Here is a 72,089-nt window from a genome sequence, read left to right on the forward strand (position 1 = left end):
ACCATGCTAATCATCTACGAGTCGTGCTTCAACGATTACGTGATCATCGCCTTTATGCCAAATTCTCGAAATGTGAATTCTGGCTAGATAGTGTGAAATTTTTGGGGCACACTATCTCTAGTGAAGGCATATCGGTTGATCCAACTAAAGTCCAGGAAGTTATGGATTGGAAGCCCCCAACTTCAGTCCATCAAATTCGAAGTTTCCTTGGCTTGGCAGGATATTATCGCCGATTCATTCCAGACTTCTCCAAGATAGCCAAACCTATGACTGAGCTACTTAAGAAAGAGATTAAGTTCCGCTGGGATGATAAATATGATGAAGCATTCCACACTTTGAGAAGACTTTTGACAACTGCCCCAGTACTAGCTCAGCCGGATAATACTCAGCCTTTTGATGTCTATTGTGATGCCTCTGGAACTGGCCTTGGTTGTGTTCTTATGCAAAACAACCGGGTCATCGCTTATGCATCCCGAGCACTTCGGAGTCATGAGCAAAATTATCCAACTCATGATCTTGAATTGGCAGCAGTTATTCATGCTCTCAAGATCTGGAGACATCATCTTATGGGTGCTAAGTGTAACATCTACACTGACCATAAGAGCCTCAAGTATATCTTCACCCAAGCTGACCTGAATATGAGGCAAAGGCGTTGGTTAGAACTGATCAAAGACTACGATCTTGAGGTACATTACCATCCTGGCAAGGCCAATGTGGTTGCAGATGCCCTTAGCCGCAAGGCACGTTGTCACTTTTTGTCCATAGCAACCATCAGTGACACTCTCTGCAATCAGATGAGGAAACTTAACTTAGAAATCATTCCTCAAGGTAGTCTGAATCATTTATCCATCGAGAATACCCTTCGAGATAAAATTATCAAGTCTCAACTACATAATGAGGGTATCAATAATATCAAGCTAAAGCTATCACAGGGAGAAGCTAAATATAAGTGTTTTCACACTGATCATCAAGGAACTTTATGGTTCAACAATCGAATTGTTGTACCTAAAGATCATCAGCTCCGCAAGCAAATCCTTGATGAAGCCCATTTATCTAAATTCTCTATTCATCCTGGTAGTACCAAAATGTATCAAGATCTTCGACAAAATTTTTGGTGGACCAGAATGAAAAGAGAAATTGCCAAGTATGTATCTGAGTGTGATACGTGCCAGAGGGTCAAAGCCACTCATCTCAAAGCATCTGGTACACTTCAGCCACTACCCATTCCGTCATGGAAATGGGAAGACATCAGTATGGATTTCATTGTTGGTCTTCCCAATACATCTCAAAAACATGACTCCATATGGGTAATCATTGATAGACTTACCAAAACAGCTCATTTTCTTCCCGTGCATACCACTTACTTAGCTAAGAAGTATGCCGAAGTCTATCTGGATCAAATTGTTCAGTTGCATGGTGTTCCTAAAACCATTATTTCTGATCGAGGGCCCCAATTTATTGCACGCTTCTAGGAAACAGTTGCAGTCTGCTCTTGGAACTAAACTGATTCGAAGCTCTGATTCCCAAACTGATGGACAGACTGAGCGAGTCAACCAAATACTGGAGGACATGCTCCGAGCTTGTTTATACATTATGGTACAAGCTGGGACAAATGTCTTGCCTTGGCCGAATTCTCTTACAACAACAGCTATCAATCTAGTCTTCAGATGGCTCCATTTGAAGCGTTATACGGTCGCAGATGTCGAACTCCTTTGAATTGGTCTCAGACCGGTGAACGCAAAATCTTCGGACCCGATCTGGTTGTAGAAGCCAAAGATAAGGTCAAGGTTATTCAAGCCAATCTCAAAACCGCTCAGTCTAGACAGAAAAGCTATGCAGATAAAAGAAGGAAACCTTTGCAGTTTCAAGTAGGAGATTTTGTTTATCTCCGAGTATCTCCTACCAAAGGTGTCCAGCGTTTCGGCATAAAAGGAAAGTTAGCACCACGGTATGTTGGACCCTTTGAGATTCTTAAGGTCTGTGGTCCTGTAGCTTACAAAATTCGCCTTCCATCTCAATTGGCTGCCATTCACGATGTTTTCCATGTCTCTCAACTCAAGAAGTGTATTAAAGTACCTACGGAGATCATTGAAACCACCGCCATTGAGATTGAGCCTGATCTGTCTTACACCGAGCAACCTATTCAAATTTTGGATACCAAGGAAAGAGCCACCAGAAGAAAGACAGTTAAGATGTACAAGATTTTATGGGATCACCACACAGAAGAAGAAGCAACTTGGGAAACAGAATCTTATCTCCAACAAAATTTCCCAAACTTCCTTCAAGCCAATCCCCAAACCTAATCGTCTGATTCTTTCTGCCTTCGAATCTCGGGACGAGATTCTTTTTAGGGGGGAGGGCTGTGACACCCTAGGTGTCAATCTGTACCACATTAGGTATGAAATGTAATGCATGTGTTGATTTGTATAAGGTTGGATGTATTTGTAGAAGTAAGACCCTATGTGTAATTTTATAAAATATGAGTCCTTTTGCGCAAAATGCATGAGTTACAAAAGTAATTTTCAAAAGTTACTAGGGGCCAAATTATAAGAATGCAAGTAATCATGACTTACCTGGAAACTTGCATTAAGGCCCAAAGTTATATGTATAAATATGTAACAAGGACAAATCTTTATAAAACTTAAAGTTAGTCCAAAATTTCAAAATAAAGTTGCATACTTTGAGTTTTTGAATTCAAACCCTAAAACAAAGTTGTAGAGATTGAAAAGTTTTACAACTTTCATTTTGAACACTTTTCCTTTTGAGCCCTAACTTAAAAGTTATCGCTGGTTTACAGACAGGTCCCTAGAATTTTGGAAAATCACATTTGGGTCCAGTCGTCCCCAACCTGTCTTCTTCCTCTGGCCGCCTCCCCTGTTCTTCCGTTTCAGTGCCGCCGCCGCCATTTCTTCTTTAATCCCGGCCGTCAGTGCGTCTCCCCTTGCTTCCCCTCACTCCTAGGCGCCGCCCTAGGCCTGCCCCTCTGCCCTAGCCCGCCCCCATGGCACCTCCTCACGCCCCCAACGCGCCCAGCGCCGCCGCCGGCACTGCCACCTCCGCGCCGCCGTGGCGCCCGGCCGTGCGTCCCTTTCCTCCCTTCCTTTCCCTATAAATAGCACCCCTAGGACCTCTGGAAGCTGTTCCCCCACTCCTTTGCGCCTCTCCCACGCTGCAGCTCAGCTCCCCGTGCCACCGTGCCGCCGCCGCTCCTGCCTTCCGCCGGCGGACCTCCTCCGGCAGTCCCTTCTCCTCCCAAGTACGCCAATCGGTGCGCCCGGATGCCCTCTTCCTCCCCACCCCCTTCCCCTTGCCAATTGATCATCTCCTCATCAGAATTGGAGCTGGAACCGAGCTCCTCCGGCCATCCATGGCAGAAGGACCCATTTGTAAAGTCCCAAATCTTCCCAAGGGTCTAAATGAAAGTTTTCAACCCTTTCTTCCTTTCCAATGTGCTGGACTTTGAAAATTCCTAGAAAATCATAGTAAATTCAAAAAAATGTAAAACCAGTTGGACTTGAATCTTTATTTCAAACTCTATCACTTTTGTTTTATGACCATGTTGTGAAAATAGATGGTTTGTGCTGTATTTAAAATAGGAGTAAGTAAGTGCTTGTTATTTCATGTGAGTGGTATGTAGTAATTTGGAATTTTTAAACCTAATCTTGTTTTATAATTTAATTCTTATAAGATTGATCAATTCCATTTGTTTTATATAAAAATTAGCTAAAGTCTTTTCAGTAAAGTTTATTTAATTAAATCTTTTGATCAAACTCTTTAAATATGCAATTGATCTGTGTTTAAGTTTTCAAAACTTTATAACCCTAATTATCTAGGGTTTACTTTCAATTTTAAATTTAAATTTAAGTATTGTCATGAGTTGAATAGTTATGATTCAAAGTTTAAGTTTCTTTTGCACCATGAGTTCTTGAGTGTTAGCGTTTGAATTGCAACTTTACCGAAAAGTAAATGAAAGTGTGTGCATCCATTAAACTCCATCCTGCATATCATGTAGGCTCGATCTCTCCCTCGCTGACGGAAGTTACCAGCTTATCCCGGAACCAGAAAGAGGTTATTCTGAAGACCCTAAGAACCTCGTCAGGGAATTCTCGGAAGGCCCGAACCCAAGTTCGGACGTTATTAACTTGACTAACTCTAGCCCCACCAGTAAAGGCAAGCCCCGGACATATCCCACTACTTTATTTACACTGCAATCTATGTCTATCTATATTATATCTTGCATTACGTCTAGGAATTGAAGTGAAACCCTAGATGCATGAATCCTAGGAATCCAATGTAATGCTCCTGAGTCCTTAACGGATAGATGCTCCGCTAATAGGACCGGTAGAAGTCGGGTGATTTCCTGTCACTCGCGCGATATAGGAATTGTAATGTTTACATTCCTGTTATCACTATAAGGATGACGGACGGGAGTTTTGAGAGGTATCATGGTTAAGGTGATATCCCGTCTGTGTTCTTTAATTGGATAAGGCCGCAGTGTGTGGTAGTGCGGGTTAAGCGTTTGAAAGTACTAGCCACATGCCGTGAGTTATGGGTAAGCGGTAAGCCTAGTAGCCAATCGGCCCGAGGAGTGGACATACCTCCCACCACATGTATTTGGTTCTTCTGGTTACTTGGTTCGACTGGGGAAATACGTGTTGCAAGGGCAACCAGGAATACGGGTTTTGTAGTCGCGCTACAGACGTATGTCCTGCACACATTGGGTGTGCGTATGGTCCTGCAGTCGCTTGTGGTGGCTCTGATCCACGAGTCGGAATGAAAGGCAAACGGTTGCTTCGGAACGACCCTTTGGTGTTCCAAGCGTGTGAGCTAGGTTTACCTTGCAAGGTTAAATTCGATTCAGAATCGTCCGCTTCTCACGAAGATTGAGACTGCTTGATCCCTTTACCACATAGAGTAACAAGAGCAATGTTATGATTATTAAAAATGATGTTTGGCTAAAGATCTTACCATGCTTGAGTAGTTATAGATGCTCACCTAGATTGGATAATCAACTAGAACCTGAAAGGTAAAAGTTGAAATTAAGGATCTACTCTTTATTGCTTTTCAGCTGAAACTAAACCCGAAACTATTATAAGCTTTCATGAGTCTAGTTATGGGCTAAGTATACCCAATCCCGGGTAAGCCTTGCTGAGTATTAATATACTCAGCCTTGCTAGTTATATGTTTTGCAGATGATGTCTGGAAGACCCTACTCTTCCCTTGCCTTGGCACTATACTCTCCCTGAAGATTGGTCCGTGGAATGGGATCCGTCCTCAGCCAAAATTGATGATATCGAGCGATGTCGTGCTCGGGCTTAGCATGATATCCGTCTTAACGACGTGTTGTAATCATCGCGTATGTTTTCCGCTGCTAAAAACCATAATTTTAATAGTTTATAATCTTTTCTCTGAGTTTAAAATTCCGTACCTCTTTTGGAAACCCTTGTAATGTAATTCTCTGTGATGTAACATATGATGGTGATTGTATCTCTGGACTCACCTTCGTGTGAGGTAACCTTATTTGATCCTGTGTATCGGTGGTTTATCGGGACGTTACCCGACAGGCCAAGGGATTATACCGTTTGAAGCACGTTGGAGCCCTCGGGAGTGGACTCGCGTACTTGAGCCGGTATAATTCAGGTTGGTTCTGCCACAAAAACTATCCAACTCATGATCTGGAATTGGAAGCAGTTGTTCACGCTCTTAAAATCTGGAGACATCATCTTATGGGTGCTAAGTGTAACATTTACACTGACCATAAGAGCCTCAAATATATCTTTACCCAAGCAGATTTAAATATGAGGCAAAGGCGATGGTTAGAATTGATCAAAGACTATGACCTTGAGGTATATTACCATCCTGGTAAAGCCAATGTGGTTGCGGATGCACTTAGCCGCAAGGCACATTGTCACTGCTTATCTATAGCAACTATCAATGATAGTCTCTCTGATCAGATGAGAAAACTCAATCTAGAAATCATTCCTCAAGGCAGTCTAAATCTTTTATCCATTGAGAATGCCCTTCGAGATAAAATCATCATGTCACAGCTACATGATGAGGGTATCAGAATTATCAAACTAAAACTATCTCAGGGAGAAGCTAAATACAAGTGTTTTCGTACTGATTCTCAAGGAGTCTTGTGGTTCAACAAACGCCTTGTTGTGCCAAAAGATCATCAACTTCGAAAACAAATCCTTGATGAAGCCCATCTATCCAAATTCTCTATTCATCCCAATAGCACCAAAATGTATCAAGATCTACGACAACATTTTTGGTGGACCAGAATGAAAAGAGAAATTGCCAAATATGTATCTGAGTGTGATACGTGTCAGAGGGTCAAAGCTAGTCATCTTAAGGCAGCCGGTACACTTCAGCCACTACCCATTCCGTCATGGAAGTGGGAAGACATTAATATGGATTTCATTGTTGGTCTTCCTAATACATCTCAAAAACATGACTCCATATGGGTAATCATTGATAGACTCACGAAAACGGCTCATTTTCTTCCCGTACATACCACTTACTCCGCTAAGAAGTATGCCGAAGTCTATCTTGATCAAATCGTTCGGTTACACGGTGTTCCTAAGACCATTATCTCTGATCGAGGAGCACCATTCATTGCACGCTTCTGGGAACAATTACAGGATGCTCTTGGAACTAAACTCTTAATTTGAAGTTCTGCGTACCATCCCCAAACAGATGGACAAACCGAGCGAGTTAACCAAATCCTTGAAGACATGCTCCGAGCTTGTGTTATTCACTATGGTACGAGTTGGGACAAATATCTTGCCATAGCTGAATTCTCTTACAATAATAGCTATCAATCTAGTCTTCAAATGTCACCTTTTGAAGCATTATACGGTCGCAGATGTCGAACTCCCTTGAGCTGGTCTGAGACCGGTGAGCGCAAAATCTTCAGACCAGACCTAGTCGTCGAAGCTGAGGATAAGGTCAAAGTTATTCAAACTAACCTTAAGATAGCCCAGTCTAGGCAAAAGTGTTATGCAGACCAAAGAAGGAAACCTCTGCAGTTCCAAGTAGGAAATTTTGTATATCTCCGAGTATCTCCTACCAAAGGTGTTCAGCGTTTCGGCATAAAAGGAAAACTAGCACCCCGATATACCGGACCCTTCAAAATTCTTGAAATTTGTGGCCCAGTGGCTTACAAACTTCTCCTTCCACCTCAAATGGCTGCTATTCATGATGTTTTCCATGTCTCCCAACTTAAAAAGTGTATCAAGATACCCACGGAGATTGTGGAGACCCGGGCTATTGAGGTCGGACCCGATCTATCTTATATTGAACAACCCATCCAAATCTTAGATACCAAGGAAAGGGTCACCAGAAGGAAGAAGATCAAAATGTACAAGATCTTATGGGATCATCTTACCGAAGAAGAAGCAACTTGGGAAACAGAATCCTATCTTCAATAGAATTTCCCAACTTTCCTTCCAACGAATTCCCTAAATCTGGTCGTTTAATTCTATTCGGCTTCTGAATCTTGGGATGAGATTCTTTTTAGGGGGGAAGGCTGTGACATCCAGGTAATAAGGGATATAGGCACTAAACTCTAGTGTGAAATAGGCATGTTTGATATGGGTAGTACAAAGGGCTAGGGGTGTATTTGTAATTTCTACACAATATAGGCCTTTAAGTATATGATGGGTGGATTGGAAGGTAGCCTTGAAACCTAGGAGAAATATAATATTTGGTGTTAAATTTGTGCTATCATAAGGAAAATAAGCCCTTAAGTATAGGGACCTACTTGTAAATAAACATAAACCATAAGGTCTTTTATGCAAAGTAGCTGTGAAATAAAAGTAACTTTCATGTTTACCTGAGGGCCTAATTGTAAAAGTACTAGTCATCATGACATTTCATGAATATTTGCAAATATATCAAAAATTTAATCAAAACCTCTTTTGGTAAGGACAGGGGTAATTTAAATTCTACCTTGCTTAAAATTCAACATGTAATGTTGCAAGCTTTGAGTTTTTGAATTTGAGTCCTAAAGCAAGTTTGTAGAGTTTGAAAAACTCTACAACTTTCATTTTGCACTTTTCCTCATTTGATCTTTAGATCAGTGAGAAATTTTAGTTTACTGAGAGACCCCTGCACTTTCCAAGTTTTACAAACCAATCCCTGGACTTTTCTCCTACCTCTGAACACCCCTGCTCCCTCTTCTTCCCGCTCTGCCACCGGCGCAGGACCTCCCCCCTGGCCGCTGCCCTGCCCTCGCCGCCGTTCAACTCCTGTCTACTCTCTCCCCACGCGCCCCCCCTACTCCTGCCGCCACTGTAGCCCTTCCCCGGTGTCCTCTCCTGCGCGCGCCACGGTGCTCCCTAGTGCTTGCCGGCCGCCACCTCGCCGCCCGCCATCCGGAGCGCAGCCGTGGCCGTCCCTTCCTCTACTCTTTTTCTTCTCTTCTGCAACCCAGTGAGGCTACAAACCCGACCGAACTTCCCCTCTTCCTTCAGCTGCATTGCCCTTCTTCCTCCTCGCGACACCGAGCCGCCGCCGTTGTTTCTCTCCAGAATACTCCCCAATCGCGCCACCTCGCCCAAATTCACTTGGCCAGCTGCTTCTCCACCCTCTTCCCTAGCTCCTCGACTTGATCTAGACCAGTCCCCAACCTTCCTCCGCCGGAATTGCCCTCACCCCGAGCCGCCACTCACCGGAGCCATCCGAGCTCGACCCCGTTGTCGACAGCTCCCTCCGCTTGACCTCCGGCTCCTCCAGGTATACAGATCGACTCCCCGTAGCACACCGATGCTCGTGCGCATGTTTGACCTCCATGTTCGCCGGCCCTTCGCCGGGAACGGCAATGCGCCGCGACGGCCGCCGCACCCTCCCATCGTCGGCCATGTCCCACTGCTGCCCATCCAGCACAGCCTTTCCCGTGCACTCCCTGGGTCCCGTAGGTCGTGTTTAGCCCGTCCTCCTCGCCGGAAAGCTCGCTGCCGGTGAGAACACCACCTAAGCCAATCGGCCGGCCGTCGCCAAGGTCGAGCAGGTACCCATTTGCAAATAGATTTCTCGCCCCAGGGACCCCAGTGCAAGAATGCCCGAGACCCCCCCTAAGTTTGCTATTATTTCATCTGATGCTGCTGCTGTCTTGTAAATTTCATAACAAATGGTAAAAAAATCCAAAAATTACAAAACTAATTTTACTAGAAACTAGATTTTAAGTCCTACAATTTTTGTTAAATGAGTTTGGTTTGAATCTGAGTATTTTTGAATCTATTTTAAATCTAATATAAAGGAGTATAATGTCCATAGCTCTTACATGTTAACTTTGTTGATCATGATTTTTGGTATACAATTTCTATAAATTATGTATGAATTGATGTGGAATTTTCAAACCTAATTTTATCTTGTAACCTAAATTCTTTTAAGTTGATCAAATTCAATTAATTTTATAATAGAATTAGCTAAGCATACCTATTAAAGCTTAACTAATTAGATCTCTTAGTCATAATCTTTTAAGTATGTAATTGATCTATGTTTAAATTTTCAAAACTTTATAATTTTATTTACCCAAGGATTAAAATTCAAATTTGATTTTGAGTCTAAACTTAAAATATTTTAATGCTTGTTTTCAATTAATTTAATGCTATAGTCCTAAGTTGAATATAAATAATAATTCAAAACTAGGATTCCTTTTTGTGCCATGAGTACTTGAGTGTTAGCCTTTTTGGATTACAACTTATTGTAAAATAAAATAAAAGGGTATACACTCCTTAATTTTATATCTTTGCATATCATGTAAACCCAACTACTTTCGCCGACGGTGATTACGAGCTGATCGCGAACCAAGCTGTGGAAATTCCTGCAGACCCCGGAGACGCCGTCGAAAGTCTAACTGAAGCTCCGAACCAAAGTTCGGAAACCTTGACCCTACTGCCCCCAACCCTACGCAAGAAGGCAAGCCCCGGACATAACCCACTATTTTATTTACACTGCAATCTATATCTATTTATGTAATTCTATGCATTAAGTTCTTAGGAATTGCTTGGAACCCTAGTTGCATAATTCCAGGAACTGATGTATTGAACATTAGAAATTGAGTCTGACTAGCTGCTATGCTAATAGGACCGGTAGAAGTCGGGTGATTTCCTGTCACTCGCGCGATATAGGAATTGGTTGTTTACAATTATGTTGTCACTATAAGGATGACGGACGGGGTTATGTACAATATCATGGAAGGGAATGATACCCTGTCTGTGTTGTTGAATTTTGGTAAGGTCGCAGTGTGTGGTGATCGGGGTTAAGCGTTTGAAAGTACTATCCACATGCCGTGAGTTTTGGGTAAGCGGCAAGCCTAGTAACCAATCGGCCCGAGGAGTGGACATACCTCCCACCACTCGTATTTGCTTCTTCTGGTTACTTGATTCGACATGTAGGAATACGTGTTGCAAGGGCAACCAGGAGTATGGACATGTAGTCGCGCTACAGGCGTACGTCCTGCACTTTGGAAGTGCGTATGGTCCTGCAGTCGCTTGTGGTGGACCTGTCCACGAGTCGGAATGAAAGGCAAACGGTTGCTTTGGAATCATCGTTGGATGTTCCAAGCGTGTGAGTTAGGTTTATCCTTGCAAGGTTGAAATTCGATTCAGAATCGTCCGTTTCTCGCGAAGATTGAGACTGCTTGATCCCTTTGTCACATAGAGTAACAAGAGAAACTGTAAGGTATCAAAGATGATGATTGGCTAATAATTCTACCATGCTTGATTAGTTATAGGTGCTTATCTAGAATGGATAATTACATAGAACTTGAAAGCTAAAAGTTGAAATTAAGGACCTACTCTTTGTTGCTTTTCAGCTGAAAACCCTACCCAAAACCTGAAACGCCTACATAAGTCTAGTTACATGGCGGTGTATACCATGACCGGGTAAGCCTTGCTGAGTATTAGAATACTCAGTCTTGCCTTGTAACTTTTGTTCAGGTAATCCTCCTGATGACTCAGCACTGCCTGTACCGTGGCCCTATCCTCTGCCTGATGATTGGTCCGTGGAGTGGGACCCGTCCCCGGCCAACGCAAACCCTTCCGAGTGATGTCATGCAAGGGCGAGCATGACATCTGCACTGACGACGTGTATAATGCCGTACTTTAAACTCCGCTGCATGACTTAAAACTTATGGTTGTTTTGTAATAAATTGCCTCAGTTGGGGAAAATTCATGTCACTTTTAAAGACTCATGTAATATATCTGCCTGTGATGTAAAATGTGATGGCATTTGTATCTCTGGACTCGCCTTCATGCGGGGTACCTTGTTTGATCCTGTATCGGTGGTTTATCGGGACGTTACCCGACAGGCCAAGGGATTATACCGTTTGAAGCACGTTGGAGCAGGCAGAAGTGGACTCGCGTACTTGAGCCGGTGTAATTTGAGTTGGTTCTGCCACAAGAATACCATGAAGGCCCCACAGAGCAATGCAAGCCAAGTTACTGCCAGCAACAATGCCAGAGCATGCTTCAACTGCCGTGACACAGGGCACTTCATTGCCAACTGTCCATATGCCAACAACAAGCCGGCAGCATTAGGCTTCTCCAACTCGGTGAACGGACCAAGGCCAGCTCTATCAGGAGCCAATCGTGTACCCATCCGTAGCAACAACATCGGCAACAACAACCAGCAGATGAGGCCGCCCTAGCAGTCCTTCGGATGAGCCTGCATCAACCACATCAACACGCAAGAGGCTCAGGATGCTCAGGGTGTAGTGCTCGGTGAGTTTCTAGTCAGCTCAGTTTTGGCAACAATATTATTTGATTCTGGAGCATCACATTCATTCGTATCCTCAAGTTTTGTGGAAAAGCACAATATACCTACAGTACTACAAAAAACACCCCTATTAACCCAAACGCCTGGAGGTGACATTAAGTGTCAACTGGGTTGTTCTTGGGTAAGGATCATTTTAAGTGGGGTAGAGTTCCTAGCAAACCTAGTAGTACTTAAGTCTAAAGGTATAGACGTGATCCTTGGAATGGATTGGCTAAGCCTGCACTATAGCCTTATAAGTTGTGCTGACAAGGTGGTACACCTAACCAACCCAGAAGGAGTACAAGTAACCTGCCATCTCAGGGAAGTGGATCGGACCCAATGGTTTTTAGTATGGAAGCTAAATCCTTGGAAGAAGTTCCAGTGGTAAATGAATACCTAGATGTTTTCCCTGAAGAACTCCCGAGAATGCCGCCAGATAGGGATATAGAGTTTGTCATTGACCTTGTCCCTGGAACCTCCCCTATAGCTAAGAGACCCTATAGGATGGCAGCCTTTGAATTGGCAGAACTAAAGAAACAACTGGAAGAGTTACAACAAAGTGGTTTCATTAGACCGAGCTCATCACCATGGGGAGGTGCAGTCTTGTTCGTCAAGAAGAAGGACAGAAGCATGAGGATGTGCGTGGGTACACTAAATGAAGTCACCATCAAGAACAAATACCCTCTTCCCAGAAGTGATGACCTCTTTGATCAGCTGAAGGGAGCCAAGTACTTCTCCAAGATAGACTTAAGGTTAGGATATCATCAGCTCAAGATTAAGGAAAGTTACATTCCGAAGACGGCCTTCGTCACCCGCTAGGGCAATATGAGTTTACGGTGATATCCTTTGGACTCATCAATGCACCTGCTTATTTCATGAACCTCATGAATAAGGTGTTTATGGAAGAGTTAGATAAGTTTGTCGTAGTTTTCATTGACGACATACTTATTTACTCTAAGAGTGTGGAAGAACATGAGCACCTACGAGTGGTTTTGGAAAAGTTGAGAGCGCACAAGCTCTACGCCAAGTTCAGCAGTGTGAATATTGGCTTGAGAAAGTAGCATTCCTTGGTCATATCTTGACCGCAGAAGGAGTAGCAGTAGACCTCGAAAAAGTCAAAGCAATCTCCAATTGGCAGCAACCAACCAATGTTAGTGAAATCAGGAGCGTTCTCGGTTTAGCCAGATATTACCGGAGATTTATTGAAGGATTCTCCAAGATAGCCCGACCCATGACAGAACTACTCAAGAAAGAGAAGAAGTTCACCTAGACCGAGTCATGTGAGAGAAGCTTCCAAGAGTTAAAGAGAAGACTGACAACCGCCCCGGTATTAACCTTGCCGGATATTCAACGAGACTTTGTCATTTATTGTGATGCATCCTGTCCCATGATTGGGAAAGTAGTGGCATATGCTTCATGATAACTCAAGCCTCATGAGCAGAATTACCCAACCCATGATTTGGAGTTTGCAGCCGTAGTGCATGCCCTCAAGATTTGGAGACACTATCTGATTGGGAATAAGTGTGAGATCTACACAGACCATAAGAGCTTGAAGTACATCTTCACCCAGCCAGATTTGAACTTAAGGCAAAGAAGGTGGTTAGAACTAGTTAAGGATTATAATGTGGAAATTCATTACCACCCTGGTAAAGCAAATGTGGTAGCAGATGACTTAAGCCGGAAATCTTATGGACCTAAGGATGCCCACCTACAAGAAGAAATGGCACGATTAAATGTGCACATCGCCCCCCATGGTTCCAGTCGCAAGTTGAGTGTTCAACCCACTCTGGAGGATAAGATCAGAAAGGCCCAAGGTTCACACAAGGACTTGATGAAAATCCGCATGCATACTGGAGAAAACAAGGCACCGGATTTTAGAGTGGATGACAAAGGAACCTTATGGTACAAAGATAGAATTTGCGTACCCAAGGAAGAAGACTTCCGGCAGACTATTATGGATGAGGCCCACAACTTGGCATAGTCCATCCACCCAGGATCGACAAAGATGTATGTAGATATAAGACAAAAGTATTGGTGGAGTGGAATAAAAGCGGACATTGCATGGTTCGTCGCCCATTGTGATACTTGTCAAGGAATCAAGGCTGAACATTAGAAGCCAGCAGGATTACTGCAACCTTTACCCATCCCGGTTTGGAAATAGGATGAGGAAGGAATGGATTTTGTAGTGGGTTTACCCAAGACACCGAAAGGACATGACTCCCTATGGGTGATAGTGGACCGGCTCACAAAAGTCGCTCACTTCCTACCCGTACGGACCAATTATGGTGGAGAAAAGCTAGCCCGGCTCTATATGGACAACATAGTGAAGCTGCATGGTGTGCCTAGCAGAATTGTTTCGGATAGAGGAACCCAATTCACCTCTAGGTTTTGGAAAAGTTTGCATCAGGCCATGGGCACCAAGTTGGATTTCAGTTCGGCTTATCACCCGCAGACCGATGGTCAAACAGAAAGGGTGAACCAGATTATAGAAAATATGTTAAGAGCATGTGTCCTTACTTATGGCAAGGATTGGGAACAAAGTTTACCCTATGCTGAGTTTTCGTACAACAACAGTTATCAAGCAAGCTTGGGCATATCACCATTTGAAGCTCTCTATGGGAGAAAGTGCAGAACCCCCTGATGTGGTCAGAAGTTGGAGAGCGTGCCCTAGTTGGACCCGCACTCATAAAGGAAGTGGAAGAAAGAGTGGTTGAAATTAGAGAAAAACTGAAGGCCGCCCAATCTCGATAGAAGAGTTACTCAGACAAGAAGAGACAAGAAATAAGCTTCAATCCAGGAGACTTCGTCTATCTCAAGGTTTCACCTATTCGAGGGACTTGAAGATTTCAGGTACATGGGAAACTAGCCCCTCGATACATTGGACCGTACCGAGTACAGAAGAAAATTGGAGTTGTAGCATACCGTCTAGAGCTACCAGAAGGAATGGCTGATGTACACCCAGTATTCCATGTATCCCAACTGAGAAGATGTCTGAGGGTACCCGAGAAAGAGCGTGTGCCGGAAGAAAAAATAGATTTACAGACAGATCTTCGGTACCAGGAAGTACCTGTCAAGATTTTGGATACTGTCACAAAAAGGACAAGAAACTCCAAAGTACGGATTTGCAGAGTTCAGTGGAGCAGACACGGAGTGGAAGAAGCTACATGGGAACGTGAAGATGCCCTGAAGAAAGAGTTTCCCCATCTATTTAGGAGCCAGCCGAATCTCGAGGATGAGATTCATTTTAAGTGGGGTAGGTTTGTAACGCCTGTATTTTTATCTTATTTAAATTGCATTACCAATCACTCGCTTAAAAATCTTTTAAACCTTTTCCGCCGCTCGAGCTCCCGAAGCCCACCTCCCGATTTTCCACCTTCCCGACATCAAGCAGTCTCTTCCTCTTTTTTCGCGGAGCCACTCGTCCCTTTTCCTTTTCCACCGGCCCCGCTGCCCCGTCGCATCACCATCGTGTCGCGGTCGGCCGTGTGCGCCTGCCCGACTGTGATCGTTGATGCCGCGCGTGTGTCCCCTCTTTTCTTTTCTCATATTTTGTCCAAATCCATTTTATTTCTTTTTCTAACTCTTTTTTTTCTCCTAGCGCTGGCTTCCTCTTTCTTTTTCTTCCCTGTATTGCCTCACCTTGCTGCTTGCGCTAGCGTTGCTGCTCCCTGCTCCAGCGCTTACCACTGCATCTCCTTCACGTAGGCACGCACGTGCTGCCTGCTGCCTGCTGCCTGCTCGAGCTGTAGCCCGCTCCTTGTGCGCACGCACGGGCCAGCGCATGACTCGCCGCTACCCCCGTTGCTGGCTGTGCACGCGCACTCGCATCGCGCTGCCCGCATCACGCCACGGCCACTGCTGCTCGCTGTGCCGCTGCGTGCTTGCTGCCCGTGCACGCCAAGCTGGCGTGCGACCCGCTGCTGCGCTGGCCCGTCTCTGTCCCGTCCCCTCGCCCTCGCAGCTTGCGCCTTGTCCCCGGGCATCCCGACCGCCATTAATGGCGAGGTTCCTGTACTACCCGTGACCCTCCCATGCCGGCCATCTCCCCTCTCCCTCTCGGCCTATAAATCAGCCCCCGAGCCGCCCCTCACTCCGCCCACGCCGCCCCAGCACCTCCCCTCCTCTACCTCGTGCTGTAGCTCGCCGCCGCCACTCACCATTGCCGGCCACCACCCATCTCTGTGGACAGCCCTCCGTAGACCGTCTCCGCACGAGATGAGGGCCGAAATCAGACCCCCTTAGCCTCCTCTTCGTTTTCCCCTCCCCCCCGGGCGTTGCCATGCACCAGGGGGTCAGCACCCATGGCCTGGCCGCCCCCCCCTCCCCACCCATCCTACCATTCCCCTCCCCCTCCTGTTCTGTCTCGAGGAAGAAGAAAGGCAGACTTGTGCATAACCCCCTCCACTTTTCCTTCTTATGCAGTCCGCAGCCCTCCACTTCCCTCTCTCAAATATTTAATTAGAGCTCCTTCTATCTCTTTACTTCATTACAAATAGGTCCTCATCCTTTTAAACTACTCCCTAAATGACCTTTAACTCATCATCTCCAAATATTTTCTCCAAGTCTCAGGATCCACATCCGACAAATATAATAGTCTTCTCTATTTTTTTAATCGAAGCTGCCTATTTCCCTCTCTTTTTTTAAGCTCGTCGGCGTACTTTGTTTTTATTGTGTAGTTTGTTTGTGTGTCGTAGCCGACGGTGTGACCGAGGAGGAGCAGTACCGTGAGCCGGAGCCCGAAGACCCGTACCTCGAGGAGCTTCCGGAAGGCTTTGAGGACGGCAAGTCCAGTCCCATCCTTTGATGCATATTTATCCCAGTTTTATAAACACAAACTATTGGCCTATTTTATAAAATGCATTGTTTTATTGCAAGACATGGTTGGATAGCCACCCCTTGATTGCTATGACTATTCCTTGATGACCTAGGTTAATGTCTATATAGGATTTGCTCTGTTGGACGTTCACTACTGCTAGAGATGCTTAGGACTTTTTATTCCCTTTATTATATTTTAATCATGACCACAACGCGCTTTATCGAAAATAAAGGTGTGAGTGTTTTAAAAGAGAAAACGGGATTTTGGGAAAATAAAAGAAAGATATAACCTGATGAGATGGACAGTGTTTCCTGTGTGAAATGCCACTGGTGAGCTTGTACCTTTGTGGTTGAGCATGGTTGGGAGATGTCCGTCTTGTCAATGTAAGGATGAACTAAGGTGTCACCTTGCCTAATCCACTTATCGTACAACCACTCAACCGTTGTGTGGGCAACGGCTTAGCATAAACCCCACTAGTTGTTCTACTAGCCAAAAGGAGAGCTGGTGAGCGATGGGAGATCATGGAGAAGGAATATGATCTGTGTGAGTTATGTCCCGGTTATTACTTTGTTGATAGGTCATTAACCCCATGGTTGTTTCCGTGTTGGCTAGTTAGATTCAGCTAAGATGGGTAATGGCTTTGTTAGGATCCGCAGCGACACTAAGGTATTCGTAGTGCAGTACCCTACTCGTGGGTAAAGTGTACAACCTCTGCAGAGTGTAAAATCTATTCGAATAGCCGTGCCCACGGTATTGGACGAGTTACGGCATGGTCACTTCAATAGACATTTTGGGATGGTTGGTTTTGTGGCATGAGTTGTTTTGAAAGTGTCCGGCAGTTGTGCCATGCGCTACTGTGGATGTGGAGTCCGGTAGCATTAAAACTTGCATCCTTTGTGTAGGATCAACCCCACTTATTATTCAATTACTACAGAAATATTTTGAGAAAACTCTATTATTAAATGAACCCTTGCATGTGTAAAACCTTGCTTTATCGCAAACAAACCTTAGCCTTATCCTTGATATATCCTGTGCATGATCTTTATTATCCCCCTCCGTGGGTGTGGTTGGACTTGTTGAGTACGTATGTACTCACTCTTTCTTAGTTTTTACGGAGGAGGATCCAAACTTTGTTCCTGAAGACGTCGAGTAGATCACCGTCCTGCACCCAACCTTGCCTGTGATTCAGGGTCTCCACAGGAAGCTTACCATGGTGCAAGACTCTGATGTTATCTTAGATTTCGTTGGCACTTGAGTTTGGCTGTTAGTCCTTATGTTTTCCCTCTTGATAGTGGCGCTTCAGCGCCCGCTACCTTGACGGTTTGTAGGGTAATGAACCATTTGATATAATAAATGTCTTATCAGCCTCCTGGGACTGATATTTGTATCATATTTAGTCACCTCTGATGAGGGGACGCTTCACATAGACTATTTATTTACCTGATTTCCTTGCTATGCCATACACTTGATATATATATATATATAATGCCTTGCCACGCTTTGCATGTGTATGTGTGCGAATGGATGAATAGTCTTGGCATGAGTGGAGTTACACTTATGAGGAGTTGGTGCATATGGCTTTTCAACCGGAAGCGAGCGAACTTAACTCGATCTTGGATTGAGGGTTTGGGGTGTGTATCTTGGCACACCCTACGGAGTACCTGTGGCGGGTACAACTTTCTGTTTACTTGGTTGAGGAGTTGGGGCACTCATAATGGGTGCAGTTGCAGACCATTGCGGTGAAGACGCATGTGACGAAGATGCTTGCTTCGGCAATTGAGAATCGGGTGAGAGTAACTATGATTTGTGGGACTATGTTAAGCGTGCACACCACTTACCCATTATGAGGGTGGGCCCGGTTTGGGGCTAGCAAGTACGGTACCAAGCCGGCAAGAGGATCGAGTATCGATGCAGGGGAGGAGGTGCTGACCTCATGTTTCCCGAGATGCAAGGGAGGCTTCACAGTCTCGGGGCAACCTCTTGCGGGAGGATGCGCCCAAGATCCGGGAAAGCCGGATGGTACCGAGGCTACTTGTGTCTGTTTCAGTAGACGGTGTCTCGTCGTCCAGTTGGCTGATCCTTGACTGGCTTCAATTCGAGTGGGTCCAGGTGTACAACCCCTGCAGGGTGAAAACTATACGTATAGCCGCGTCCTCTATCATGGACAATCCTACTCTTCTCTTGCTCTTATTAGGTGGTGAAAACTATACGTATAGCTGCGTCCTCGGTCATAGACAACCCTACTCTTCTGTTGCTCTTATTAGGTAGTGCTACTCATATTTTCTATCTCCCTTTTCTATCTCCCTCTAGTGATGACTTCCTGCCTGGGACAGTTGAGGTTCGAGGAGCAGGAGTCCTCGCACCGACTTGATGGTTTTGGAACGTGTGTTTTGGACCAGGAGTCAGGGATGCAGGGATGTGTGGCAAAACCGCCTAAATTGTTCCGGCTCAAGCACGCTAGTCATCACTATACAGGCGATCATAACTCAACGCACTTCAAATGGAATAACCCATTGGTCTATCGGGTCACCGCCCGATACAACCACGGTTCAACACGATCGAAGCAGGTTTACCTTGCACGAAGGTGAGTTTACAATCAGGCAACAGCTCACCAACTTTTAGTCCACAGAATAAGTAAACATTATTACAAACTATTTCAAAAGTAAGTAAACTTATACAGACATTGTTTAAAACAACAAGCTAATCAGCTTGCCCAGAGTCATAGCGGAAGAGAGAAAGTTATAAACATCGCGGCCATACCTAAAAGATAGACTAGCAAGACTGAGTATACTAATACTCAGCAAGACTTACCCGAGCTTGGGTATACTTAGCCCATAACAAGACCATGAAGGATTGAGAGGCTCTGGTTTTCTTTTTGCTGAAAAGCAACAAATAGTATGATCTAATTTTCATATTTTAGCTTTCAGATTCTAGTTTCATTAACCATTCTAGGTAAGCACCTATACTAAATAAGCAAGGTAGAGATTTGCATCCATCAAGATTATTCCAACAATAGTTACTGTTCTTACTCTATGTGGTAGAAAGAGCAAGCAGTCTGAATCTCCGTGAGAAACGGATGATTCTGAATCGAATTTCAAACTTTGCAAGGGTATACCTAACTCACACGCTTGCAACATCCAACGATCGTTCCCAAGCAACCGTTTCCATCATATTCTGGGTTATGGATCAGGGCCACCACAAGCAACTGCAGGACCGTATGCACATCCAATGTGCAGGACGTATGTCTATAGCGCGACTACATGATCGTACTCCTATCTGCTACGCAGAACATACTCCTACACATCGGTGCGTGTGTATAACAAAAACTAATCAATCGAGTCATGGAGACATGTCCATTTGCCGGGCCAATCCGGTACTAGGCTTACTGTGGCAGAACCAACCTGAATTATACCGGCTCAAGTACGCGAGTCCACTCCAGAGGGCTCCAACATACTTCAAACGGTATAATCCCTTGGCCTGTCGGGTAACGTCCCGATAAACCACCGATACACAGGATCAAATAAGGTTACCTCACACGGAGGTGAGTCCAGAGATACAGTCACCATCATATTTTACATCACAGGGAATTACCTTACAAGAATTTCCAGAAGTAGTACGAAGTTCCAAATTTAGAAAGATCATTACAAACTTTTAAAGTTATGTTTTTTGGCAGCGGAAAACATACGCGATGATTTACAACACGTCATCAAGACGGATGTCATGCTAGCCCGGGCACGACATCTCTCGGTTTCATCAATGTTGGTCGGAGACGGATCCCATTCCACGGACCAACCATCTGGAAGAGCACAGGGCCAAGATAGAGAAGTAGGGTCTTCAAAGACTTTACCTGAAAAACATATAACTAGCAAGACTGAGTATACTAATACTCAGCAAGGCTTACCCGTCTCATGGTATACTTAGCCATGTAACTAGACTTATGAAAGCTTATAATGGTTCTGGGTTTAATTTTAGCTGAAAAGCAATAAAGAGTAGATCCTTAATTTCGACTTTTAGCTTTCAGGTTCTAGTTGATTATCCATTCTAGGTAAGCAACTATAGCTATTCAAGCATGGTAGAATTTATTATAACAAACATCAACATTACTCATCATATAGTTGCTCTTGTTACTCTGTGTGATAAAGGGATCAAGCAGTCTCAATCTCCGCGAGAAACGGACGATTCTGAATCGAATTTTCAACCTTGCAAGGTAAACCTAACTCACACGCTTGGAACATCCAACGATGATTCCAAAGCAACCGTTTGCCTTTCATTCTGACTCGTGGACAGGTCCACCACAAGCGACTGCAGGACCATACACACACCCAACGTGTGCAGGACGTATGCCTGTAGCGCGACTACATGACCATACTCCTGGTTGCCCTGCAACACATATTCCCACACGTCGAACCAAGTAACCAGAAGAACTAAATACATGTGGTGGGAGGTATGTCCACTCCTCGGGCCGATTGGCTACTAGGCTTACCGCTTACCCATAACTCATGGCATGTGGCTAGTACTTTCAAACGCTTAACCCCGATCGGCACACACCGCGACCTTAACCAATTTATCAACACAGACAGGGTACCATCTCTTTCCAGAGTACTGCACATGACCCCGTCCGTCATCCTTATAGTGATTGCAGGAATGTAAACATTACAACTCCTAAATCGCGCGAGTGACAGGAAATCACCCGACTTCTACCAGTCCTATTAGCATAGCGGCTATTCGAACTCAAGTGCTAATATTCAATACATTGGTTCCTAGGAAAAATGCAACTAGGGTTTCCAAACAACTCCTAAGAACTTAATGCATAGAGATATATATAAATAGATAGTGATTGCAGTGTAAATAAAATAGTGGGTTATGTCCGGGGCTTGCCTTTACTGGTGGGGCTGAAGTTAGGGATGTTAGTATTGTTATCTTCCGAACTTTGGTTCGGGGCTTCCGATAATCCCTTGGTGACATCCACTTGGTCTTCAGAAACATTCTCTGCAAACTCCTGGGAGATCTTGTAGGTACCGTTTGCGGAAGTAGTCGTATCTACATGCAATGCAACATTACATTCAAAGTGTGCATATGAAACTATCTTACTTCACAATAAAGTTGCAATCCAATACTCATTTAACATATTACTCATATAACAACCCAAAAAGATCTAAGACTAAACTTAGATAGAACTTTAGAGGGACAACTAATTAGAATCGGCTATTTGTTGAAGATTATAACAGAGCCGATTGGAACAAGAGGGGTTTAGTCGATAGAATTGGTAAAGAAGGGAGTTCTCTATACAGTTTTAAGAGATCTGCTGATTTCTGTTTAGAAGAGAAATCGGCATGAGTAGTTTCTATAGATGAGCAGAAGAGATTAACCGGTTTGGGTTTCACCAAAGGTTAAAACGGCTGATAGAGATAGGAATATTAAAGGTACAGTGCTTCAAGGATAGAAAAAGGAAGGATCTTGCTGATTGGATTATCAGCATGTTTTTGCCTAACTGATGGTTGGTGTTTCAGCTTGCCTTATTCGACGAGGGTGCATCAGGTTTAGCCGATTGATGTGTTTAGGTCGTGCCTAACAGAGGTGTGTCTACTGTGCTATCTTGCTGATCTAGGGTTGTGTACTTTGGCCTATGTAGACAACTGGAGTGTGGTTAAGGGTATGTGACCGATAGATATATATAGCCAATCTATCAGCCGATAAATCGGCTGATAGAAGTGTGTGGCTAAGGATGGGAAAACTAAGGATTGCGGCCATATTTGACCGATATGGAAAACAACTAGAATCGGCTTGGATCGGCCGATGGCAAGAATCCTAAGATCGTGTGTGCATCTTTGATACATCAACTATGTGCAAACGATGTAGGATAGAACAAAAGAATTGTATCGACAGTAGCCGATATTGGAAGGGTAACAACCGGATTAGCTAACTAGCCGATGGTAGAAGCATACGAATTGCATCGGCTGACAGCCGTTACAATGAAACATCATAGATTCAGTTGAAACGGATGCTTAGCTGCTGAACTGATAGCTGACGCTGAAGCATAGCTGCAGAGATGTACCAGCTAAGCAGCAAAAGCACATGAACTAACAAGGATTCTTATATGAAAAGGACCTTAAAGAGACTGCAATCAAGACAAGGACAAAGTCTTGATGGTAGGGATATGAGTACTCGTGTGATAGGATTAACTAAATATCACACATTTCCACTTGAGACATACATCCTATGATTTACCTCCCAGCTATAACACATGCATATCACATAAGGTACAAATAAAGCATTCATTTCCTAATATTTAACCTAGACCACACATCAAGGACTTTGAACTCAAAATCACAACATACAACTTGTAGACTTTGACCTAAGGACTCAAACAAAACTGATTTTGTATTTTTATGAACTTCTTACGAATTCCTATGAAATGTAGAAGTTCACTGATTTGAAATAAAGAAAGCTCTGGAAGTTTTACAGAGAATACCCTAGAACCTTCTAAATCAAAGCAATTAAGTCCCTGGTCGGGGAAAACAAAGAACAGGAAGATAACGATGATATTCTGGCAAAGGGATCGCCGGCATTAGAAAGATTCAATGAATCAGGGCAAACCTTGGGGTAGCCTTGGTTGTGGAGAAGAATGGGTGGAAAGTGAATTCCCGCGATGAACAGGATCGGCGATGAGAAGAGCTCGACGGTGGCGAGGTTCCGTGGGTGACGAAGAAGCTTGCCAGGGGATTGTAGTGGGTGAAGAATAGCCGGAGGGGTATTTCTTACGGTGATATGTGGTGATGGCCGTTGGTTGCCGATGTTTCGGCGAAGGGATCCGAAGAGGCTCGATAAGAGGGTTCACGAGCTTTCTTGAGGTGTTGTGGTCTTGCTCGGACAATCGGCGAGCAAAGGAGTTGCTGGATGTCGTGGACCATGGGACAAGACGATGGAGCCGGATGGGTTCACTATGCCAACTCCTCCGTGAACCTCAGGGTTCTCTTGCTCACGGGCTAAACTTCCTCTGCTCACGCACGTGTGCCTCTGAAACACGGCCGGCACACCTACGTAGCCTCCTGCAGGATCGCCGCGCCCGGTCGCATCTCCTGCACACTGTTCCTGTACTGCTCTCACACCACTGGCCCTTAACCTGCTCGCGCATGGCCTGTTGCCTTGCACACGCACTCGCCTGCGGAATCGAGCCGAGCCGGCCACTGGCAAAACACTTCCGCTCGCACTCGCGAACGTGCCGGTTCAATTCCGCTCGGACCTCCGGGTTCTACAACTCCGCCGCCCTCTCCATCCGTTGTGACACCATCAGGGCCGGCCTACCACCACCGCCGGTCTTGTGCTGCGCGTCAAATCTGCGCTGTGTTGCTTCTGCCTCGACCTCCGTATGGATGAAGGGAGCTCGCCGTGCATGGCTCCTCCGAGCTCGTTGCATTCGGTCGCCGCCTTCGCTTCACCGCCTCTCCTTCCGGCTCGCCGCTCCTCGTGCATCTCACGAGCGAGCGAGCTCGCGTCCACCCTTCTCAGCCACCGCGCGTCCTCTGCATCTCGCATGCGCCGTTTGCCTCCCATCACCTTGACATTCAACATTTCGATGGATTCGATCATGCCTATTTCACTCTTAGAACCATCAGAATGAGAAGCACCGCCTGCATGTTTTCCGGAGTCACTAGTCTGATGAGAGACAATCCGCAGGCTTGGCTTCGCTTCTCCCGCGGCCGGCATTTCGTCAAACACCTTAACTGCGTCCTCGATATGGTCACCGCGTTCCCGCATCTCGCGCAAAAGCTCTCCACCACAACTCCTCTTGCGCGCGCGCCTGCACGCTCCAGCTCCTGCGCCACCAGTGCTGCGCCGTCGCAGTCCCCACGGCCTGGGCTCGCCCACGTCTGCGCCAGCGCTCTGCTCCAGCCGCCCAGCGCCTGCACACACCGCCAGTGCCACCTGTGCGCCGTCGCTCGCGCGCCTGCGCCACGCTCGGGTCCCGCTGGGCCGCCCTGCGCACGCCTGAGCCGCTCTGCTCGGGGCCGCCACGCCCGCGCGCCTGGATCCGCCCGCGCCGCGCCGTCCGAGCGCCCTGCACCGGCTCGCTCCCGCGCCGGCTCTGGCCCCGCCCGCGCGCCGCTCCGGCTCGCCCACGCAACTGCTCGCCTACTCACGCTGCCGCCCGCGCGCTCCGCTCCACCCACGCGCCGCAACCGCCGCTCGGGGCCCGCTCGTGCCTGCGCCGCTCCTGTGCCCGCGCTGCAGCTGAGCCGCCCCACACCGCTCGCCTGGAGCCCGAGCCTGCTCCTGCGGCCGCCGCTCGGGGCCGCCCACCGCGGCTGCGCCCCCACACGTGCGCCAGAGCGCACCGCTCTGCCGCCAAGCCGCAGCTCCCACGGCTCAAGCCCGCTCGCCCGCGCCTGTGCTGAGGAGAGGAAGGGAGGCAGGGGAGAAAGAAGCGCCGCCAGTGGAAGAAGAAAAGAAGGAGACGCCAGGGAGAAAAGAAATAGAGGAGAAAGGGAAAAGAGACTTCCCAAGGACTTATGCGCAATTTCAGAAAATCACAGGGACCTTTCTGTAAAGTCAAATTTCCCATCAATCTAAAACCCTAATGAAGAAATGCCCAAAACGAAAGTTGGAGAGTTTTTCAAACTCTACAACATTGCTTTAGGGCCCAAGTTCAAAAACTCAAAACTTATATCTTTACACGTTCAATTTTAAACAAAAGTTGGAATTGAATTACTTTTGTCCTAAAGAGCGTAACTTTATAAAATTCAGGACCTAAATGCAAGCATTTATGACACGTCATGATGACGGGATAGACTCGTCATAATGATTGGATAGACATGTCATAATGACTTGCACCTTTTACACTTTAGTCCTGAGTAACTTTGAAAGTTAATTTTGTAAATCAAATACTTGCATAAAAGGACTTGTACTTTTATAAAATTACATAAACACCCTTATTTTCACCATTTTACCCAAACTTTTATACAATTCAACACATGCATTTCTAATGCAACTTTTTGGATAAATATATATTTTTTTACAGGGGATAAAGTAAGAAAAACATGTTTGCAAAACCACCCTTCACTTATTTCGAAATTACCTCCTATCCAATTACATTTTGCAAAAACAACCCTAGTTTTTCCATAATTACAAAAATACACTTTTTTACTTGCACTTTAAATTTTCAAAAGCTTCACATAAACATACACAAGCTTTACACTAACAAGCACATACTTCACACTAACAAATTATGTGCCTAGCCTACAGGTACTTGAACTGTCACACCTACCGCGTACCATATTTATGGCATGTGGCTAGTACTTTCAAACGCTTGACCACAGCTACCACACACTGTGACCCTATCAACTTTTATCAACACAGACGGGGTAACCTTCCGAGTCATGATACCGCACATGACCCCGTCCATCATCCTTATAGTGATTGCAGAATAGTAAACATTCAACTCCTATATCGCGCGAGTGACAGAAAATCACTTGACTTTTGCCGGTCCTATTAGCAGAGCATCTATTCGATAAGGACTCAGGCACAATACAAAGGTTCCTAAGATTCATGCATCTAGGGTTCCATGTCAACTCCTGGACTTAATGCATAATATAGATATATATAACTTTATAAGTGCAATAATTTGAAATACTGGGTTATGCAGCAGGGCTTGCCTTCTTGAGCGAGGCTAGGGTCAGTGGTGTCAAAGACTTCCGAACTTTGGTTCGGGGCTTCAGTTATATCCTTGGCAACATTCGCAGGATCTTTAGAAAATCCTGACTCGGGCTCTGGGACTAGCTCGTAGTCTCCGTCGTCGAGTGTTGTTGACTCTACATGATATGCAATGGTTTGAATTAGATGGTTCTTGAGTTATGAATTTTATTTCACGATAAAGTTGCAATCCAATCAATTGATAGACACAACTTCATAAAACAAGAATTTTTTAATTCAAACCCACCATGTGTACTTTGATTCAATTATCAAAGGAATTGATTTAATTGAATTAAGTTAACAAGTTTAATTTTTATTTTAAAATCCATAAAGGCTATGGCCTTGAATTTTTGTGGGTAGGCTCACTCCTAGCAGGTAAGCTTACTCATACTCTAAACAGGCTACATACCAAAAATCACAAACACTAGAGCTAGCATGCACAAGTTATGCTCAAGATACCCTTTTGTTAAGTTTTAAAATAATTCAAAAAGTATTTGGTTTCAAACAAAACTTTAGTAACAAAAGTAGTTGGATTTACTTCAAGCATTCAAACAAAACTGGTTTGACATTTTTTTGAATTTTCTACAAATTTCTACAAATTTCTAAAGATCACTAATTTTGAAAAGAGGGGAGAGACTGGAATTTTGCAGCCAGGCCCTCGGAAAGATTTAAATCATTGCAATTGGATCCTTAGCTCGTCGGGACAGAGAGGCTGAAATGTGCCGGCCAAATTCCGGCGACGGCGGTCGCGGCGGCAAGGGGGAACAGGCCAGGAAGGACCAGGGAACTAGCGCGGTCCTAGCTAGGGGTGATGTGCAGGTCGGGGTTGGCCGGAGGGGTGGAACGGCGGTGAACCAAGGCGGCGGCGATGGAGCTCAACCATGGCGACAGTGTTCCGGCGTGACGGCTCACCGGTGGTGGATCAAAGGTGGGGGAAAAGCTCCAGGAGAGTAAGGCGGCTCGGTTAATCACCTTGGCGAGGGCTAGGATGGCCGGACGGACGGGTTCCCACGGCGGCCCGGGACAGCGGCGAAGGGGGAGCTCGTCGGCGAGGTGGATGGAGTGCTTAAGGGCGGCGATGGAGAGGCTGGTGAGCTTCACAGGATCAAGGCAAAGCTATAGAGGGGGCTGTCATGGTCTGAGAAGGAGCGGGGCGAGCTGACGACGGCGTGGTGGTTGGCGGCAGAAGGTGAGCGCGGCGGTGATCCAGTGGAGACAAAGTCGAGAAAGGCAAACAACGGCCGTGCGAGTAGATATAAGTAGTCGAAGGGAAGCTCCTAGTCATGTTGTGGGGTTAAGAAGTGGCACGACGCGCAGTAGCTGCTGCTGGCGATCGACGGCGCATCGTGGCGGCTGGGCGGCACTCGGGCAGAGGCGGGGCGGCGTGGCGCGCTCGGAAGAGAACCAGAAGAGGGAAGCTAGGGCAGCGGATGGCTTGGAGATGACGTGTGGATGCTACCTGAGTAAGCAATGACACCGGTGGAGCTGCAGCGGCGGTGAGCTACGGCAGCGACGGCAAGCAGCTGCTGGCGGCTCGGGCGGCGGCGTGGCGCGCTCGGGGAAGGCCAGCAGGAGGAGCGAAGGCGGTGGGCGAGCTCGGGGGCGACGCGTGGAGCAGGAGAGAGCCTTCGGCGGCGCGGCACGAGGGCCTGCAGCGGGCGCTGTCGCGCGGCAGAGGAGGAGGCAGAGGAGGAAGAAGAGGGGGGGGGGGGGGCGCTGGGGGCTGATTTGCAAATTCAAAAGTTTTAGGGACCTCACTATAAACCAAAAATTTCCCACTGATCTAAAGCTTAAATGGGAAGATGGTCAAAATAAAAGTTGTAGAACTTTTCAAACCCTACAACTTCTATTTAGGGTTCAACTACAAAAACTCAAGGGATGGAGATTTATTTTAAAACTTTGGACTCAACTTAAACTTTTCAAAGTTTTTGTCCTAAGTTAGGTAAATTTCATGCAACTTTGAACTTAAATGCAAGTTTATGTAATGTAATGATGACTAACACTCTTACACTTTGATCCCTAGTGAAAATTTAAGAGTTACCTTTGTAATTCAACCATTTACATAAAAGGACTCATATTTTTGAAATAATTACACCTAGGTCCTTATTTTCACATATGTACTCAAATTCACACACTTCAATATATACATTTCACATCCTTTCCTAATATTTTACGATTTTGACACCTAGGGTGTCACAGGATGGCTCGAGTTCGGAGTTTGGGAGATGATATGCTTGATGATGCGCATGCATAGGAAACCCCAGCTTTCTCTTGAACTTTTGTTATACCCTTGGTATAGTTTACTTTAAGGCTTGCATATGGATGGTGACGTGGACCTATCCCATTCCTTAGGGATAGTTTGGTATGATGCAGGATCTGACCCGGAGTTCGACCCTAACGATGACAGTTGGTACGATTAAAGCCCGTGCTATACTCGAGTTTGCTTGTGGTGGAGATTGCAGAAGATGAAGGATGGGCCAGAGGTTCGCTTTAGCCCGAGAGGCTTGTCTGTTCGCTTTAGCTTGAGAGGCTTGTAATGAACCTCGTAATACAGATCCTATGAATTTATGTAATAAATTAAATCCATATTTGATCTTATGCAAGGGATGACTATGATATTATGCCTGAAATGAGTTCTATAGATCCAGTGACTATCACGATAATACAGTGAGTCGGATTCTCGATTCGGGAATCCGATTCATTTCACATTCCAAACTGCTGTGAATAATACACTTCTGTTGTCTTGCAGCCACAGCAGGCGCATTCAGCTCAGGTTACTCAGATTACCCTGAATATGCAAGAAAAAGATTAATTAACATCACAAGGCGAGAGAAGAATCTTGAATGAACTAGACCAAAATTCATGTTGCACTGCATCTAAATGTAAAACAGTTCACCATGCATAAATGAAAGAAACAAGCCTCTGAGAAATTTCTTTGAACACACGAATCTGGAGTAAAGGATCTAATAACCGGAGTACAAAACAGACCGTTAATAAAGCAATATGAACTATAGATAGAAATTTATAGCCGACAGTGAATCAAATCAAGTATCCAACATACAGGGTTTTCAATCCGTTATGGACTGTCAGCTGGAAAAAAAGTACACAAAGTACAATTAAAGTAATTTTGTTCATATGTATAAACCTTGAGTCCATTATGCAATACAAAGTTACAGACATACAGTAAACTGAAGTTTTTCCACTTCCACTGAGAAAAAACTGCAGCAGCCCTAATAACATAACAAGAAAGTCAGAATTCATACACCAAAACCCATCCATCAATCCTTCATCTCGTATTCCATGATTGATAAACATATTTTAATTCTTTTTTTTGAAAGGATAACACATTTTAATTCTTATGAAACAATCTCCGTTGCTTCAAAAGAAGAGAACGAAAGGCAAGGTGTCACACAAATTTAGCCCAGATTACTGTAATATCCCACTAGTGTAATCTAACAATTTGGAAACCGAGCCACATCTGTATTGTCACATGCATCCCCATTTATCACAGATAACTGCTCAAATTAAAACTAAGTGGACGACTGGAGTAAAGTTAAGTCACAAAATCACAATGAACGGGTAGGATAGAAGAACACCTGGACTAGAACTGCTGCACCATGACCGTCGTGCACCTGGGAGGAAACTGTCGCGCCCGGTTCCAAGGCCATACACACCCAGCGAGGCTGCCGAGGCTGCGGAGCCGGATCTGTATGGCTCGTGCTGGTGGCCGTGTGGGGTAGATGCGGGCGGCGCAAGGAAGTGGAAGTGCTGGCGCAGAAAGGGCAGGGGAGCGTGTGATGGACGAACCGCGGGGGAGACGATTGGTCGACGGCGGTGGCTGAGGAACGCGAGTGTGACAAACTTCTTTGGATGATTGGATTTACGGCGTAGAGGAGAGACGAGAGAGGTAAAATCCTAACGGACTCTCAGGTCTGAGCGGAAGAGTGGTGGAGCCAAAGCATTGGTAGGGCCCATATATCTGGAGGAGAAGGGAGCCTGTAGCAACGTGGTTAGTTTAATACGCTTTTAAAACTGTGTTAAAAATTGTTGCTAGCATTGGCACGGAGTAAAATTAGATACGATATTTAAAGCGCTACGAGGCAAACGTATCTATACGGCTATTTTGTTGTGGTGTATGGATTATCTCCATGTTAGTCATCCAGTAGTGATCGGTCACTACATAGACGTTTGAATAACCTTGTTTTGATTTTCCCTTCTTTGCTGGCATGTTGATTGCTCTTACTTTGTCTTTTATGAATGCAAGAATTTGCTGAGTGACAGTATTACTTTTAAGCATTTCTTAGTTCTTACCTTTTGGATCATTTTTTCTAGGAAGAAAGCAAAATGGACAATAAATTATATGGCTGAAATTGTTCAATGCGGCAAGTAGCTGAGTACATTATGTAATGAACTGGTTGTGCCTGCAGCTAGGGGTGCAGTTTTGCTGTCTGAGGGAGTGATCACTAGTGCATACACCTTTGCATTGGTGGAACAACGAGATAGTAGGTAAAATCAGATATGTCATAATTCCTCAGTGGTGATGTGCAGATTTAGAAAGGAATCAAGCGGCGACTGCTGCTAGACTGGCATGGTCCATGCTAAGTTCTGCAGCGGCGACAGAATCTACACTAAGTGAATTGCCATGGCTTCTAGCAGTTCTGCACATCATTTCTCCTAAATATGCAAGGTAATGGTGATATTTTTTTTTCATTTCTGCAAGATCTACTACTATGTAGGTATCAAAGTAAATGTAAGCTTGACACATGTCAATTTGAGTTGAATATATCATCAGTGCGCTTATTTCTAATGGACATCATGTACACAATCTCGTGCTGCAAGGTGTGCTAATAAACTCAATGTACTTGAAGCTATAGTAATACTATTACAACGCGAACAAGGTGTAAGTTGAGATATAGGAGTAAGTGATCTTATAGATGTACAGTGAAGAACAACTACAGGGCATTGAGAGCAGCGTGGATGGAGACGTGGCAAACAACATAAGAGCGGGTGCCGCATCATGACCAGATGTTATTTCTATTATAATAAATTGATTGATGAATTTTTTCTGTGACCTTTGTATAGTGAGCTGACTGTGACCGAAGGAAAGCATTACAAAGAGCTGATGTTCAGCTCCATCAATATGACATTTATGACTATTATGGATTCATGGTTGGGATCGTGGTAATATACGCCTATGCTGTTTTGTTTTGTTTTGTCTTGACACCAAGACCGGTATCAAGCTCAATTTGGTTCCATTTTCGGTCTTTAGGATGAACTTTTCACTATCTTCTGGTATTAACTTTTGTAATGTACCCTAGAGCTTATATTCCCTACTGGAGATGCATCCACAATAAAGCTCACACAATTGGACTTTTCCTGATGTAAACCGCACACATAGATATCATGTGATGGATGGTGGGAGACATCAACTATTGGCCCATCGAAATCGTCAGTTTGAAACTACCATTGCAGGAAGTGCCAATGGACATATAATTACTCTATAATTTATATTTTTAATCGAATTGTTCAATATAGATTGATCAAATATGTGTTGCTTGCTGTTGACATGCCATGACCTAGGTTTAGGAAATTCCAGCTATGATAGGACCATTGGCAAATGGCAATACGAGCTTTTTTGCACACGTACGTGATTAGAAATCCTAGGTTTATGTACAAATGTTTTTCTTTGGCAAATGGCAATATCAAGTGCTTGTTTCCCGTCATTCTTAAAATTAAATGGTACATTAATAAATATTTCTGCATGTCTTGCATTTTTTATTGCAATCTAACATGAATGTGTGGAAAAATCTCTGACACGTACCACGCTAATAATAATATTTTCACAACAATCTAAGGTCTGCTTGCAAATATTTTTTTCCAGTCAACAGGAGCTCGCCGAGTTTTCCAGGACAGCTAATCCTATACAAGAGCTAGACTCGCGGATGAATGCATAGGATGTCTGAACAATGCGTTTCAACTTCTTGATCGATGAATTGACGTCCAAAGTCACTGCATATCGGAAAATACTTTTTGCAGTTGTAAAATAATATCTTAGCCGTATGGTAGGTAGAGACATTGGTTGTACTTCGATATCATGACGCCTTCGTTTATTTTAACAAGGTAAAATTGACTGCAGGATACAATTCAAAGGCCACTAAAAAATTTATCTTTATCTATAGACACTACAATTCAATGGTAATGTGCTGCTAGACACTTATAACCATTATTATATTTAATTTTAATGGAAAGTTATCTAGGAAGACTACTTTACCCTCGCATGGAAGCTAAGAGCCTGTTTGGATCCAACGGAAAGAGAAAGAGAAAGAGCAAAACTTTTGCTCTTTTGCACTTTTTTTTGCACTTTTGGATCCAAACACCCCAAAGTGCAAAAGGGCAAATGCTACCGTAATTTTGCTAATTATGGATTAATTAGGCTTAATAGATTCGTCTCGTCATTTAGTCCTCATCTATGTAATTAGTTTTTTAATTAAACTATATTTAATACTTCTAATTAGCGTCCAAACATCTGATGTGACAGGAGCAAAAATTTTACCATTTAGCCTTTTGCCATTTGCCCTTGGATCCAAACATAGCCTAAGCCGTTTGCAGCTGAAAAACTCAGACCATAATCTTGCAAAGGAAAAACAAAATCACGCACTCCCGAGGTCCCGACGGCCTCGACTTCCTTCCTGCGGCGTCAACTCCCAGCAGATGCGGACACTTCCTTGCAGCACAGCCTCCCTGCAGTGCTTGCTCTCTGCGGCGGCCGACGGCAGCTACTCCCTGCCGCACGTGCCCGCTCTCGGTGGCCATACGCAGATACGCTCGACCCCAACAACGGGTTTCGATCCAGACGGCCGTGATGCTCGATTCGGCGCGGGGCTCGTTACACGCGACCCCGGCGCTCGATTCCAGTGGCAGCAACCACTCCCGGCGCCCACGACGTTTGATTTCAGTGGCGGCGCCCACTGCCGGTGGCGAGCCCGCTCAAGACGGCAGCGCGCAGCAGCCACTCCCGGCGGTGGCAATGTAGGGTCCGCTTGGATCCCTCTCCGCCCCTAGCCTCGCCTCGCCAGCTCGCCTTACCTCACCTCGCCCGTTTGCCTAGGTGGGCAAGGGGGTTTTGGTTCCTTGCCGCCGCTCGCCTTGCCGGCACCTGAATCGACGGTGGAGCAGATCGATCCGGCGGCGAAGCGACTGATTTGACGGTGAAGGAGCGCGATTCGGCTACGGCGTAGTCCGATTCACCTGCGGCAGGGGCCCGATTTGGCGGCAGCACGGCCCAATTCGACGACGGCGGACTCGATTTGACAGCGGCAGACCTCGAGTTGGTGGCGGTGAGTTCGTATCTGTGCTCGTCCAGCGTTCATCACGCGAGCAAGCTATCCTTGCCGACCCAGGAGAGCGAAATCGGCTCGATGGGGACGGGCACGAACTTGACGAAGCCGTCGGAGCTGAGGCATTCATTGGGGAGGTGAGGCTGAGGTCGCGGCCGAGAAGGTGGATGTGCTCGAGGTGGAGCCAGCAGTGCGAGTGCACGAAGCGGAGCCGGCGATGTGGATGGAGGAGGTGGAGGAGCTTGCGGAGGCGAACAATGGTGGAGCTAGAACGGTCTACGGGAGCGGAAGGCAGGGGTAGAGTAGTCTTTTTAGGTTGCTTTACCTTAAAATCAAATATAATAATAGTCCAGCAGCATATTACCATTGAATTGTAGTGTCTATAGGCAAGTTTTTTTAGTGGTCTGTAGTAAAAGCCACCTTTAAAACGGTGTTCTGCAGCTAATTTTAGCTTTTAACAACTAGAGTCTTGAATTAACTTTTTATTTGCGTGTTCATTCTTGCTCGTGTGGTGTACTAAAAATCTTTTACCACCCGGGCACCCGGGCATAAGCTAGTAAATAATAAATCCCCTGTGGAGGGGACTCTACCCGACCCGAGCATTTCGTTCCCGAATCGCACTGGGCAGAGAGCCAGAGACCGAACTCGGCCGATCCCCCACCAGGTCACCGCATCCTCGCCGACGCCGGAGAAGCCGAAGCTCCCAGCCCGCCCGCGTCAGTGTCCCCGCGCCGACGCGATGGGGAGCGCGGACCTGGTGCTTAAGCCGGCGTGCGAGGGCTGCGGCAACACGTCGGACCTTTACGGCACGGGATGCAAGCACACCACGCTCTGCAGCGACTGCGGGAAGTCCATGGCGCGCTCCCGCGCCCGCTGCCTCGTCTGCTCCTCGCCCATCACCAGGCTCATCCGGGTACGGATCCGCTCCTCCGCCTCCCCTTTCCCGGCGCGGGCATGCGGGTGTCGAGACCGGCGTTCGGTGGCGCAGCCGCTACCTTTGCGTGCGCGACCTAGGGTTCGGTTGTGCCGATTGATTGCTGCGGTGATAGGTGTTGTTTCACGCGGTTTGTGCCTTTTAGGGTTCGGGGTTGGAGGATTGAGATGTTGTAAGGTATGATTTAGGATTCCGACGACCCAATGAGCTGAATTATGTTGCTCAATATGCGAGTAACTGATATTTCTGTTGCCTTTGTAAATAATACATGCAGTGGTGGAGCATGGATTAAAATTGGGGTTGGGGGGGGGGGGGTGGTTTGCAAATGCATGTTAATCGAGCACCCACAGAATTGTCAGTACACAAACTTGCCATGCTTGCTTTCCACCGACGAGCTAGTGCTAGATGTCAAAGGTTACGAGAGCTCCAGCTACTGCTAGTTGTTACTACTACTGTCTTGCTTGCGTCCTTATCTTTTTGGAAGATAAACTAAGAAGTACACTGATTTATTGAAAGATGCAAGGATGCATTTGTGCGCGTAGCCCTTGTTTGATATGGTCCCATGCTAATTTGCAAGACAATTTCTAGGAGTACTTAAGCTCCCGTTTTATGCCATATGAACTCTCTTATTGCATGATTTGAGAATATGTAGTAAGTGGCAATATAAATGCTCGATCAATACCTATGGAACATGGCAAATGGTGTTAGATGGGAGTGTGAGAGCAGTTGATATGTTTGCACACGTACATGCAGTCATGCAGTGTTTCAGCAGCGTGGACTGGTGTGCAAGAGCTAGGCACAGTTGGGATCTATCTGCAGCATTTTCCCTCAGGGTAGGCGGACCGGAGACCTCTATGGTCTCAACGTGGCTCCGCCACTGAATATATGATCTGAGACAGTGGATTAGATGGTCATAGGGCTCGAACTTTTATTTGGTATATTGCAGTTTCTGTAACATTGATGTGATTGGAAATGGTCACATTCACCTTGTATATTGATGCTTGCTGATTCGGTCTAAAGTTTGGCGTTCATCTTTCCTAACCGCTGCACTGGCAAGCAATATTGATAGTTTATGCTAGGATGGTTGTGTTACTAGATGCTAGTGTCTGCCTGGGCATTATTATGTAAGATCAATCACTTGCTTGTGGGATCAGGCCAATATAACTTGGAGTGGGTCATGGTTTCATCAGTCAAATGAATAAGACCTTAATGATAGTTTACAAAGGTGGACCCTGGTAACTTCACTTGAATTGCTTTTTTTTTTTCTGAAAAACACCACATAATCGAGATTTGCAGAATGACGCTACCAGTATGTGGCCATTCTGAATCCATAGTCTACTGGTGTAGCTAATGTGGCTAAAAGAGCAGCTTCTGGCTTGACAGATTCCTGATAAAGGAATTGAAAGATTACAGCTATAGTGTATTGCCGTTAAAAATAGTATTATTTTGAATTTTCGGAATCAGCTGTAGGGGATAAGTGGTAGTTTTTCACCCCCTTGGAAATAAATAAAAGCTAAACACAAAAACACCATGAACAATCAGACTTGGACATGAAAGAGCATGGCCTTTGGACGTAGCCTATGATGGAGGAAGAAACCAATGACATGAAAAGAAGTTATATACAAGTCAAAAATGACATTTAATTGCACATAATGTATTGTGACAAATGAACATAAAATTGAGATGTAATCAGCCAATTTCTGTTTATGCAATGTGTTCAGGACTTTTCGAAATACTGACCAAGCTGGTGGTTAATTTTGAAAAGTGATTATAATGCCTTTGATCTTGCAGCCCTTAATATATATGTGTGCTATATGAGTTAATCCCTAATCTGTTTTGCTGAAGTCACTTGCTAGGATTGCTGAACTGTAGACTAGAGCATTGATCTAGCATGGCAATGAAATAGTGCACCTGGGAAACTAGCATTCCTTGAAGAGTTTTATAGTATCTTTGTAGTAGAATTTAATTGACAACAAAGTGATATATACTTTTATTACTGATGGTATAAATGATCACTGGTGTTTAAGTTCACTTTGTAGTCAAACAAGCTTCAGAATGTTAAACAATTTAAACAATAACTACATTATCTGTTCATGTAAGCTAATCTCGATTAGGTAGAAAAAGTCCCAAATTTTCAGTTCTGTTCTAGTGGAGAAGTCCCTTTGACCTGACACTATGCAGGTGATGACAATTCAACCAAACTGGCCTCTTTTATGTGTTGTGTATTGGCACACTACCTAAGGACATATTAGGTTAAAGGTCATGCTAGTTTCACAATTTTGTAGGTGCTTCATGTTGAATTAGTCAATGCTGCATTTACCCCACACAAAATTTGTTTTCCTTTTGTTGCTGCAGAAATCCTGTATGCAAGGCATTTTTAGGTTTGATATTTGATTAATTTGTTCATCACTCAGTGCCAATTGCTCTTTGGCAGGAATATAATGTCCGAGCTAATGCTATTACGGATAAGACATACTCTATTGGAAGATTTGTCACTGGTTTGCCTCCTTTCTCGAAGAAGAAGAGTGCTGAGAACAAGTGGTCTCTTCATAAGGAGGGTCTACAAGGGCGTCAGATACCTGACAATATGCGGGTATGTATTCACACACACACACATTTACTTAACTCCTTCAAGTATATAGAAAAATAATGCATTTTGTTTTCTTGGGAATCATTTTTTCTTCATAAGATGAAACTTTATGCTACATCGGTCTTTTAGGTGATTACCCATCATTGCTGTTTACTTTATCTGACAATGTGCTCTCTATTTGCATAAAATGAATAAACGCTTTACCATCTGTCCTTAGTTACCCTTCTTAAGTTTCTGTCATTATTGTCTCGCTTACAATCATACTTGAAGTCGAGTGGCTTATGCGCTGATAGGATGCCTAGGTGCCTAAGACTCCTATCACAGTCTGCAACTTTCATTGTGTACCCCTAGGTGACTAAGACTCTTATCACAGCCTGCAACTTTCATTGTGTACCGCTCATCCATCCAGACTATTATTGGTACATTAGAAGGTTGTAATCACGATGAAGATAGAAGATCATGGTTTTTAAGTCGTTGCCTAGGTATTGCCTTGGCGTCTGGGCAGAAATTGAATGTGGCGTCACAGTCGCCATGACTCCCAGTTTATGGCATCTAGAGTCGTCGCCTAGGTGGGTATGGCGTCATTTTTCCGCTAGGTGGACACCGCATGAGTGATTTGGCGTGCGTGTGGGGAAAGGGCATGACGTGGGCAAGTTATGTGCGCGCAAGGGAATCCGCGTGCCTACACGTCGGATTTAGAACGAGAGGGAAAGAGACGGAAGGAAAGAGATGTGGCAACACCAGGAATCCTCGGTGATGTCATGCTGCTCTGATCCAGCTGTGCCTGCTCCCCAATCCCGTGGCTCCATCCCCTTCTCCGATCTATCCGCACCTCCCTCCTTTATGTCGACCGATCCGGGCGGAATCCCTCCGCTCCGCTCCATCTAGGAGCGCCTGGCCCTTCTCCGACGTCCTCACCTCCGCCATGCTGCCGGCACCCCATTCTTCTCCCCTCCTTCACTCTGCTCAGTGGCATGGACTTCAAAACTTGCATCAACAAGCTATGTTCATGCTGCTCCCTTCTAGTTTAGGATACGTGTATGGCGTCACCTCGCCGCACACCTTGTTCGCCTATGTGTCTGAAGGAGGTAGGTCGCTTAGCCTCACCTTACCGCATTAATAACCATGAAGAAAATAGATATGTAGGAAGGAGGGATGGGAAGCAAAGATATATAATTTGATGAGATATTAAGGGATTCAGGTAATAGTATGATAGAGAAGGGAGGCACAAAAGACCCATCAGACGATGATGCGCCTCTGAAACCTGGTAAATCCAAACCCCTTGATTCCACTCCACGTCATTTCTAGTCGTCCATATCTTCTATTAAACACCCTCCATAATTCCATCCTCACTCCTAGAGGACAGTCCTCAACCACTGCTGTTGTAAGCTCCTCATATCCCTGTTTGCTGGGTGCAGCTGGAACTAAGTGATGGGGATTTTTTCTCACGTACCTGACTGGATACATAGTCGATGATTGCGCATCACCTAGGCAATATGTCTGGAATTTCAAACGAACTATATCTCGTATCAGTGATGGAATAACCGTTGTTTCACTCAAAGTGTTCCCTTAATGCTATTTTAGATGTAGAGAAGGAAATGCCACTCCAATTACAGGATGTTAGGGTCTGTTTGGCATGGCTCTGGAGCTGAACTCCACCAACTCCAACCAATTTTCTAGCCAAACACCCCAGCTCCAAAACTCCATGGAGCGACCCCAACTCTGGAGCTGTAGTGCAAATAGGCTTGGAGTGTTGGAGAACCTCTCCCACAGCTCCAAAACATCCCGTTTTGAACTTCGACGTGGAGTTCGGGGGAAATTACCCACCTTTGCCACTCGTTACACACGTACCAGTTGGTTTCTTTTTTCTCCATCACCCCACCCTCCCCTTCCTCACCGCCCTCCACGAAGGCTGCCGGCGCCGCCCCCTGCATGCCGTGGCCGTCGCCCTTGGGCGCCCGTGGGCCGCGCCACGTCGCCCTCCCCTTCATTCTCGTCCTCCTCTAACACCGCCGCTGCCCACCCCTTGCCGGCGCAACCCCCGCCCTTCCTACCCGCGCCAACGGTCTGGCCGCAGCGGCCCCATGAAGGCGGAGAGGCTGAGAGGCCCATCGGTGCGGAGGATGTCGAGGAAGACTAGGCGGCGGCGAAGGGCATGGTGGCGGCTTGGAGGCGGGGTCTTGACGATGTCGATGGGGAGCAGCGTGGCGTAGGTAAAGGTCCCCGCGGCGGCGCCTGCGCAAGCCCCGATAGTGGCGCGCGTTAGCGGGATGGGGGCTGTTGCGGCAAGCACGGGATTGGGATTGTGCTTGGACGTGGCAGGGGCGGGGATGGAGATGGAGGAGGAGGAGAAGACGGAGGCGGCGGTGCCGGAGGAGGCAACAAGGGAGTGGACGAGGAGGGAGGTGTGGTCGGAGATGAGCGATGGGAGGTCGGGGTCCGCCTGGGACCGGGTCATGGCGGGCAGCGTGAGGTGGGGGCTGGGGCTGGAAGGCGGCGGCGGCATCTTGTCGGCTGGGTCTGGGCGGCGGCAGCGACAATCCATGGTTGGACCGACGTGAGTGCATTTGGAGTATGACATGTGGGTTCCACGAACCAAGGGCAACAATGGTGATGGATAAGTCCTTGCTGCTGGTCTTTGTGGTCCTTAGCAGCAGTTAGCATCTTGTAGTCCTTAGCATCTTGGACTGCAGGCATCTTGGACTGGTCCTTAGCAGCAGTTAGCATCTTGTAGTCCTTAGCATTTTGGATTGCAGGCATCTTGGACTGTAGGACAGCAGTTAGTGTCCTCTCTAGGACAGCAGTTAGACTAGTGTTAGACTAGCATTATTGGCTTCGTTTGCTGCCCAGCAGCCTGCTGTATATATATGTGGCCACCCCTCCCGTTGGAAGGCATGGCATTGTGAGTGTGAATGAAGAAAAACCCAGAAAACTTCCCCAACTTGAGTGTCATCCTCTCAGCTCAATGAGAGTGAAAATTGAGCTACTAACATCTGGTATCAGAGCCGTACTTTCCTGTAGGTTGGATATCTCTTGCTCCTCCCCCTCCGAAGCCGCTGTAGCAGCGCAGCCACCACCAGCAGCTAGTGCAGCAGCAGCAGCAGCTGCACCAGCCGCTGCAACAGCAGCAGTAGCAGCAGCAGCTCCGGCTGCCTCTTCTCCCCCGTTCCCTTCCCCCTCTCCACGCAGCAGCCCCTTGGAGGCGCGCCATGTCCGACGCACCGTCTCAGCGCTCGGTCGCCTCGAGCGCACGGCGCCAGCAAGACGCCGAGCTCGCCGTGGCAGAGGAGCGCAGCCGAGCGACGGCTCAAGCCGCTGCAGCAGCGGCGAGGGCGGCCAGGCTGGCTGCAGCGGAGCTGGCAGCTGCCCGGGCGGAGGTGGAAGCAGCGGAGGCGGAGGATGCAGCGCGTGCGGCGGAGGTCGAGGTTGAGACCTTGCGCGGCAGCCTCAGCGGCTCCATCGCCGGCAACACCACCGCCGACGGGGACCTTGAGGGGTTGGCAAGGGAGAGGGCGCGGCAGCGGACCGCGCGGTGGGCAGCAGCCCACCCCCACGGCGGCGGCCCGGAGGCCGGCGCGCCCAGCGGCGGTCCAGGGGGCCGCGCGCCTGGCGGCGGAGGCGGCGCCTCTGGTGGCGGCGCTCCTGGCTGGGGTGCGCGCGGCGGTGCCCCCGGCTACCACGGCCTCCAGGCGGTGGTCAGGGACGTTGGTCCCGGCGGTGGGTGGCCCACCGTCACCAAGACCAACTACGTCGAGTGGGCCGCGGTTATGGAGGTGAAGCTCCAGGTGCGGCATATGTGGGAGGCAGTCCGGTACGGCGATGTCGACTACGATGCGGATCGACGGGCGCTGGATGCTCTCATCACAGCAGCCCCGCCCGAGATGCAGTTCACGCTTTCCAAGAAGCGAACTGCCAAGGAGGCCTGGGACTCCATCGCTGCGGCACGTATCGGCAGCGACCGCGCCCGCAAGACCACTCTCCAGGCACTTCGCAAGGAGTGGGAGAACCTGGCCTTCAAGCCAGGTGAGGATGTTGATGACTTCGCACTTCGTCTCAACACTCTGCTGCAGAAGGTGGTGCAGTTCGGCGACGACACCTACGACGAGGAGAGAGCCGTCGAGAAGCTCTTCCGCTGCGTCCCCGAGAGGTACAGGCAGACCGCTCGCTCAATCGAGTCTCTGCTGGACCTCTCCACCATGACGATCGAGGAGGCGATAGGTCGCCTCAAGGTCGTCGACAGCGACGAGCCACAGCCTCCCTCGAGAGGCATCTCCATCGGTGGGAAGCTCCACCTCACTCAGGAGCAGTGGGAGGCTCGGCGCGGTGACCGAAGGGGGGGGACCCCTCTCCCTCGACTGGTGGCCGCAAGCGCGGCAAGCCGCGAAAGGGACGCGGAGGTGCCCAAGCCGGGGCACGAGGGCGCACCGAGGGTGGCGCCCGCGGAGATGCTCAAGGCGGCGCCGCTGACAGGCCCAAGGCGGCACGAGACGACGCCTGCCACAACTGTGGCAGGCCCGGCCACTGGGCCAGGGACTGCCCGCAGCGGAGGCGTGGGGTCCAAGCCCACGTCGCGGAGGCCCAGCCGGATGACGAGCCGGCACTATTCCTACTCCACGGGGACATGGGGCCGCATCCGGCAGCACTGCCTGCCACCGCTCTACTCCACCTCGACGAGCCGCGTGCCCGAGTCCTCCTCGGCGACAGCTCTGACGACGACAGGGTCGATGGCTGGTACCTCGACTCCGGCGCCACGCACCACATGACCGGGCGGCGGGAGTTCTTCTCCGACCTGGACGTCGACGTAGGTGGCTCCGTCAGGTTCGGGGACTCCTCCGTTGTGGAGATCAAGGGCGTGGGCTCCGTGATCCTCACCGCCAAGTCCGGAGAGCACCGGATGCTCACCGGAGTCTACTACATCCCGGCGCTGCGAAACTCCATCATCAGCCTTGGGCAGCTCGATGAGAGCAGCTCCCGCGTGGTGATCGACAGCGGGGTCCTTCGCATCTGGGACCACCGTCGCTAGCTTCTCGCCAGGGTGGTTCGAGGGAAGAATCGCCTCTACATCCTCCATGTCAGGGTGGCCCAGCCTCTTTGTCTTGCAGCTCACAGGGACGACGAGGCATGGCAGTGGCACGAGCGCTTTGGGCACCTCCACTTTGAGGCCCTGAAGCGGCTCGGCGCCAAGGAGATGGTGCGAGGCCTCCCGTGCCTCGACCACGTGGAGCACCTCTGCGACGTCTGCGTGCTGACGAAGCAGAGGCGGCACTCCTTCCCCCAGCAGGCGAGCTTCCGAGCCAAGGAGCGGCTCGAGCTCGTACACGGGGACTTGTGTGGCCCGGTGACACCGGTCACACCAGGAGGACGGCGCTACTTCCTGCTGCTCGTCGACGACCTCTCCCGCTTCATGTGGGTGATGATCCTCGGCAGCAAGGGAGAGGCTGCGGACGCCATCAGGCGTGCTCAGGCTGCTGCGGAGACGGAGAGCGGCCGCAAGTTGCGCGTGCTGCGCACCGACAACGGCGGTGAGTTCACGGCGGCCGAGTTCACGGCGTACTGCGCGGATGAGGGCATCCAGCGCAACTACTCTGCGCCGTACAGCCGGTGGTGGGGATGGCCCGGGCCCTCCTCAAGCAGAGGGGCATGCCGGCCGTCTTCTGGGGAGAGGCGGTGGTGACGGCCGTCTACATCCTCAACCGCTCGCCCACCAAGGCACTCGACGGCATGACGCCGTATGAGGCTTGGCATGGGCGTAAGCCGGCGGTCTCCCACCTGCGGGTCTTCGGTTGCCTCGCGTTCGCCAAGGAGCTTGGCCCCATCGGCAAGCTCGACGACAGGAGCACTCCGGGAGTGTTCATTGGCTACGCGGAGGGTTCGAAAGCCTACCGCATTCTCGACCCGGAGACACAGCGTGTGCGCACGGCGCGCGACGTTGTGTTCGACGAAGGGCAAGGATGGGCGTGGGACAAAGCGGTGGACGACGGCTCGGCTCCGACGTACGACGACTTCACCGTCGAGTACGTCCACTTCGAGGGAGCTGGGGGAGTAGACAGCTCTTCTTCGCCGAGCATGCCTACCCCAGTCCCCGAGCCTCCACCGATGCCGGCGCCCGCCACACCGGCGGCACCACGCCCTTCAGCTACGACTCCGGCTGCGCCGAGTTCCTCAGCTGCACCACCACAGCCGGCGACGCCGCGATCTCCAGTACCGATAGCCACTCCTCCGGGCCCGTCTACTTCGACACCTGCTCGTGCTGAGCACAGTCCGGTGGAGTTCGCTACTCCGCTCTCTCACGACGAGGAGCGCGTCGACGCGTACCATGACGGCGAGCCGTTGCGGTATCGTACGATGGAGGACCTTCTCGGTGATCAGCCGGTGCCGGGACTGGTGCCTCACGACCTGGAGGCACAGTTGCACCTCGCATGCGACGACGGCGAGCCTCGGTCTTTCGCAGAGGCCGAGGGACACGCGGCATGGCGTGCCGCGATGCAGTCGGAGATGGACGCGATTGAGAAGAACCGCACTTGGGAGCTTGCTGATCTCCCTCGCGGTCACCGCGCGATCACCCTTAAGTGGGTGTTCAAGCTGAAGAGGGATGAGGCTGGCACCGTCGTCAAGCACAAAGCCCGCCTGGTGGCACGAGGTTTCGTGCAGCAGGAGGGCGTCGACTTCGACGATGCCTTCGCTCCCGTAGCACGGATGGAGTCCGTGCGACTCCTCCTTGCGCTAGCTGCCCAGGAGGGCTGGCGTGTCCATCACATGGACGTCAAGTCGGCGTTTCTCCACGGCGACTTGAAGGAGGAGGTCTACGTGCACCAGCCGCCGGGGTTTGCGATCCCCGGCAAGGAGGGTAAGGCGCTACGTCTGCGCAAGGCCCTCTATGGCTTGCGGCAGGCCCCGAGGGCGTGGAACGCCAAGCTGGATTCCACGCTCAAGGGGATGGGCTTCGAGCAAAGCCCGCACGAGGCGGCCATCTACCGGCGGGGCAAAGGAGGCAATGCCCTGCTGGTGGGTGTCTACGTCGACGACTTGGTGATCACCGGCACCAAGACTGCGGAGGTGGCGGCGTTCAAGGAGGAGATGAAGGCCACCTTCCGGATGAGCGACCTGGGGCCTCTCTCCTTCTACCTGGGGATCGAGGTGCACCAGGACGACTCCGGGATCACACTTCGACAGACCGCCTATGCCAAGCGCGTCGTCGATCTCGCTGGGCTCATCGACTGCAACCCAGCTCTTACTCCGATGGAGGAAAGGCTGAAGCTGAGCCGTGACAGCACGGCGGAGGAGGTAGACGCTACTCAGTACCGGCGTCTTGTGGGGAGCCTCCGCTACCTCGCCCACACTCGGCCGGACTTGGCGTTCTCCGTCGGCTACGTCAGTCGGTTCATGCAGCGACCGACGACGGAGCACCAGCAGGCCGTGAAGAGGATCATTCGCTATGTTGCGGGGACTCTCGACCATGGTCTCCACTACCCGAGGTGCCCTGGAGCGGCACACTTCGTCGGGTACAGCGACAGCGACCACGCCGGCGACATCGACACCAGCAAGAGCACGAGCGGGATCCTCTTCCTCCTCGGCAAGTGCCTCGTTAGCTGGCAGTCGGTCAAGCAGCAGGTGGTGGCCTTGTCCAGCTGCGAGGCCGAGTACATAGCGGCCTCCACCGCGTCGACTCAGGCGCTCTGGCTCGCTCGACTGCTTGGTGATCTACTCGGCAGAGACACTGGAGCAGTGGAGCTCAGGGTGGACAGCAAGTCCGCTCTGGCCTTGGCGAAGAACCCCGTTTTCCACGAACGGAGCAAGCACATCCGGGTGAGGTATCACTTCATCCGAGGTTGCTTGGAGGAAGGAAGCATTAAGGCGAGCTACATCAACACCAAGGATCAGCTTGCGGATCTGCTCACCAAGCCCCTTGGGAGGATCAAGTTCCTTGAACTTTGCTCCAGGACTGGGATGGTCCAATCTTCCTACAAGATGGTCCAATCTTCCCACAAGACGACGCACAAGACTTAGGGGGAGAATGATGGATAAGTCCTTGCTGCTGGTCTCTGTGGTCCTTAGCTGCAGTTAGCATCTTGTAGTCCTTAGCATCTTGGACTGCAGGCATCTTAGACTGGTCCTTAGCAGCAGTTAGCATCTTGTAGTCCTTAGCATCTTGGACTGCAGGCATCTTGGACTGTAGGACAGCAGTTAGTGTCCTCTCTAGGACAGCAGTTAGACTAGTGTTAGACTAGCATTATTGGCTTCGTTTGCTGCCCAGCAGCCTGCTGTATATATATGTGGCCACCCCTCCCGTTGGAAGGCATGGCATTGTGAGTGTGAATGAAAAAAAACCCAGAAAACTTACCCAACTTGAGTGTCATCCTCTCAGCTCAATGAGAGTGAAAATTGAGCTACTAACAAATGGTACTACACCCTGAGAACCATGTTTTTTGTAGTTGAGAACACCCTTGTAGCCAAACACCACATCAAGATAGCTCCAACTTCACCCAGAGCTAGCTCCACTTGGAGTTTTGGAGTGGAGCTGCTCCAGGCAGAGTTGGAGCCATGCCAAACAGGCCCTTAGCTCCTAATATATTGTAACATATGGCCATTGAAAAAAAAATCTGAAATTTCTATCTTCAAGAATAATGAGGGTCTTTGGTGTATGGCAATAGATAATCTACTATGAGTTCCTATTTTTATTTGTATTAATCTTTAGTCTGATACCATCATAATTTGATGAGCAACTCACTCTTCCTCAATATTCCATGCTGTCAACTTTTTAATCTGTGGTGATTAAGTTCTTATACTAGATCTCACGTTTAGAAACAACTATCCTGTTTGCCATTTGTATTTAGATTGTGCAGTGTCTCTATTGACTATATGCATGCATTTTTTGGAAATCCAGGAAAAATACAACAGGAAACCATGGATTTTGGAAGATGAAACAGGCCAATATCAGTATCAAGGTCAAATGGAAGGATCACAGTCAGCTACAGCTACATATTATTTGTTAATGAGGCATGGCAAGGAATTTAATGCCTATCCTGCTGGTTCTTGGTAATTCACTTGTTCCACATTTTATTGTGCATTTGTGATTGCTGTTGTGTTAGCTTGAATCAGCTTTCATGTAGCCTGCTAAGTAGAAGTGCTTTTATTTAAGTCCCAGTACTGTAATTATGTCCATTTGATTTTGATTTCATTTACTTACCTAGTACGAAATACCACAGCATGAAACTACAAAACTGTTTTTAATAACAAATTACTTGAATCATTTTGATATGTGTAAACAAGCTAGAATATTATCATTTGTTAAAGTTATAACGACATGACATTAAAATTCAATTTTAGTGACTAGAGGGAATAATATACAGCTTTAGCAGCAGGAAACAGTTTGCTAAAGGTGTTTATTGTTAGTAAAAGCCCATTGACATGATTACCTATATTTATTGTAGTATAGTTACATTGTTCCTGGGAGTTGCAGAAAGAAATCCATTTGTTGCTTAATTGTATCCTTGTTTCAGGTATAACTTCAGTAAAATTGCACAGTACAAACAACTGACACTGGAGGAGGCTGAAGAAAAGATGAATAAGAGGAAGACCAGTGCAACTGGTTATGAACGTTGGATGATGAAAGCAGCTGCAAATGGGCCAGCTGCCTTTGGTTCAGACATGAAGAAACTTGAGGCCACCCCTGGTGGGGAAAAAGAAAGTGCTCGTCCTAAGAAAGGAAAAAGTAATGAGGAGGGTAATAATTCTGATAAAGGTGAGGAGGATGAAGAAGAGGAAGCAGCACGCAAGAATAGGCTTGGACTCACTAAAAAAGGCTTGGATGATGATGAGGAAGGTGGAAAAGATCTAGACTTCGATTTGGATGATGAAATTGAGAAAGGTGTGCTTCTTAGCTTTTGTGGGTTATAATACTTGTACAGTTGACCTCATCTCTATTTCATAGTCTTACCATTGCATAATACCATGATGTTTCAACCCTTAATTGTTCAGCTCGAAATTGCGGTTTGATGTTCTTTCCTTTGTTCCGGAGCTATAACTATTATATTGAGCTATTACATGATAACTCTCTCTTCTGATTATTTCATGATTTTCCTTTAGGACACTATATCTTTAGGTTAAATTAAAAAACCAGGTTTGCTAGACATAGTTGTATGAATCTTGGTTTATTGGCTTGTGGCATGTTTATGAAAACCCTAGCTAACCAAATCCTATTTATGTTGTTCTCTGTTTGCACTGCTACTCCATCATGGTCGCTAAATTTTGTTGACCAGCCAACGTGGATGATGGAGTTTTGCTGTAGGTGGGACCGGAATGCCATCTAGTTGATTTTGACTATAAACCTGAGGCCACAAGACAAGAAACACGGGGCTTTTAAATTCTATCTCAAAATTAGGAAGCATATGCTCGTGATAGTTACACACTCGTGCGCGACCAATAATCTTTGTGATTCTATATTCACCATATAATCATTAAGTGACTGCAAATTATGCTGCCATATTTTGTTATTAGCCAATCGAGTTTTACAACTATGGCTTATGTTGGGCCACCACATTGAAATAATTTTGACCTGTTGCAGTAGAGCTATTGAATGGCTTTGTTGTTGTTGTTGTTGTTGCAGTAGAGCTATTCCAAAATGTTAACCCTGCTAAGAAAATATTAATAGGTTTTGACCTCAATATCATTAGTGTATCTATTGCGCCATGTCTGGCATCTTATTTTGGAATTTTCTTTATCAGGTGATGACTGGGAACATGAAGAAACTTTTACTGATGATGATGAGGCTGTAGATATCGATCCAGAGGAACGGGCGGATTTAGCTCCTGAAATTCCTGCTCCACCTGAAATTAAGCAGGTTGATATACCTATTGCTGAAATACTCACGAGTAAAAACTGAACCTCTTCTAATACCTTTTTTTTTATAACATGGAACACCTTCACTCAGTGCTGTTGATGCTATGGATCTTGGGGTTATTTTGTATCCCAAATTTTGTCAAAATTATATTTAGTCAAACCAGATTTTAGCCTAACCACCTAAAACTCCATGGCTAGATAGCGTAAAGTTGTGGAACCAAAATCTGTTTGTGTTAAAAATCAAATATTGGGTGTATGCAGAAAATAGATTTTTCCTGGTTTTAACTTTTTTCTTTTACTTTTCTTCTTACGTTACATGATTATTGAAATATCATAAGCTACTAGTGCTTTCCTTATGCTCAGTCAATTGATTAAAATTTAAAAGTAAGGAAAGTGATCTAGTGGTGCCCATGTATTGGTGAAACTCTTTTCAATTAAATGTGACCCAAACAATGCAATGTATAAAATGAGATCTAACTAACAACCTAAAACTAATTTTCCTATGTAAAAATCCAAGTAAAGCCTGTTTTGTGAGAATTTGATCCATGTGATCATAATGACCACTTCATTTAAATGGGAATGCACAAGAGATGTCAAGATTGGTTCCCTAATGGTGACAAAAAGTGTAACCACCGTATTTCTCTAATAAGTAATAATGTATTGTCTTATAATTATGTCCCTAATATTGCTAGATTCATAAATATCATATCGTCTTATCAGGCTCTTTTTGGCGCACATATGTATTAAATGCAAATTATAACAGCTCAGAATTTGCCAATACATATCCATGGAAACAATATAGTTTTACCTGTATGTGAAATCATCTGAGTTGTTTATTTTGGAGCATGCATCATATATGAAGCCTAACCAGGTCCATCAACAGCAATTTACCTGTGCTTATGTTGGAGTTTGAGAACTTATCACTCAGTAAACTAACACGAGGTGATTAGTGGCACACTGTAGCATGTCCACAAGTTCCAATTTTTTAAATCAAGTAGTGGGAAGTTTTGCGTCTTGATAATCCTTTCATTTTGTGCAAAATGCTAAGTACGGGATAGAAGAGTATTAAATGCTAGCCATGGCTATGGAAAATCACCTGGGGGCAAATCCTCTACTAGGGGCCCAGGGCCAGAATGTGTATGAACATTTTTTGTGTGAAGCTGTTTGAAGCAAATAAGTAGATTATTTTTTTCTTCTTTTGGGTTATATGTTGGTATTTCCTCCCTTTTCTTTTGCATGGTTATTGGAGTTTTATTGCAAATGGCAATATTCTGATTAAGATACTTGCAGGATGATGAAGAGAATGAAGAAGAAGGTGGTCTGAGCAAGTCTGGCAAAGAATTAAAAAAGCTGCTTGGTCGTGCTGCTGGACTAAATGAGTCAGATGCTGATGAGGATGAAGAAGAAGAAGAAGTACTGATTCATTCTCTTGGAACATTAATATTTTAATATTTATTATGCACTAAGGTTATTTTTAAAGAAAATGTTAAGGAGAGTTTATCTTTCTTCATCCAGCAGGAAGATGAGTCATCTCCAGTGCTGGCTCCAAAGCAGAAGGATCAAGTTAAGGATGAACCTGTAGATAACAGTCCAGTTAAACCAACACCATCAGGACATGCCCGCAGCACACCTCCTGCATCGAAATCCAAGCAAAAGAGAAAATCAGGTGCTGATGATGCAAAAACTTCTGGCAGTGCAGCTTCAAAGAAAGCAAAGGTGGAATGGGTTAGTAATCTATGTTTACTTTAAATGTGTAAAAAGTAAGAAATAGCCTAACTATGCTCTATTAGTTTCCTAGGTATATAAGTAATAATAATTCCTTTTTGTATAGGATACGAAAGCATCAAATATCAAAGAGGAAGCACCTTCTTCGGCAAAACCTACATTAAAATCCTCTGCTTCATCAAAAAGTGCGACAAATGTATTACCTGTTACAGAGGATGAAATCAGGAGTGTTCTTCTTGCTGTGGCTCCTGTCACCACACAAGATCTAGTATCCAGATTCAAGTCTAGGCTTCGAGGTCCAGAGGTACGCATGATTGACGCCATCTTATGTTTAGTTGTGGTCTGCACATTACCACTTGCAAGCTGAGATACCCACAGCAATAATTAGGGAACAACTAAGAATTGTTCAATCACTGGCCATTTTGCATTCCATAATTCTTTTCTTTTATCATAAACCACTAATACTTTTTGAAAGATAAGTTATGGTTAACACAATGCATAAACAACAATGATTTCTGCAACCTCATCAGGGAGCTTACTTTGTTCGTGGTATACTCAGCCATCAGGCATTAAGCTCTTACCAATAGTTGTGGTTTACTTTCGAATGCCTGTTTTAATGTTTGTTTAACGTCAGTTGTGGTTGCATTACAGGACAAGAATGCTTTCGCTGAAATTCTGAAGAAAATTTCGAAGATACAAAAGACGAATGGCCACAACTACGTTGTCCTTAGAGACGACAAGAAGTGAAGAACCCAACTTAGGTGTTGACTTTCGTTGTCGCGATCTTTAGCTGTGCTTTGTACTTCGGAGATAAAAGATATTAGTAACAATTAACATGCTGTACTTGGAGATAAACAAAGTTGAAACATGCTTTAGAAGAGTTGTCTTCTGACCCTTGTGTACGTAGATTTTGTTTCTATTAAAGTAATTGTTAGTTTGTGTGGATTTATAAACCCTGATCACAGAAAATTTGGCCACACTAACAATGTGCCACGTCACCCCCCATCTCCCTCTCTCTCTAAAAACCAATAAATTTGTTTTTTTGAAATCTTCATAGCCCATTGTCTGAAAACCAACGGTCATTTTTTGTATCAATTCTTTTACAGGCATCCTGGTCTATATAAGTTATTATTAGATTGTTTTCCTTCGTATCTCCTACAAATCCGAAAGCTGCTTTATTTGTACAATCCCACCTTCTATCTAATAATGATATTAAGGCTTTTGTTCCTAATTTCTTCTTCGGGGCATGAGGAGGAGGACCACGAGAGTTTGAGGGACCTTGAGAGCTAGATGGACCATGAGAGGTGGAAAGACCTTGAGCTTGAGATGGTCCTTGTATGGAGAGACGAGGTGTATGAGATCCAAGTTTGAGAAGTTGCTCAAGTTGACCTTTCTTTGGCTTTAACTTGATGGTCCATGTCGGTCAAGATCTCCACAACAGTCACTTCTTTGACCATAGCAAAAATGTATGATGCATAGTGATAGCTCTTCTTGGGTCAAAACCGAACAAATGCTCTCCTCCCAAATGAAATCAAAGACACTAAACTCATTTTGATTTGGAGCCATCCTAGCAATCTAGTTCTTGGACATGTTGGAGATATTGTCCAAATCACCTCCTTTGGGATAAAAAGTTGGTTGAGCAGCTTATAGTATGGTTTCAACCCATGTATATTCCCAAACTTAATGTCTCCATAAGCCCTATCATACATGAAGTGGAGCTCTCCATCCTCTAGCACATTTTCCAGCTCATGTATCTTCTCTCAAGAGAGATTAGCATTAGAGAATCCAAGAACGTAGGCAAACTGTGCATACTCAATAGAAAAGGGCTTAGCTTGAATGGTCCAATGGAAGGTTTTGGTTGAGAGGTTGACATAGAGAGTCGAATAAAATTGTGCTACAACCTCCTCATTCCAATCACGGCTGAAAGGCATGATTGAGGAGACATTCATTCTTCTACAAGCATCCTCAACTTCCCTCACCACCGGCAAATCAATATCTCCCAAGTAGTCCCAATCGATAGACTTCATCTCGGTGGTAGGATTAGATTTGCGAAGAATCACTGAGTCGTACCAATCAGCATGAAAGTTCATCCAAAAACGAACATCCCCTTGTTGCTCCTTGTCATACCGAGAAGGATTGTCATATCTCTTGGCATAAAGATCATGCTTGCCCTTCGTGTAGTCCACGGGATGAATCCCATTTTACTGAGGATTAGTTTGTCTAATTGGTGCCTACATCCGAACGATGATCCTCTCAAGATATTCCAAAGACTCCTCTGCATTTGCCATATAAGAGCCCGGAGCTGAGGCACGCTTTATGCAAGGATGAGCGCCTTGACTTGAAGAACCTTGTGGGTTTGGCCTCCCTCGACCATGAGAGGGCAAAGGAACCTTGGCAACTGCCTTTCTCTTTCCCGTGCGATGAACAATGGGAGGGTCTTCTGTTGCCTCAGAATCGGATGATGGTGGCAATTCAATTTCCAGAGTTGCTGCTCTCTATTTCCCTCTCTTTTCATGAACCATCTGAAGAATATATATTGGAAATTAGGATGGAATTGAAGAAAGGAACCAAAAGCGCCAGAATTGGGCGACTCACGTGCCTGTCAAAACTTCCGATAGAACCCGAGCCGACCCAATGATTCAAGAATCAAGAGATTTAGCTCGCCAAACTTGATAAGATTTTACCAAGAGTTCTATGATGAATCTAGAAGCTATCCCCAAAAAGAAATCATCTAACTCCTACATTGAGAAATCGGGCGATGGAATTTTTGAATGAAATACCTTGAAGATTTTCCGCACAAATCGGAGGGGATCGGATCTTTTGAGGAGTGGAGAATGCAAAGAACTCAACGGCAACGAAATCTGTTGGTTGAATCTTGAGTTCCTTTGATAGTGGAGAGGAGGAGGCGACGGCGGTTTTGAATGGAAGAATTAGGGTTTGAGGGGGCTGTCCAATGGGTATATCAGAAGTTCCGATGGAAATAAAATCCAAACTCGAGGACCCTCGATCGGAAGAAGGCTGATACTTCCGAGGGTCATCGGAAGTTCCGACCTAGTATTGGAAGTTCTGGTAAATATTAAATCTGCTTCCCGAGAACCCTTGATCGGAACTTTGTTGATACCTCTGATGGACGTTGAAAGTTTCGACATGGTGTCGGAAGTTCTGACGGTAGCTTATTTTCTCCAAAATGATAGATTTTGAGATTGAATGAATTTGGAGATTTTGAGAGTTATGGCTTGTGGATATATGAGACTACTTTGTCGGTGTTTAACTGGCTGCCCACCGAGGGGTATACCCAAGGTGGTAGATTTTGGGTGAGGGAACGCCGAGATCAGGAACTCGAAGGTATAAGGAACACAAAGCTTAGACAGGTTCAGGCCGCTAGGTGCATAATTCCCTACATCCTGTAGTGGTTTGTATTGCCTTAGGTGTAGAATGATCCAGAGATCGTGTTTTGAGAGGGGTCCCTGTCCTCCCTTATATATCCGAGAGGCCAGGGTTACAAAGATACTAACCAACACCAGCCAGGGAATCGCACCAGAACATATCTCGAGTAGATTCCCTCTGTACCGGTTAGCTCTATCTCCTACTTAAACGGGATAAATAAGAGATAAACGAGATAAATAAGAGATAAGACGAACTTAATCTCTTTAACTACGCTATGTACACAGCCCCGTTGCCCCGAGTCTGACAAGCCCCCGAGCTCTTCGTAGCTGAGTACTGCAGGCTTATCGAGTACTTTCGAAGTAGTCTTCGACTTCTTCAAAAGCTTCGTCTTGAAGTCCTTCATCGAGTACTTACTTGGCTGCATCGAAACTATGAGGTGCTCATGCCCCGAATTTTATTTTTAACATGGTGTGCGATTTGAAAAAATCGCACTCCATATGGAGTAGCCCCCGAGCCTTAGGTTGAATTGGAGAATCAGGCTGAGGGTCCCATTAGTCTGTAATCCTGCTTATCCTTCAAAGAAATTTGAAAAATAAGTAGTCGATGCCACGTATCCCGCAGCCGCCTCCATCGTCTCCTTGTTGCAGTCCCACTCTTTGTTGACTTGCTACACAACGAGAAGAGAATCGCCATACACAAGTAGTCGCTTGATCCCTAGTGATATTGCCAAACGAAGCCCGTGAAGCAAGGCTTCATACTCGGCTTCATTGTTGGATACCGCGCACAGGATCTGAAGGACATACTTCAACTGTTCACCTCATGGAGAAATAAGCAGAACTCCAGCGCCGCCACCATCGAGCTTGAGGGACCCGTCAAAGTACATGGTCCAGTGCTCTGGCTTATCGACCGGAGTTGGGACTTGATTCTCCCGCCATTCAGCCATGAAGTCGACTAGAGCTTGAGACTTGATTGCAGTGCGTGGCTTGAAGTCGATTGACAAAGCCCCCAGTTCCACTGCCCACTTTGATATATGCCCCGTGGCATCTTGATTATGGAGAATATCAGCCAGCGGGAAATCCGTAATCACAGTGATCTTGTACTCGTCAAAATAATGGCGCAGTTTTCTTGATGTGATTAAAATTGCATATAAAAGCTTCTGAACAGCTGGATACCGTACCTTGGATTCGGAGAGGACCTCACTGACGAAGTAGACAGGCCTTTGCACACCAAACGCATGGCCTTCCTCGCCTCGCTCGACTACAATAGCACTACTGACAACATGGGTTGTTGCCGCAATGTAAAGTAGCAGATCCCCCTCCGGCAGTGGTGCTGTAAGGATCGGAGGAGACTGAAGGTGATTTTTTAGATCTTGTAGGGCCCGCTCGGCCTCCTCCGTCCATTGGAACTTGTCTTGGCATTTTAGGAGCTTGAAGAAAGGTAGTCCTCTCTCCCCGAGCCGGGAGATGAACCTATTCAGGGCTGCCATACAACCTGTTAGTTTCTGCACATCCTTGATTGTGGCCGGAGCCCCCATATCAGTGATGGCCGTGATCTTTACAGGGTTTGCTTCAATGCCCTGGTTGCTGATGATGAACCCGAGTAATTTCCCTGAAGGTACTCCAAAAACGCATTTGGTAGGATTGAGTTTCCACCGAAATCTGCGCAGACTGCTAAACGTCTCTTCCAAATCTGCAATCAAGTCGTCGGCATCCCTGGTCTTGATGACCACATCATCCACATAGGCCTCAACGTTCCGGTGCAGCTGATCCGCGAAGCACATCTGGATCGCACACTGATAGGTTGCTCCTGCATTCTTTAACCCGAAGGACATGGTTTTGTAAGCATACGTCCCGTATGGGGTGATGAATGCAGTCTTGATTTGGTCCTCCTCCTTGAGCGCAATCTGATGATATCCTGAATAACAATCAAGAAAACAAAGAAGGACACAACCAGCCATTGAATCGACAACTTGGTCAATGCGCGGCAGCCCTAAGTGGTCTTTTGGGCAGTGTTTGTTGAGATCAGTGTAGTCGACACACATTCTCCATTCATTGTTCTTTTTCTTTACAAGAACGGGATTAGCTACCCACTCTGGATGGATTACTTCTTTAATGAATCCAGCCGCGAGAAGTTTAGCTATCTCCTGTTTGATGGCCTCACGCTTATCGTGAGCAAACCTTCGCAGGCGTTGCTTTTTAGGCGTAGCCTTTGGGTGTACATTCAAAGCATGCTCGATCAACTCCCTGGGCACCCCTGGCATATCCGCTGGTTTCCACGCGAATATGTCTCGGTTAGCCCGAAGGAAGCTGACGAGCGCGATTCCTATTTGTCATCTAAGCCCGCACCGATGACAGCGGTCTTAGATGAATCTCCCTCCTGGAGCTGGATCGTCTTGAGGGCCACATCATCAGTCAACTGGATGCTTGACTTGTTGGCCTTCTTGGAGGGAATCTCCAGCCCGGTCTGGGAAAGCTGCTGCGCGGCCGCGAGTACTTCTCCAGAAGCATGTGGCACGCGAGTAGTCGAAGCATACTGGATCGCCTCCTGATTGCAGTCGTACGACTTCTTGAAGTCGCCACTGAGAGTGAGTACTCCACTGAGTCCTGGCATCTTGAGAAGCAGATAAACGTAATGCGGCACTGCCATAAACTTGGCGAGTGCCGGACGACCCAATATTGCATGGTAAGAAGATTCGAAGTTAGCCACTTCGAACTTGATAAACTCAGTGCGGTAGTTCTCCCTCGTGCCGAAGGTGACTGGGAGGACGACCGTACCAAGTGGGTGTGCCGCGTTACCTGGGACGATGCTGTAAAAAAGGGGACTTGCTGGGAACCAGCATATCCTTGAAATCCAAGCCCATCTTCCTCAAAGTGCTAACGAAGATGAGGTTGAGCCCGCTTCCGCCATCGATGAGGACCTTGGTAAGCTTGACCTCCGCCACCACGGGATCAAGGACCAAGGGGAACTTTCCGGGTTCTAAAAAGCTCGTCCATTGATCGTCGCGGGAGAACGAGATGGGGACCTCCGACCAACGGAGCGGTCGTGGTACCGCCGGCTCAACGGACATGATCTCTCGGAGGAGCAGCTTTTGGTCCCGCCTGGAGCTAAAATCCTCATCTCCCCCGAAGATGACGTTGACGACCTTCGAAGCGTCCTGGACGTCGTGGTCATCATCCTCGGGTTCTTTGTCCGCATGCTTCTTGTTCTTCTTACCACCACCGGAGTTGCTGAACGTCCTCCGAAGGTGGTAGCAATCAATGGCAGCGTGGTTGGCACCTGGGTGCCATGGGCACTTTTTATGCAGGAGCTTCTCGAACTCCTCTTGCGTTGTCGACTTGTTGCCCCGCGGAGGACGATCGATAGCCGCGATGATATCATCTGGCTTTCATTTTCGGGGCGGACCCGAAAAGTCCCGCTGGCCTTTGTCGTTGCGGTTGTCGTTTGGGCGCCTCAGATTGCTATCTTGATGCCACGGGAACCGCCCCCGCATCTTCTCCTCCTGTTCGGACCAATCGTGCATCATATCACGAAGGCCCGCAACGGTCTTGGCCTGTTCCACCCAAAATCTCTGTAGATGCCTGGGTCGGTGATGCTGTTGTAGAAGCAGTCGATGATGTCATCCTCCGAAATGTTCACGATGGTGGCGCGGACATCAAAGAAGCGGCGTGTGTAGGACCATAGGAGATCATTACGTTCCTGCTTACATTGGGCAAGATCATGACGAGTACCTGCACGAGCGATCGCTCCCTGGAAGTTGTCGATGAAGACCTTCTTGAGGCGCTCCCAGGAGTCGATGGAGTTGCTGCTGAGGCTCTCCAGCCAGGTGAGCGGTGCAGGGTCCAAAGCCATCGGAAAGTAGACGACTTTGGTGATGTTCGAGCCCCCTGCGACCTCAATGGCCGTGGAGTAACAATGGGGCCACTGCTGAGGAGCCTGCTTGCCGTCGTACTTGGTGATGCCGATCGGCTTGAAGCCCTCAGGGTACTTATAGCTGCTGAATCACGCAGAGAAAGCAGGAAAACGATCACTGCAATCAGTCCCTTCAGTCTCGACTTCTTCACGTACCTTACACCTGGAGGAGATCACCGTCCGCGCATCGCGGCCTTCATTAATGTGCTGGCGCAAGTCTTCTGTAGGAGGCCGATGATTGGCCTGTCGCGGGTTACCCCCCGAAGGTGGCTGTTGCCTCCCGCCGGGGGCCTGGCTCCCGCGAGCGTTGTTGTTGTTGTGGCTGGGCTGAAGTCGAGGGCGACCGCCAGCCGTTCGGCTGTGAGCCTGGCTCCGACTCTCACCCACACGCTCCTCCCTGATGGTGGAAGCTGGATTTTGTTGATCCAACTGGATCCAGGCCCTTTGCGCGTAAAGGAGTGCTTGGCGCATGTCCGGATCGTGGCTGCGCTCAAGGATGGCCGTAAACCTGGCAATGTTAGCCACCGGGGTCCTGAAACCCCGTTCACTTACGGCGACAAACTCAGGGTCAAGCTCGCGATACATAGATCGCCTACGCTCGTTGGCCCTCCTTCGCCGGATCGCGCGGGCCCTGTTCCTAGCCCTCCGCGCCTCGCGATCGGCGTCGTTCTCTTCGCCAGCGTTGGCAGTGGCCTCATCTTCAGAGACCACTTCGAAGTCGACGGTGGGAAAACCACCATCATCCTCGCCTTCTTCCGCCATTAACACCTGGCGGGAGGTCAGCTCGTGAGAGCTCGTGTCGACTAGTTCAGTCGACCCCTCCGCTGCGGTAGCCAATGGCCTGCCCTCTTGAAAGGGCAGAGGCTCTAGGTGAGCCACAAGTCGACCCTCTGCCTCGAGTAGATCGGAGAGCGCCATGCCCCTCCAATGCACAATGCGCCCCTCCGGCATAGAGGTGATCACCAGATCACTGGCGCCAAAACAACCCGAAGCCCCCCGACACGCGGTGGCTTCAAGCCTTCCGTCTTGGAGCAGAAAGTCCAGGTCCTTCTCTAGCATGGAGAGGGACCCAGAGACGTTGGCCTCCCGGAGTTCAGTGGCCAATTTGCATGAACCGAGTTGGGATCGGCTATGCGGATCCCCAGATTGGAACAAGTCCAACCCATGGGAAGTTGCTGCAATGCTGGAAGAAGTCGAGCCTGGAGCAGACTCCGTCTCGATCCTTGTTGCTGAAGCACAGGTTGACAAGTTGTCGAGATCATCGATGAACTTGTCGAGGTCACTGTGAAGATCCGCAGCGGAAGTCTTTGGCTTCATGTCGACGAGGAATCGCTGAAAATCGCCCACACCATCTGCGATGCAGACCCACGAGCCAAAAACGAATGTCGTGCCCTGAGAGGGAACTGACTTGGAGAATTTGAAAGTCGCCATCGAGCTCGCCGATGGATCTTCGATGCGTCCCCCTACCTCGCGCGCCAGCTGTCGGTGTTTAACTGGCTGCCCACCGAGGGGTATACCCAAGGTGGTAGATTTTGGGTGAGGGAACGCCGAGATCAGGAACTCGAAGGTATAAGGAACACAAAGCTTAGACAGGTTCAGGCCGCTAGGTGCATAATACCCTACATCCTGTAGTGGTTTGTATTGCCTTAGGTGTAGAATGATCCAGAGATCGTGTTTTGAGAGGGGTCCCTGTCCTCCCTTATATATCCGAGAGGCCAGGGTTACAAAGATACTAACCAACACCAGCCAGGGAATCGCACCAGAACATATCTCGAGTAGATTCCCTCTGTACCGGTTAGCTCTATCTCCTACTTAAACGGGATAAATAAGAGATAAACGAGATAAATAAGAGATAAGACGAACTTAATCTCTTTAACTACGCTATGTACACAGCCCTGTTGCCCCGGGTCTGACATACTTGACACTTAGTGATCAGCCACAAACAACAATACATAACTATGATCACAAGAGTCAAGTTTTGATCCAAAGATCAAAAACAAAATTTTGAAAACAACTCAACCCAAGTAAATTCATTTTTCTTATCTAGGCAACAATCAAGTATATGCACCAAGTCACGCCAAGTTACGATCCAAGATATTTAGTTCATTCCTCAAAGCACAAAACCTTTGCTCATCTAGAGGCTTAGTGAAGATATCGGCAAGTTGCCGTTCGGTGCTCACGTGACGTAAAGTAATATCTTCCTTAGCCTCAAGATCCCGTAAGAAGTGATGTCTTATATCTATGTGCTTTGTTTGGGAGTGTTGCACTGGATTGTTAGCTAGCTTGATAGTGCTCTCATTATCACACAAGAGTGGAATCTTACTAAACTTACAGGTGAAGTCACTCAATGTTTGCTTCATCCATAAGAGTTGGGCACAACAAGCACCCGCTGCAACATATTCCGCTTCCACGGTGGATAAAGTAACCGAATTCTGTTCCTTAGAACTCCAAGATACTAGAGACCTTCCAAGAAATTTGCAAGTCAACGTTGTACTCTTTCTATCTACCTTGTAACCAGCATAATCCGAATAGGAATAGCCAAGTAGATCGAAAGTGGAGCCTTTGGGATACCACAAGCCAAGGTCAGGAGTGTGTACTAAATATCTCAAAATTCTCTTAACAGCCATTAGATGACATTCCTTAGGATTGGCTTGAAATCTTGCACACATGCACACACTAAGCACAATATCCAGCCTAAATGCACAGAGATAAAAAAGAGAGCCAATCATGGAGCTATATACCTTTTGATCAACCGACTTCACTTCTTCATTGAGAGCAAGATGACCATTTAATGCCATTAGTGTCTTGATGGGCTTGGCATCGGCCATGTCAAACTTCTTGAGCATATCCTTCACATACTTGGTTTGACATATGAAAGTACCTTCCTTCATTTGCTTGACTTGAAATCCAAGGAAGAACTTCAATTCACCCATTATAGACATCTCAAACCTATTGGTCATGATCCTACTAAATTCCTCACAAAACTTTTTATCAGTAGAACCAAATATAATGTCACGACATATATTTGGTAAACAAAGATATCTTTATCAACTTTGTGAGTAAAGAGAGTAGAATCGGCTTTGCCCATCACAAAATCATTATTGATAAGAAAGTCTTTAAGGCATTCATACCATGCTCTAGGAGCTTGCTTAAGCCCATTGAGCACCTTATGGAGCTTGTACACATGGTTTGGAAACTTTGGATCTTCAAAGCCCGGCGATTGTTCTACATACACCAATTCGGATAGGGGGCCATTCAAGAGTGCACTCTTCACATCCATTTTATAAAGCTTGAAATCGTAGTGAGTAGCATAGGCTAAGAAAATACGAATTGACTCAAGCCTAGCTACAGGTGCATAGGTTTCACCAAAATCCAAACCTTCAATTTGGATCAAACCTTGTGCAACTAACCTTGCCTTGTTTCTTGTGATGGCACCATGTTCATCTTGCTTGTTTTGAAAAACCCAATTGGTGCCGATCATATTTTGCTTGGGTCTTTCAACCAACTCCCATACCTCATTTCTCGTGAAGTTGTTCAACTCTTCTTGCATGGCAATTACCCAATCCGGATCATCAAGTGCTTCATCTACTTTGAGAGGTTCCAAAGAGGAAACAAATGAGTAATGTCCATAAAAAGTTGCTAAACGAGAACGAGTAGTTATCTCTCTTTGAATACTTCCAAGAATGTTGTCAACAGGATGATCTCGTTGAACGCTTTGATGAACTCTTGGGTGAGGCACTTATGATTGAGGTTGAATTGGTCCATCATCATCATCTCCAATTTGTGGTGCTTCTACTTGAGTTTCTCCACCTTGTTCCCCCCTTGATCAATGCCATGAACTTGGTCGTCACCATGATCTTGACATTGATCTTGAGGTTGTTGAGAGCTTGGTGGTTCAACTCTTGTTAATGATGATGAGTCATTGTTTCTTTCTTCAACCGGAGCTTGAGCTTCAACTTCATGAGGTCTCACTTCACCCAAGCCCATCCTCATGATTGCCAAACTTGGTGGTTCCTCCTCATCTACAAGGTTTTTATCAACTTGCTCTACTTTAGAGCCGTTGGATTCATCAAAAAATCACATCTACTGTGACCTCAACGCTACCGGTGGTTTTGTTGAAAACACGATTGGCGTGTTCGCTAGTACCATAACCAAGTAGAAAACCTTCATCAACCTTTGGAGCAAAGTTTGAGCTTTTGGTTTTCTTGTTAAGTATGAAACACTTACTTCCAAAAACTCTAAAGTAGTGCACCTTGGGTTTGTTACCGGTGATGATCTCGTAGGGTGTTTTGTCCAAGTACTTGTGGAGGTAGAGGCGGTTGATAGCATGGCAAGCCCTGTTGATTGCTTTGGCCAAAAAGATATTCGGAGTCTTGTACTCATCAAGTATGGTTCTTGTGGCTTCAATTAAAGTTCTATTCTTCCTCTCTATAATCCCATTTTGTTGAGGAGTGTATGGAGCGGAGAATTTATGCTTGATTCCTTCTTCATTAAGAAATTCTTCAACATTGGTGTTCCAAAATTCCGAGCCATTGTCACTTCTTATGTTCTTGATCTTCAACTCATACTCATTTTGAGCTCTTCTAATGAATTTCTTGACTATTCCTTGAGATACACTTTTATCTTGCAAAAAGAATACCCAAGTGAAATAAGAAAAATCATCAACAATAACAAGACCATATTTCTTACCGCCAATGCTAATGTAGGCAATGGGTCCAAATAAGTCCATATGGAGAAGCTTCAATGGTCTTGATAAAGTCATGATGTTCTTGGCGGGGTGTGGAGCAGCAACTTGCTTCCCGGCTTGACATGCGCTACATAACATATCTTTCTCAAAAACAACATTGGTTAATCCAAGGATGTGCTCACCTTTTTGAAGTTTGGCCAAGTTCCTCATCCTGACATGGGCTAGTCGGCGAGACCAAAGCCAACCCAAGTTGGATTTTGCCACAAAGTCTTGGGCTCAACTTTCTCCCTTGAGAAATCAGCAAGATAAACTTTGCCCTTTAACCAACCCTAAAAGCAATAGAGGAATCTGTCGGTGTTTAACCGGCTGCCCACCGAGGGATATACCCAAGGTGGTAAGTTTTGGGTGAGGGAACGCCGAGATCAGGAACTCAAAGGTGCAAAGAACACAAGACTTTAGACAGGTTCGGGCCGCACGGAGCGTAACAACCTACGTCCTGTATGGTGGTTTGTATTCTCTTTGGTGTAGAATGACCTAATGATCTTCTGTTTTGAGGGGGGTCTCTGAACTCCCTTATATATCTGAGAGGCCAGAGTTACAAAGATGCTAACCAACCCCCACCGAGGGATCACACCAGAACTAATCTCGAGTAGATCCTCTCCGTGTTGGTTAGCCCTATCTCCTATTTAAACGGGACAAACAAGAGATAAACAGAATGAATAAGAGATAAGACGGGCTTAATCTCTTAGACTACATAACATGCCCAGCCCGGTGGCCCCGGGTCTGACAAGCCCCCGAGCTCTTCGTAGCTAAGTACTGCAGGCTTATCGAGTATTTTCGAAGCAGTCTTCGACTTCTTTCTGATGATTCGTCTTGAAGTCCTTCTTCGAGTACTTGCTTGGCTGCATCGAAGCTAGGAGGTGCTCATGCCCCGAATTTTATTTCCGATATGGCGTGCGATTGCAAAATCGCACTCCATATGGAGTAGCCCCCGAGCCTTAGGTTGAATCGGAGGATCAGGCTGAGGGTCCCACTTGTCTGTAGTCTTCCTTACCCTTCAAAGAAATTTGAAAAATAAGTAGTCGATGCCACGTACCCCGCAGCCCCCGAGCCTTGAATCCAAATCCCACAAAGTTGGAGATAAGGGTCCAAAAATCGTGGCATACAGGCTAAACAATGACACGTTACGGGGAGACCGAAGCGATAGTACAAATGATGTAATTAGACAAAAGATTCGAAAACCCCCTTTTTTCGGGCTAATTAGCCCTGAAAAAATGATTAATCAAAGGTGCAATCTAATCAGATCACCAAATGACCCCTCATCTTCGGAATATTCCACAAAACGACTCTTGAACTTCAGAACAGTATCTTTCCCCCACTCCGCTGGTTATTTAACCCCACGATAACTGTAGGAAAAAACCACGCTTTCAATCTGCATTCCATCAAGATCCACCAAATTCCCCAGTCCAAACCAAGCGCCGCCGCCTTCCCCCAAGAAAAACTCCCACCCCGACCTCCCCGCCCCTCTCCCCGCAGCCCCCGAGCATCTCGTGGCCGGCGCATCGGAGATGACGTCCAAGAAGTCAGAGATCGAGGGAATGAAGAAGGATGCGGAACCAACAACCGCGGAGTGGACACACAGTAAGTGCTCCCTCAACAATCTGAAAAAACTTGTTTCTGAGGGGTTGCTGCAAGAGAAAAATCTCGTCAACTGGCGCCCCTCTTTCCGTGAACCTTTCCCCATGGAGAATGTCGACGAAATCGTCACATTCTACCATTTTGCCGAACGGGGATTGGCCCTCCCCACTTGTTCTTTCTTCCGCGGCCTTCTTTACTACTACGGGCTTGAGCTCCATCACCTCAACCCGAATTCCATCTGCCACATCTCCATTTTCATCCACTTTTGTGAAGCATTTCTCGGAATTGAACCCCACTGGGATCTATTCCGCTTCCTCTTCCGCGTGAAACCCCAGCCAACCACGAAAAAACTCGCCGTGGTAGGGGGCGCCGGCATCCAACTGCGACAGCAGGCCGGCGAAAAATACCTTGCATATAGATTCCCCTCCAACCTTCCTGGGTGGAAAAACCTCTGGTTTTGCATCGAGAACCATGCTCCCCCCCTGCCGACGAAGTCGAGCAAACCGCCCGTGGTGAGGGGGGAATGGAACCTTGAACCCTCCGGCATGGAAATGATTCAAGTCAAGGAGCTGCTGGAGGCCATCGATGCACTGAAGAAGGAGGGGGTGACCGGCGCCTCCGTCATGTTCTCCTTTTACAAGCGCCGCGTCCAGCCCATCCAACAGAGGTGTTGCCTGGGCTTCGAGTACACCGGCCCTGCTGATCCTTCTCGCATGTGCACAGAGGAGGTGCCAGATGAAGTCGCGCTCCAGCGGGTTCAGCGGGTGCTGCTGGACGTGAACACCATGCCGTACGTACCCACCTTGTACTCCGCGCAACATCCGCCCCCGCCGGTAAGTGCTCGACTTCTTTTGCTGAAGAAATCGACTACTGCGCCGGTACTGAACTGAAGGACTTTCCGCAGGGACATTCGGAACTGTACTGCAGCTACCCGCCGCAGCCGGACCTCCCCCGAGCGTATCACCTCCTTCCTTCTGCAGTCACGGCGGCCAAGAAGGCTCGCCTTGCTGCGACCCAAAGCCGCAACGAGGCCGCCGAACGCGTGGACTTGCCAGCGGGGGAAGAAGCCGAGGGAGGTCCGCGCCCTGTTGCCGCCGTTGCCACCAAGGCGGCACGCCATACTGCGGTTCAAGGCAGCAGCGAGTCCACGGAGTGCGTGGGCTCGCAGGCGAGCGGAGGGACCGTGGGGGAGCCGCGCGGGAACAACTCCTCCGATCAGAGCGTGGAGTTGGCCGGCGCTCTGCCACCGGTGTCGAAGGGCCAGCGCCAGGTGCGCAAGCGCAAGGCTCAAGAAGTCGAGTCCTCCAGGTACGGAATTGCTGTTTTGGCCAGTTCCAAAGTTTCCATGGTGCTGAGTACTGACAGCACCCCCTTGCAGTCTTCCTGCTCTGCCATCCGGATCTGAACCCGAAAGGGTGGAGACAGGCTCCTCTGACGCCGCGGCGGTGACAATTGCCGTGGCGGGAACCCCTCCATCAGCCGGCCAGGCCTCGCCATCAGTGACGAGCGTTCCTCGGTGGGCCTGGCGGGTGAAGAAGGCTGCCAAGACGAAGTCGACACTGTAAGTTTTACTTCAATCGCTTGAAGATCTTGACCATGCCCGCGTGGATAACCATGTTGTCGATGTCACCAGGGCTGCAAGTGCGGTGCAACTCCAGCTGGAGCTGAGCAGGGCTGCGGCGCCTGCCTCAGCTGCAGCAGCCCCCGAGCCCTCGGCGCCTGGGGGGCCCGTACCCGCAAAGGTGGCCCCTGAAGCAGATACGGGGCTCCCCGACTTGCCGCCTCCCGAGTCCCGACGAGAGGGAGCCGGACCCGGTGGCGATGAACAAGTCGTGGCCCCAGAAGCAGATGCGGGGCTCCCCGACTTGCCGCCTCCCGAGTCCCGACAAGAGGGAGCCGGGCCCAGTGGCGAGGAACAAGTCGCGGCCCCTGGTGCCGCTCCCACCGGTGGCGCAGGTACGTGCTTACCCGCCCGCGGCTTGATGCCAGGGTCCGGGCATAATGTGGTGACCACTTTGCATGCTCGCAGGTGTCCGGCCGCCGCCGTCCGGAGAAGCCGCCGGGCCCTCGGGGAGTCCTCGTGAGGTGCTGAGGGCCGGGCCAGGGCACCAGGACATCATCACCACCGACCTGGTGGATGATCTTCTGCTGACGGCCGAAAATGTGAAGACTTTCAAGAGCACCTTCAAGGAGTTATACGACTTCTCCATGGTAATACTCGGGTAATGGTCCGGGTGCGCGCGTTGATGAGTTGTTTAGGACTCATTCTCCTCCTTTGGCGCAGCATGTGATCACCAAATCCCAGAAGAAGTCGGATAAACTCCGCGCGGTTGTGAGTGACGCGCGGGAGTTAGGTGCCCTGCACAAGCGCATCTCCGAGGAGAAGACGAAGAATTGCTATATGCAGCGCGAGCTTGATATACTGAAGAAAGAAAGGACTCGAGAGACCTGGCTGCTCAAGAATGACCTGAAAAACATGGAGAAGGCCAACTCCGAGCTCCAGCAACAGCTCAAGGAGCAACAAGCGGAGTACCAGGAGCAGCTCAAGGCAGAGAAAAAGGCGCACCAAGGTAAGCTCTCGCTTTCCTCGAGTACTTTTTCCTTAGTGAGTCTCCTTAGATGCTGAAGTACCCTTGCCGCAGAGCTTAGGAAAATAACAAAATACAAAGAGGAGCTGCTTACTGACGTGAAGAATATGCTGTATCATCGTACAGATGAAGTCGAAAGGCTGCAGAAGGTGATCGGTGACACTGAGCGTTAGTTCGTCGACTGCCTTCAGCAAGTCAAGGCGCTGGGCGAGAAGGACGAGCAGATGCGCAAGGAGCTGGAGGACCTCCGGGGGGCCGCCCAGGAGCTGGTGGACATGGTGGATCCGCCAGAAGAAGGCGAGGCAGGCCCGCGGCCCCTGCTGGAGCGACTCCGTGAAGCCCCGAAGAAAATGCTCAAGTTCCTATCTGAAGCTCCAGTCGCTTGCGTGAGCAACGCCCTCGCATATGTAAAGTCCTTCGTGCCGAATGCGCAGCTAGGCATTTTTGCGCAGGGGATGGTGGCGGACTGCTCGGACGAGCGTTTTGAAGAGTACCTGCGAGAAGCCCAACCTGTAGCAGAACAGATTGTACACAGTGTGCTGCAGGATTAGGGTATGAGAAACAAGTAATCATTCTCTTGTATATATGGTTATTTTGATGTCTCTACTTGTGTGTGTGTGTGCCTATGCTGGGTGGGTGTCCAGGCTTTCAAGGCGCAAGTAGTAGACACTACCCCGGGGCGCAACGACCCTGAAGGTAGCCATAGCTCCGTGTAGGAACTCGTCTAACAAGGTATCCACAACCCGATCTTGTAGGTCTAGACTCGTTAGGAAAGAACGCGAGCATCGTCGCGGGGCTGCCGTGCGTAGGGCAAAAGGTTAGGACTAGCTCGAGTGCGGCGACTCTGAGTGTAGTCGAAAATCGCTCCTGCTTGTGAGCGTGCTCCGTAAGCTGAGTGAGACCCGGGCGGACGGATCGAGCCTGTTAGGAGCAGGTGCGGTCGTTGCCGCGTTTTGGCCATTCTTCTAGCAAAAACATGACTGTTCTGAGTGCAGCCACTCAGGATGTAGGCGAGGTGGCTCTTTATGCGAGCCTTTCCAACGCGCTGTTTTTTAGCCAGTCGAGCGGATCAACTGAGTTGGACAAAGTGCGACATCGGTCGCGTGCGACCACCTAAGGTCGCGGCGGAACTCGATATATCGAGGAGTTTTAGCCGAAGCGGATGGTTCGACAAAAAATAAAGTCGATAAGTTGTGAATGTAGTCATGACTTTATTCACGACGAGTAGCCAGCTTACACGAGAGTTTCGCCCGTGACCGTGGCTGTCGTGCGCCGGAGAGGGAATGTGCGACCCAAATATTGTGGCTCGTAGCCTCCAATATGAATCGGGGAAAGGAGATCTTCCAAGCCCCCGGGGAATTCGGATATCACCGGGCATTTGCTTATGGGTAGAACTTGCGCAGGTGTTGGACGTTCTAGGAATTTGAGACGTCCTGGCCTTCGGGGCACTGTAGTCGATACGACCCTGGCCGTGTGACCTGCTTGACGACGAGCGGGCCCTCCCACCTTGAGTTGAGCTTGTGTAGGCCAGATTCGTCCTGGATACGACGCAAGACCAATTCGCCAACACTGAATGACCGCTCCTTGACGTTGCGATCATGGTATCGGCGGATCCCCTGCAGGTACCGGGCTGACTGGACAAGAGCGGTGCAACGAGCTTCTTCCACAGAATCGAGCTCTAACTGCCGCGCCTCGTCCGCCTCGCCTTCATTGTACATTTCGACCCTTGGGGACTTCCACATGATATCGGCTGGTAAAATGGCTTCGGATCCATATACAAGGAAGAAGGGTGTTTGGCCTGTGGCTTTGGACGGCTGAGTCCGAAGCCCCCAGACTACATGCGGCAGCTCGTGTACCCATTTGCCTCCCTTCTTGCTGTTTTCATCATATAGTCGCTTTTTGAGACCGTCGATTATCAAGCCGTTCGCCCGTTCGACTTGTCCATTGGCTCGTGGGTGTGCGACTGAGACATATTTAACTTCGATGCAAGCATTCTCGCAGAACTCCCAGAACTGGTTCGCCGTGAAGTTTGATCCCAAGTCCGTGATAATGGAGTTGGGGAAGCCGAAACGATGCAGAATATCTGAGATGAAGTCGACGACCCGATCTGGTGTGAGCTTGGCTATCGGCTTGTACTCGATCCACTTGGTAAACTTGTCGATAGCCACCAGAACATGGGTGAAACCGCCTGGTGCTGTCGTGAAGGGCCCAATCATGTCAAGACTCCAACAGGCGAAAGGCTAGGACGGCGGTATGGTGATGAGGCTGTGAGCTGGAACGTGTGTCTGTTTGCTGAAGAATTGACAGTTTTGGCACCTGCGCACGAGATCCTCCGCGTCGGTCACCGCGGTGGGCCACCAGAAGCCGGCTCGGTAGGCTTTCCCCACCAGCGTTCTTGAAGCCGCATGATTACCGCAGACGCCGTCGTGGATCTCCCGCAGTATGGCGTAACCATCTCCCTTGGTGACGCACTTCATGAGAACCCCTGACCGGGCGCCTCGCCGATAGAGCTTGTCGTTGACGAGTACGAAACCCTTGCTTCGTCGCAAGATGCGAGCTGCGCGAGCGCTCCTGGCGTCGACTCCCGCTGGCAACCGTTGATCTCGTATGAAGTCGATAAAAGCCCCTCGCCAGTCTTCCTCCAGCACCATAACCTCTCGATCGGGTTGTTGGGGACCCGCGTCGATGGATACTTGCGGAGAAGACTTGATCGATGGCTGGTTGAGCTCCTGGACGAAGACTCCCGGCGGGACCTGGGCGCGCGTGGACCCCAGTTTAGACAGGATGTCCGCGCCGACGTTGTGCTCCCGCAATACATGATGAACTTCCAGGCCGGAGAACTTGCTTTCCAACTTGCGCACTTCCTGCACGTAAGCGTCCATTGTTTCCTTGTTGCAATCCCATTCCTTGTTGACCTGCTGAACAACAAGAAGAGAGTCGCCATATACAAGTAGTCTCTTGATCCCTAGTGATATCACCAAACGAAGCCCGTGAAGCAAAGCTTCGTACTCGGCTTCATTGTTGGATACCGCCCACAGGATCTGAAGGACGTACTTCAACTGCTCACCTCGTGGGGAAATAAGCAGAACCCCAACGCCACCGCCGTCGAGCTTGAGGGACCCATCTAAATACATGGTCCAATGCTCTGGCTTGTCCACTGGAGTTGGGACCTGATTCTCTCTCCACTCAGCCATGAAGTCGACTAGAGCCTGTGATTTGATTGCAGTGCGTGGCTTAAAGTGTATTGACAAAGCCCCCAGTTCCACTGCCCACTTGGATATACGTCCCGTGGCATCTTGATTATGCAGAATATCCGCCAGCGGAAAGTCTGTGATCACAGTGATATTGTACTCGTCGAAGTAATGGCGCAGCTTTCTGGATGTGATCAAGATAGCGTACAAAAGCTTTTGAACAGCGGGATACCGTACCTTGGATTCGGAGAGGACCTCGCTGACGAAGTAGACAGGCCTCTGCACTCCAAACGCATGGCCTTCTTCGCCTCGCTCGACTACAATAGCACTGCTGACGACATGAGTTGTTGCCACAATGTAAAGTAGTAGATCCTCCCCTGGCAATGGTGCTGTGAGGATTGGAGGTGACTGCAGATGATGTTTCAGATCTTGTAAAGCTCGCTCGGCCTCCTCCGTCCATTGAAACTTATCCTGTCGTTTCAGGAGCTTGAAGAAGGGTAGTCCTCTCTCCCCGAGCCGGGAGATGAACCTGTTCAGAGCCGCCATGCAACCTGTTAACTTTTGCACATCCTTGACTGTGGCCGGAGCCTCCATATCAGTGATGGCCGTGATCTTCACAGGATTGGCTTCAATGCCTCGGTTGCTGACGATGAACCCGAGCAATTTCCCTGAAGGTACGCCGAAGACGCATTTGGTGGGATTGAGTTTCCACCGGAATCTGCGCAGACTGCTGAATGTCTCCTCCAAATCCGCGATCAAGTTATCGGACTCCCTGGTCTTGATGACCACGTCATCCACATAAGCCTCGACATTTTGATGCAGCTGATCCGCGAAACACATCTGGATTGCCCGCTGATATGTCGCACCTGCATTTTTCAACCCGAAGGACATTGTTTTGTAGGCGTAGGTTCCGTACGGGGTGATGAATGCAGTCTTGATTTGGTCCTCCTCTTTGAGCGCAATCTGATGATACCCTGAGTAACAATCAAGAAAACAAAGAAGGACACACCCGGCCGTCGAATCGACGACTTGGTCAATGCGCGGCAGCCCAAAATGATCTTTTGGGCAATGCTTGTTGAGATCGGTGTAGTCGACACACATTCTCCATTCATTATTCTTTTTCTTTACAAGGACGGGATTCGCTACCCACTCTGGATGGATTACTTCTTTAATGAATCCAGCCGCGAGAAGTTTAGCGATCTCCCGTTTAATGGCCTCACGCTTGTCGTGGGCAAACCTCCGCAGGCGTTGCTTCTTAGGCGTAGCCTTCGGGTGTACATTCAAGGCGTGCTTGATCAACTCCCTGGGCACCCCTGGCATATCCGCTGGTTTCCACGCGAATATGTCTCGGTTAGCCCGAAGAAAGCTGACGAGCGCGAGTTCCTATTTGTCACCCAAGCCCGCACCGATGATGGCGGTCTTGGATGAATCTCCCTCTAGAGCTGGATCGTCTTGAGGGCCACATCGTCAGTCGACTGGATGCTCGACTTGTTAGCCTTCTTGGATGGAATCTCCAGCCTGGTCTGGGAGAGCTGCTGCGCGGCCGCGAGTACTTCTCCCGAAGCATCTGGCACACGAGTAGTCGAGGCGTACTGGATCGCCTCCTGATTGCAATCGTACGACTTCTTCAGGTCACCATGGAGGGTGAGTACTCCACCGAGTCCTGGCATCTTAAGAAGCAGATAGACATAATGCGGCACTGCCATGAACTTGGCAAGTGCCGGACGACCCAGTATTGCATGGTAAGAGGAGTCGAAGGTAGCCACCTCGAACTTGATAAACTCGGTACGATAGTTCTCCCTCGTGCCAAAGGTAACTGGGAGGACCACCATACCGAGCGGATGCGCCGTGTTACCTGGGACAATGCCGTAGAAGGGGGATTTGCTGGGAACCAGCATGTCCTTAAAATCCAGGCCCATTTTCTTCAGAGTGCTGACGAAGATGAGATTGAGCCCGCTCCCGCCATCGATCAAGACCTTGGTAAGCTTGACCTCCGCCACCACAGGATCCAGAACCAGGGGAAACTTGCCGGGCTCGGAAAAACTCGTCCACTGGTCATCACGAGAGAACGAGATGGGGACCTCCGACCAACGGAGTGGTCGTGGTACCGCCGGCTCGGTGGACATGATCTCCGGAGGAGCAGCTTCTGATCCCGCCTGGAACAGAAATCCTCGTCCCCCCCGAAGATGACGTTGACCACCTTCGACGCATCCTGAAACTTCGGATTGCGCCCGTGATCCTCCTGATCATCGTCCTCGGGTTCTTTGTCAACAGGCTTCTTGTTCTTTCCTGCCGCCACCGGAATTGCTGAACGTCCTCCGAAGGTGATAGCAGTCGATGCAGCGTGGTTGGCGCCTGGATGCCACGGGCACTTCTTTTGTAGGAGCTTCTCGAACTCCTCCTGAGTTGTCGACTTCTTGGCCCGCGAAGGACGATCGATAGCCGCGATGACATCATCTGGCTTTCGTTTCCGGGGTGGCCCGGAAAAGTTCCGCTGACCTTTGTCGCTGCGGTTGTCGTTTGGGCGCCGCAGATTGCTATCATGGCGCCGCGGGAACTGCTCCCGCATCTTCTCCCCCTGCTCGGACCAATCGTGCATCATATCACGAAGGCCCGCAACGGTTTTCGGCCTGTTCCGCCCGAAATCTCTGTATATGCTCGGGTCGGTGATGCCATTGTAAAGCAGTCGATGATGTCCTCCTCCGAGATGTTCGCGATGGTGGCGCGGACGTCGAAGAAGCGACGCGTGTAGGACCGTAGAAGCTCGTTACGTTCCTGCTTGCACTGGGCAAGATCGTGTCGAGTACCTGCACGGGTAATTGCTCCCTGGAAATTATCGATGAAGACCTTCTTAAGTCGTTCCCAGGAGTCGATGGAGTTGCTGCCGAGGCTCTCCAGCCAAGTGAGCGGCGCAGGGTCCAAAGCCATCGGGAAGTAGACGATTTGGTGATATTTGAGCCCCCGCGACGTCAATGGCCGTGGAGTAGCAACGAAG

General features: G+C 48.0%; 1 protein-coding gene across 2 annotated transcripts; it reads left to right on the forward strand.

Annotated features, from left to right (window-relative positions):
* Nucleotides 1-33,012: 33,012 nt before the first annotated feature.
* On the forward strand, nt 33,013-50,673 carry LOC112874157 (transcription initiation factor IIF subunit alpha). 2 transcript variants are annotated; one of them, XM_025937338.1, is made up of 9 exons: nt 33,013-34,519; nt 36,975-37,133; nt 46,015-46,166; nt 46,631-46,998; nt 47,855-47,970; nt 49,260-49,382; nt 49,488-49,694; nt 49,801-49,998; nt 50,346-50,673. In XM_025937338.1, exons 1-9 carry the CDS (start codon nt 34,346-34,348, stop codon nt 50,439-50,441), a joined length of 1,593 nt encoding a protein of 530 aa, XP_025793123.1. In that variant the 5' UTR covers nt 33,013-34,345; the 3' UTR covers nt 50,442-50,673. The 2 variants fall into 2 exon arrangements, with proteins under 2 accessions (XP_025793123.1, XP_025793122.1); XM_025937337.1 differs by having other exon boundaries at nt 33,015-34,519; nt 49,485-49,694.
* Nucleotides 50,674-72,089: the final 21,416 nt, after the last annotated feature.

This window comes from Panicum hallii, chromosome 9 (assembly GCF_002211085.1).
Source record: "Panicum hallii strain FIL2 chromosome 9, PHallii_v3.1, whole genome shotgun sequence".
NCBI classification, from domain to species: domain Eukaryota; kingdom Viridiplantae; phylum Streptophyta; class Magnoliopsida; order Poales; family Poaceae; genus Panicum; species Panicum hallii.

Excerpts from the sequence above, each read along its gene's own strand:
- LOC112874157 (XM_025937337.1), top strand. The coding sequence starts at position 34,346 with ATGGGGAGCGCGGACCTGGTGCTTAAGCCGGCGTGCGAGGGCTGCGGC. Across the intron at positions 46,999-47,854 it reads GGATGATGAAATTGAGAAAG|GTGATGACTGGGAACATGAA; the intron begins GTGTGCTTCTTA and ends TTTCTTTATCAG. Across the intron at positions 47,971-49,259 it reads CTCCACCTGAAATTAAGCAG|GATGATGAAGAGAATGAAGA; the intron begins GTTGATATACCT and ends AGATACTTGCAG.